This window comes from Canis aureus, chromosome 33 (genome assembly GCF_053574225.1).
Source record: "Canis aureus isolate CA01 chromosome 33, VMU_Caureus_v.1.0, whole genome shotgun sequence".
NCBI lineage: Eukaryota > Metazoa > Chordata > Mammalia > Carnivora > Canidae > Canis > Canis aureus.
This window is the reverse complement of record NC_135643.1, coordinates 22,367,649-22,439,737: the sequence shown is the minus strand read 5'-3', so window position 1 is coordinate 22,439,737 and position 72,089 is coordinate 22,367,649. Positions and strand designations below refer to the sequence as shown.

Sequence of the window (72,089 nt, the reverse complement as noted above, 5' to 3'; positions counted from 1 at the left end):
GAAGAGTCTTGTCTAATAGAAAAGTTTCTGGCCTAATAGACCATGAAGAAGAGCTGAATTATTTCTCTTGGGAGCTCTACACCTTTCATTGACTTATCTGGCCCTCTGAGGAGTCAGAACACTGAATTTAAAAGACTAATTTTGTCTTCTGTCTCAAGGAGATCACTATAGTCGCACTTTTTCCCTCCTCAAATTCTGACTCTGTGTTTAGAAGCATAAATGTTACCATGGCTGTATGATAATGTCTCACCCAGAGAAAACAAAAACATGTTTATGCAGTAACTTCCCCTGGATCTTAAAAAAATAAAAGGTGGTTTGATACAAAAGGGATGCTGAACATCTTCAGTAAGAACTGGAATTTCTCTCTTGAAATTACTTACCATTTTCTTAATTGGCTGTATTTACCCTCGTATGTCAAGCCCTGTGTTTGAATGGTTTCCTGTGACTCTTCAGAGGAACACTCCAGTAACGAGATTCTATGTGTATTGCTTTATATTTGGTGAGAGAATTGTTCTTGCTCTAATTATATTGTAAAGGCAACGGCTTCATTAACCAAAGTGGCAGAAATAACAAAAGCATCTAATACTTATTCCACCTGGACATTTCACAAAGCCGGATGACTCTTTCCTATTCCAAAACGCCTCTCTGGTGCATTTTTTAAAATGAGCTTTCAACAAACCATTGACTGAAGAGAGAAGGTGGCTTCAGCTGTGTTAAGCCAGATTTCCTCTGAGTGCCAAATAGCTCCATAAGTGTTTCAGTACAGAGAGAGAGAGGGCAAAGCCTTCAGAAATTAGGAAGTATGGCAGTGTCTGTAGAGTTAGAAAGAGCCACAAATAATTCATGGTAATTCAGACATATAGAGAGGCACCTGGGTGGCTCAGTGGTTGAGGATCTGCCTTTGGCTCGGGTCGTGCCGGGGTCCTGGAGCTGGGTCCCACATTGGGCTCCCCACGGGGAGCCTGCTTCTCCCTCTGCCTACATCTCTGCCTCTCTCTCTGTGTGTCTCTCATGAATAAATAAATAAAATCTTAAAAAATAATTCAGACATATGGAGCACCTGCTGTATACTAGGCTATTGTCAATGCGAGTGATGCAAAATAAGCAACAATTTAAACCTTTGAAGGTTCAAAGGCTTCTGGGTAGGATAAGCATATGAGTAACATTTTAAAGATATAGTGGTAATAAATAAATCAATTAGAGATGTTTATAGCTTAAATATCATCGGGCTTTAAGTCCTCATTGGACTGACCAAGAAACTATAATCTAAGTTCACACCTTCAATGAAAAGAGTAAAAGCCTCTGCTCATCATAAGGCAAAGTCTGGCAAGTAGAGATGGACAGTGGCTGGTTGCTTTCCTCTGCCAGCCTATTCCTGAAGAAGTACCAACTAGCCCCACATAGGCATAAATAGGAGAGGAGAGCTAGATGACCAGCAATGACTAGCTTAACATCAGAATCCATTCTGAGCCTTTCTCACTTCCATCGTTGGAAAAACTAGCTATAAGGCAGAGTTCATTTTTCCTTCCTTCCCTCCTCCCTTCCTCCCTTTCTTCCTTCTTTCTTTCCCTCAGTAATATTTGCTAACATTTATTGATTTCTTTGATGGTGATATTTTCACGCACATAGTTCTAAGCATTTCACGGATATTTAATTTTAATCCTCCCAGAAATTCTGTGAAATACCTTTTCTTCTTTTTTTCAACTTTATTGATGAGTAATTGACAGAAATGTAATATATTTAAAGTAGTGTACAACATGATAATCTATTACATGTGTGCATAGTGGAAGGATTCCCTCCACTAAGTTCATCACCACATCCATCACTTTCCATATTTACTTTTTTTCTTCTTTCCTTTTTTTATGTGAGAACACTTAGTTTCTATTTCTTAGCAAATTTCAACTATACCATACAGTATCATCAACTATCGTCATCAAGTAATACACTAGATCCTCAGATCTTACTCATCTTACAATTGAAAGTTTATACCTCTTCACCAACCTCTTCAGCAGCCTCTCTCCTTTTCCCCAACCTCTCCAATCTCTGGCAATCATCCTTCCGCTCTATTAGTAAAAGTTTTCAAATTTTAAATTTTTTGGATTCCAAAAAAATCCATTGATACCATGCAGTATTTGTCTTTCTCTGTCTGGCTTTTTCACTTAACATATTATCCTCTGGTTTCATCCACGTTTTTGCAAATAATAAGATTTCCTAAGGCTGAATAATATTCCATTGTATACATATACCCCGTTTTGTTTATCTATTCATCCATCAACTGACACTGAGGTCGTTTCCATAACTCAATTATTATAAATAAAGGTGCAGTGAACATGGGAGTGCATATATCTGTCAAAACATTGATTTTATTTCCTTTGGATTCATACTCTGAAGTAGGATTACTAGATCATATGTAGTTCTATTTTTAACTTCTTGAGGCTACTCTATATTGTTTTCCATAATAGTGTACCAGTTTATGTTCCCACCAACAGCATATAAGGTATAAGGGTTCCCTTTTCTCCATATCCTCACCAGCATTTGTTGTGCCTTAGATTTTTGGTAATAGACATCCTAACAGATCTGAGGTGGCATCTTGTGGTTTTGACTTGCATTTACCTGATGATTAGTAATGTTAAGCATCCTTCTGTCTACCTCTTGGCTATTGGTATGTCTTCCATAGAAAAATGTTTATTCACGTCCTTTGCCCATTTTTAATTGGGTTATTTATGAGAGATTTTGCTATCAAATTGTATATAATTTTATATATTTTCAATTTTAACCCATTATCATGTATGTGGTTTGCAAATATTTTCTCCCAATCCATACATTGCCTTTTCATTTTGTTAATGATTTTCTTTGCTGTGCAGAAGTTTTTATTTTTATTTTTTTCTTAACTAGGCTCCACATCTAGTGTAGAGCCCAGAGTGGGCTCATGACCATGAGATCAAGACTTGAGCCGAGATCAAGAGTCAGGCACTTAACTGACTGAGCCACCCAGACACCCCTGTGCAGAAGCTTTTTAATTTGATGTAGTTTCACTTATTTATTTTTTTCTTTTTTTTAAGATTTTATTTATTTATTCATGATAAACAGAGAGAGAGAGAGAGGGGCAGAGACACAGGCAGAGGGAGAAGCAGGCTCCATGCAAGGAGCCTGACGCGGGACTTGATCCTGGAACTCCAGGATCACACCCTGGGCCAAAGGCAGGCGCCAAACCGCTGAGCCACTCAGGGATCCCTATTTTTTCTTTTATTACCTTTCTTATGGTGTCAAACCCAATAAATTATTGTTGAGACCAAAATCAAGCAGCTTACCTTCTATGTTTTCTTCTAGAAAATTTACCTTTTCAGAACTTAGGTTTAAGTCTTTCATAGATTTTAATTTGGTTTTTGTGTATGGCATAGGTAGGAGTACAGTTTTGGGTGCCTAGTTGGTTGGGTCAGTAGAGCATTCAACTCTTGATCTCCAGGTTGTGAGTTCAAGTCCCACATTGGGTATAAAGATTACTTTAAGAAAGACAGGGATACAGTTTCATTCTTTTGCATGTGAATAACCAATTTTTGAACACCATTAATGAAGATTATCCTTTCCTCGTTATATAGTCTTGACTCTTGTCATAAATCAATTAACCATATATGCAGGGGTTTATTTCTGTGCTCTCTATTCTGTTCCACTGGTCTATGTGTCTGGTTTTATGACAATACCATACTGTTTTGATTACTATAGCTTTGAAATGTGGTTTGGAATCAGGAAGCATGATGCCTTCAACTTTGTTCTTCTTTCTAATTATTTTGGCAATTTGGCATTTTTGGTGGTTCTCTATGAATTTTAGATTGTTTTTCCCATTTCTGTGAAAATGTCATTTTGAGTTTTGATGAGTACTGCACTGAATCTATAGGTGGTTGTGGGTAGTATGAACATTTTAACAATATTAATTCTTCCACTTCATGAACACAGAGTATCTTTCCATTTATTTTTGGCTTCTTCAATTTATTTCAACAGAGTTTTATAGTCTTCCATGTGTATATTTTTCACTTTCTTGGTTAAATTTATTCCTAATTATTTTATCCCTTTTGATGCCATGGAAAATGGGATTATTTTCTTAATTTCTCTAATAGTTCTTTATTAGTATATAGAAATGCAACTGATTTTTGTATATTGATTTTGTGTCCTGCAATGTTTCTATATTTCTTTATTAGTTCTAAGCCTTTCCTACTTGCTTCAACTGGATATTTCCCCAGTTGCCTGATGTGTAGGAGTGACTCAGCTAGCTTCTGGATTTCTCTCAGAGGAAATTGCTTCATGTGTAGCTGTATATTTAATGCATCAATGGCAGGAGGAGAATTCAGAAGCCTCCTATGTTGTCTTCTTGATGCTATGAATATCTAATGTAGATACTATTATTATCCCCATTTTATGGAAGAGAAAACTAAGGGTCAGAAAAAATTAAGGAAACTGCCTATGGCTACTAGTACAGTGAGTCTGTGAGCCAGAATTTGAATCCAAGCATTATAATTCAGATCTTTCGTAATAACCCCTATACCAGTTGTTCTCAACTTGGGGTGATTTTATCCCCAGGGGATGTTTGGCAATGTCTGAAGATAATTTTTACTGTCACAACTAGAGGGAGGGAACACTACAGTAGAAGTCAGTATAAGCCAGGGATATTGCTAAACATCCTATCATGCATAAAACATTCCTTCACAACAAAGAATTATTCAGCCCAACTGTCAACAGAGTGGAAGTTGAAAAACTTTGCTCTATATTATACTGCCTCTAGAATCAGTTGTACCCTGGCTATGAAAAATGTGGTCAGCTGACTGGTAGCATCACCAAGGACCTCGTTAGAACAGCCCATCCCATATGTATTAAATTAGAATCTACATTTTTAAAAAAGATTCTATTTATTTATTTGACAGAGAGACAGTGAGGGAGCACAAGCAGGGGGAGGGGCAGAGGGAGAAGCAGACTCCCCACTGAGGAGGGAGCCCAATGCAGGGCTCAATCCTAGGACCCTGGGATCATGACCTGAGCTGAAGGCAAACACTTAACTGACTGAGCCATCCAGGAATCCCTGGAATCCACATTTTAATAAGACCCTCAGATGATTCATCTCTACATCGAAGTTTGAGAGGCAGTGAATTACACTTTTAGCTCTACCATGCTGCGATAGGTCTTAAATAAGACAAATCCCACATACCAGTCTAGTCGTCATGCACAGGCACAGAGAAGCAATGTTAGCAAGTTAGTAGTAGGAATGTGGGGAGCATGGACAGATCCAGCAGGGTTGTAACATTAGGGACTGGAATTTTCTTCAGCAGATGGTTCTTAATAGATGACTTCCCCAAATGACGAGAGATTACAAACAATTGTGCCAGTGTACTAAAAGATGAATGGCCCCCCAAAAAGAAATGCATAGCCCGTGGACTGTACTTTTCCTTGGTGTGTGCAAACATTACAGGATGGATCTGCATAAAAACAAAAACACCCCATTAAGGGAATTCATCAGGCAACTAACTCGTTGAAAATTATTGAAAAAAATAAAAGAAAATAGAGTGATATTTTTTACTTTTTAAAAAAGATTTTATTTATTTATTCATGAGAGACACACACACAGAGAGAGAGAGAGAGAGAGAGAAGCAGGCTCCACACAGGGAGCCTGACGTAGGACTCGATCCCCAGTCTCCAGGGTCACGCCCTGGGCTGAAGGCGGCGCTAAACCGCTGAGCCACCCGGCTGCCCTTTTTTTTTACTTTTTAATTGCTAATTTTGGTGTCATGCTAACTTAGTTTCAAAACTAATCTAACTCTGGCTGTCACCTCTGGGCATACAAAATGTATCGACTTGTCCTACAACCAGAAAAGATCCCATGTAATTGCATTTGATAGTACACAGAGCTCTTGTCCGACCAAAGCACTAGAAGTGCAGATCCAAGCACACTCGGACCCTAATTCTGAGTTCTGTTATGCATGTTAAACCATTCCCTAGAACCCACTGTCCTCTTATTTATAATAGGGATTTATTTAATATTGACTTTGTATTTATATTTTATTATTTTTTTATTCACACTCTTGCTCTAATCAATTTCAAATCCTTGTCGAATTATTGATGAATAAATTTCTGAAGACAGAGGCATAGAGACAGCAGTGATAAATTGGATGTAGGGGATAACAAAGACTATTAATGTTTAATTTGAACTTTCTGGGTTTCTTTTAAAACCCTGACCTAAGGAATTTAAAATTGAATGATAAACATAATTTTGTTACTAGTGCTTACCAATACCCCCAAAAGTGTGATCGTCTGAAGCAGGAACACACTCATACTTTAAGGCTCAAAAACAAGCCATTTCTGGAGACAGAAGATAAAAAACCATCTATGTGTTCTATACACACAGTGTTAAATTAACAGTTCTGATTTTAGGCATCTCCTATAAAAATATTTGTAGCAAAATAAATATATACCCTTTTTTTTATACAAATAGGACACTGTCAACTATAAGCATTGAAAACAAGAAAATGTATAAATAAACACACACATGTTGATAGTCAATTATACTTCAGAATGTATACATCAACAACTAAACCTCAAAGAACCTCTTCTTTACCCACTCTGAAAATATGTAATCCAACTTTGTTGTGATTGAAACCATTTGTTCCATGATTGTGTGTTATTCAGCTTGTACCTAAGTTTATCTTACAATCTGAATTCAAACTTTGTATATCCAACACATTTTGCTAAAAAAAAAAATGCCTGTTCTCTCTTTCCTCATACAAGTGATGAGTATCTGCTTCTAACATGAACTACTTGCAGCCCTTGCAGATCTCCTTATATCTAACTCATCCTAGGGATCATCCCCCAGGAAGTATCTGGATGGCTTGACTCAAAACTAAAATCCTGTGGTGTGTTAACTGAGTATAGCTTCAACCTTCTTGTTGGAAGTGATCCTCAGTGATCCTCACCTGGCATTTGATATTAATCACGGACACTAGAGGAACAGCTTAGAGAGCAGAATTGTCATATGTGGCCAATCAAGTCTCACTGGACACAACTGACTGTTCAGTGTCACTTTAACTTGATATACTGAGATGTCACACTTGTCAGCCAGGTCACACACCTTTCCAAGGACTTGCTAGGGTTAGTTTTCTCCCTGTCTATAAATGCAACATATGTTAGCAATACTCATTGACAGATTTCAGCAGTATTTTTCCCCTAATAGAGTTATTAGCTCAGTTGTCAAATGCAGGAATTTCTCTTTAGTCTTCAAAGAATTCAGAACCATAGTCAGAGCTAGGGGAAGACAGCAAAGGAGATGGACGGCATATCCAACATTTTCCACCAGTTGCTCGCTATTTACATACACTGTCCGTTCTCCTTCCACCTTGCCAGCAAATGGAATGCTGAAGAAATGTACCTGGACTTTATAGATAGACACAGCTAGAAGACACCAATACAGATGAACTAGTGGTCAAATGAAATTGTCTAGTTTAAAGAATTTAAAAGGTTTCATAATTAGGGTTTCATGATTTTTTATGGCTCATACAAATATGGCCTCAGTGACCTCCCATTATGTCTGGGCTCTGCCCAAGAGGCCAGACAGGTTGGATGATGAGCAGAGGTAGGATAAAGCTAAGAACCAGATGGAACTGGAGGTACTTCTCAAGAGGCCTCCTTCAAATTACTAAAGACACGTAGGAAAATGCAAGCAATGGTGAGTAAAACTGTGTTGAAGGGTGGACACAAAAGGGAAAAGTTTGAGAGGTCAATGTTTTAGAAAATTATGAGAATGTAGTGAGAAAAATTTGGGCAGGGCAAAATGAGATTGCCAAGGATTTAAAGACAAGAGTGCTGGGCCTGACAGTGTCCTTCTTAAGAGGTTCCTGAGGCATCTCTTTGAAACAATATCTTCAAACAACTTAGGTATATATGATGTTCAAAACAATTACAGTTATGAAAAGGAAATGAAATAGGCTTTTCAGGACTCCAGCGGAATATGATCCCAGAAGGATCTCTCTTTTTTTTTTTTTTTTTTTTTATGATAGTCACAGAGAGAGAGAGAGAGAGAGAGGCAGAGACATAGGCAGAGGGTGAAGCAGGCTCCATGCACCGGGAGCCCGATGTGGGATTCGATCCCGGGTCTCCAGGATCGTGCCCTGGGCCAAAGGCAGGCGCTAAACCGCTGCGCCACCCAGGGATCCCCAAGAAGGATCATTTTTATTTTCCATGGAAGGGTATAAGCTGCTTGCTAAAGAGACATTTCTCTATTGATGAGAAAATGAGGTCCTGTTTGGGGTCTCATGAAGCCAAGGTCTGTCATGCATCCAAAGCAGTCCTGAGTTCTTCAGTCCTTGACAGTCAGAATTTGCTTTAGCCTTCCCACCACAACGGCATCAATTCATACTCTTTCTTTAAAAATACCACCAATCATGAACATGGCCATCTGAGATCCTACCTGCATTAAATCAAGAGCAGGAGAAAGATTTAATACTTTCCTCCCCATCTCAAGCTAGTCAGAAATGTTCACTTCATTAGTAATATCAGCTCATGTCCTGGCATATTGCAGATTTATTCACAAAGTAAAAAATTAAAGGTTTTTTCCTTTTCTTTTCATAAAATTTAAATTTAAAAAAGATAATGTTAATGAAAAGCAATTATTTATATAAGCTACCTTTTTATGTGATTTACCTCACAGGTAAAACCAAGGGATGAAAATCTTGACTCACCATCATTTTAAAGAAAATTGTTATTGATCAGTATAGTTGACATAAAAATTGGACATGAATTACATTATACTGGGTCCTTCGAGGAGTATAGTAACTTAATAAATCTATGTTGGAGCCCTTGCCTCATGTTCTTGGTATAGAATTTTGTACCCTTATCTACTATTAACACCTACCTGAAATAGAAGGAGTAAAGTTGATCCCTTGGTTCATGATTGCACTGGTCCAAATTCCCTAGGATCCTGTATCTGGCAAGTCCTTGAAGCCACATGCCCTCAGCCTGTTCATATCTGGCAGGCTAACAAAGCATGTTTCCTTCACGCAGGGGACTGCTGCAAACCCTCAAGGACAGCATGCCCATCTCACCCTTACCTCTGAAATGTATCATCATCGGAGCATGAAAGGTAGCATGACTAATGGTATTTAGGAGACCACATGGTATGATGGAAAAAACTGGATTTGGAATCAGAAGGCAAGGGTTCTTTTTCCAGGTCTAATCCTTATTGGCTACATAACTGCAGGCAAATCTCTTCAAATCCCTGCCCTTAGTTTCTCACTTATAAATGTGGGGAAGGATTATGTACCATGCCAGGTTGTTTTTTATTTTTTTTATTTTTTTATTTTTATTTTTTTGCCAGGTTGTTTTTAAATAAAATAATATGTGAAAGCATTTTATAAACAATGAAACAATATATACATGTAAGAAATTACATGTAATTGGTAATCGAAATTTAATATTTTGTAATTACAGGATATCAACTAATTAGCTTACTCTCATATAGTTGCATGAATTTATTTTCCAAAAGAGGTCAATTAAACAAAGACCCTGTCTTCTTGGTCAAAAGTGCCTTAGCAGAATGTTTACTCTTCCAACATGGTTGTAATTGTCTTGAGACTCCAGCATACACTTGAGCCAAGTAATACTGTCAAGATTTTGTATCTACATTGATTTATCCATATTCCTATGTTTCTCATGGCCCAGCTAGAAGAATGAGTAATGACGAAAATAAATGCTGCTCCCTTGACAATTTCTGGTTTCAGAGGCCTCTCTTAGCCACATTTAACTGTGAGCCATGGATCTCAGAAAAAAAACCTTCACCTCAACACTCCCTTGGAAAATAGGTGAGAAAAATTGATAGATAAGGCTCAAATACAACCTTGGCTAAAGCTGATGTGGGAAGACTCCCCATTAAGGAGTCAAAAAACCAATGTTCTGGACCCAGCCGTGGGGGAAGCACTTATTATACCAACATGAAATCTAACCTTTATGGAATCTGTTTCTCCATCTATTAAATGGAGAAAAGAGGGGATTAGAGTTCAGAGTTCAACTATGCTTAACTTTTTGGTGGATCATGGATCTCTTTAAATATTAAAAATCACAACTACCATATGAAGGGTTATTAATATTATTGCCACCTTATTATTAGGTCACCAAAGCCTGGACTATGTAAGTAACACAGAATAAAATTTGCACCCAAGTTCAGGGAATTCAAGGACAACATAGATGATCTACAGAAGATACCAGGTTAAGGGTCTTGGTATTAGAGCACATAATATTTCTATCCGTGCATTTCTTTTCTAAAAGTATGAGTACATACTCTATTTGGGCCACCCACAATACCATGGCCTGGTGTGACCCATTTCCTTCTAATAATAGATGGAAAATTACCTGCCAGTGGATATGCAACACTACTACCCAGTGAGATAAAAACACACCACTATCTTTTCAAGTAATGCCAATTATCTCTAAGTAATAAAAATGAATTCACTTTGTCCTGGTGATATACAGAGAAGCTGCTGCCAGTAGCTTGTGAATTTACCCTCAGGCCACTATCTTCCTAAATGCAAACTAGATTGGACAGTTTTGTCAGGGACCATGGATTCTTACCATTTGAGTTCTCTCCTGTAGAGAGCACAACTTTTTCAAATCGAAATCAATATCAATCAAACATTAGACTAGAAGAGGCACATTTTCAGACATCCAAATTCTCCAAAGATGTTGCTTCTATGCACCTTTTTTTTTTTTTTTTTTTTTTTTAGGAGATTGCTATAGGTTGTGCTCCTTCAAGACAAAGAAATCCAAAAGATCAAGTCATGAAACCCAAGAAGCAGGAGCTGTAATGCTCGAGATCTCTTTGAATGACAGCAGGACCGTAACTAAGCAGGAAGGAAAGTGTGTAGAAATGGATTGGGGATTATTTTACAGAACCTTTAGAGAATGTAGGAAATCTTAACCAGAAACTTGAAGAAAGATGAGCAAAAGCAAACAGAGAGAGAGAGAGAGAGAGAGAGAGAGAGAAAGAGAAGGGGGGGATATACTTACAGCAAAAATAAAAGTTTGTACCAGAAGTACACTAGCAGTGAATATTCACAAGGACAAAATAATGAAGACTCTGATGATGGACTGAACCATAAAGCTATTTTACAGCTTCCTGTTTTTCACGAAGAACAAAGGTCTGAGAATGAAGAGGGGTATAAGAAAGCAAAATCCTCACTGTCTACAGTCAGTAGGCAACACCTAACACATAAAATAGGATGAAGTATTAATAAACACACAATTAGAAATATTTAGGTAATTACTAGAAGCAATAGCTGAAAGCGTTGAAAATGATCATACCTGGGGAGTGGAAAATGAGCTGATAAGAAGACAAAGTGAATCTTGTACTATCATTTGACTTTTAAAGTTCTGTACAATAAATCCGTTGAGAAAAATATAAAGTAAATATTGACAAAATAATAAAGGAAACTATAAAATAGACAATGGTATTATATGTCACTTTCTGGGAGGAGTTCCATCCTTCTCCTGCTTCTCCCCACAGACTCTGAGCAGACTCCACCCCAACTGGAGGTCATCTCGTAGAACCTTTTTTGTGACCCCACGGTACATTCCAGACAATTTGGGAACAGAAACTGCTTCAGGAACTTTATTTATCTTCAGTTATAATTAAGAAGTAACATGGAGATTTGGGGGGAAAGTTACTACTATCACTGTGATTCAAGTAAACATTTTGGGTAAACACTGTTGAGTCAAGATCAGTTTGTAGGGAGCCCTGCTTCTGTCTTCTCTGTTTTAACATGGTCAGTGCTTTCAAGAGCCGCCACTCATTACACTGCTATGTTCCCTAGTAAACAATATATGCAACTTCTGAATTTATGTGCTATAAACTAAAAGCAAAATGGCACCCAAATTAGGAAATCCTGACTAGAGATATATTGAAAATAAGTATCCCCAAGGCAGTTGGTTGCTAAAAGGAAATGTCCTAAATCGCTACTGCTTACTCAAGGCTTGAATGCACTCTTTTCACTTTCGCCAGCAAAATGGATTATTTCCATCTCAGAAAGGATAATGAAGAGCACTCATTCAGAGTGGGTCACTTAGTGTAAACACAGTTTTTGTCCACTTTGTCCATTTAGCAGCTACAAAAATCCTGGGCTTGGGGATGTAATAAATGAAGCCAGGTAAAAGACTTTATTTTAGCACTAATCCTTTCAGTTCCTCCAACCACAGACCCCAATCACCATGACAAACATCCCATAAGTTCACATTATAATCACTCTGGAAACTGAAGAAGGCAAGGCATATGGTTTACTCTCATTGTTACGAGAAAAACAGCTCTAAGTACAAATCCTATTAAAACACATGAGTTTCCAGATCAATGTTCTCTAGTCCACAAAGTGTGTTTATACACATAGTTCACTGTTGAAAGGAACTTTCAAAGTTAGCCCACCACATATGTGATGCACATTTCCTATTCTATCTCTGCCGATTATGCAACACATCCAGAGACAGCAATCTCTCTTCATCCAAAAGCAACCCTACTCTGTACACCCCTGAGAATTACTAAGATCTTTCTTTGATCTATGGCTCAGTGGCTTCCACCCAACGGTCCTTTTAATTCCTTTGGAGTCATTTTTAAAAAAAAAATTAACTTCTCTTAAGGCATTACAGCCCTTAAAATACTTGATTATAGCTTCCATACCTTCCACAAGTTTCCTTTTCCCTCCACTCTTCCCTGACAGGCTCAACAGTTTTTTCAGCACTTTCTCATACACTATGCCCTGATTCCTTTCACCAGACAAGGTGGTGTGAAGACTGATGCCCCAGGGCCTTTGAGCAGGAGTATCAAAGGCAGAAAACCAAGGTTTTAATCTTACATCTGCCCTGTAGGTGTATGACTCTGATCAAGCAAAGTCTCTGAGCTTCAGGTTCCTAATCTATATATTAAAAAAAAAAAAGGTAATACCAAAACTTATCTCTTAATGATATAATATGGGTTAAAACTGATCAAGATGCCTGCACCAAAGTAGATTAGAAAATGCTACATTGCAACTGGGGTGGTCCAGCATGAATGTGTGGTGCTTTGTTGATTCTCTGCAAAAGGACACACTCAAGTCTCAAAATACTATTCTGAGCATAATCTGACCACCGCTGAGCAGTATCACAACCTTGGACTAGTGGGCAGAGCCTTCATGATTGGCAGTTTTCTGTGGTTTACTTACTGATCCCTCCATCTTGTAGAAGATATTAATTTCTACTAAGACCATGGAGCCATATCATCCTCTGCAATTACCCAGCAAGAAGATAAACAAAGGAAACACTGGAATATGCTTTTTGATTCAGAAAAGTGTCTCCTAGCCCAAAAAGGAAGAAGATGATCTTCCTGTCATAAAGGGAAGGGAAAAAAGGAATAATAAAAACTATCAGACTCTCCTTTCTGCTCCATTTCTAGCAATTTAGAAGGTACCAGATGCCAAAACAACCCTGAAAATACAAGTTTGAATATCCAAGACGGAACAGTTAACAGATTACACAGCAATGCTAACCAAAACTGGACGCTCCATTTATTTGGTGTCAGTATTTTCGTGGCAGAAGTAGTCTGTTTAAGGAAGAACTCCTGCCAGTCTCTGGAAGAATAACCACTTTGAATTGAATTTAGTTTAATTTTTTTTTAAAGCAACAGTAACAGCAAGTGACCAACAAACAAGTGAATGAACATGTCCATAGGTTCTCTTTGCACTCTTTGCATATAACCTCTCAAGAAGAGACATTCATAAGGTATCTGAGTTTGTGGAATAAGATACCACAATAAAAGAGAGCATGACTGAAAGCATGACTGTTAGATTAGGATAAATATCACTGTTACATAAATTATGTGAAATCGATGCATGTAAAAATTGAGACTACTCAATTTTTAAAAAATATGATCATTTTCTGTTTGTTCATTTTGAGGGGGCAGGGAGGTAATCAGAAAACACAGAGAGTAAGAAAGAACATAAAAAAATCTCCCATATTGCTACCACAAGAGATAATCACTATTTTATATAAGTATATAGTCATTTAAAAAATATTTTATTTAAAGTCAATTTGCCAACATATAGTATAACATTCAGTGCTCATCTCATCATGTATAAGGCACTTTTTACATCATTTTCAAAAGAAGTATTATGAAAAGTTGGGTTTCATAGAGCTAGCCTCTCAACACTCAACATGGATACTTGTACCTTTCTACTTAATTTCTCCTACTAGAAATCATCATGCATCATGCCGATAATGATGATGATGATGATGATGATGATGATGATTGATGATGATGATGAAAGAGGAGGAGGAATTTTTTTCTAGGTGTTTCCAAACACAACCATAATAAGTGTGCTTTGTGGATACCAGGCAAATCATTTTAGCCTGCTCTTTGTGTGTTTACACAGAAGAGTCATGATATCAACCTGAGAGTGAAATTCTAATTATTGAGTAGCAAGTGGGTTCTGAAGAAAGAAAAAAGAGATGCAATCAGTTAAACCAGTTTGTTGCAAAGGAAGCTTTGCCCTGATTCCTTTGACCAGACAAGGTGGTGTGAACTTGGTAAACTCAAATTTTTTACATGACAAAAGCAAAGAGGTACACTTATGAAAAACACATTTAAAAAATAATGGAAATAAAGCAATGTCAGAAAAGCTGAAACTTTAGTCAAAAGAGCTAAATATAATAAAAGATACCTTTTAAGTTGGATTTACTGCAAGTAGAATCAGAAAGGTAAAATATTCCTGATTGCAGAAGATGGTGTTAACAGGTGTTTGAATGAAGATAGAAGTCATTCGTTTGCACTCAGCTTCCCCAAGGAGAGAGAAAGTGGTCTTTATATTAGAAAGCATAAATGATCATTCACGTTCTCTCCAACTCAAACAGAAGGGATTCTGCGGATGTTTCCCTTTTCAGCAGATTGCTGGCGTGCAGGGTAAATACCACCAGACGTGTGATTTCAAATCCAAAAAACTTCTTGGAAGTTCCATAACGAAGAGGCAACTTTTCACAGAATGGAGCATTTGACATCAAAAGATGGGAAACATTATATTAGTGTTAACTTTAAACAGAGCAAAGAGCAATTTTATTTAAGTTAAAAACGAGCTTATTCTAGAACAGCAGAGGGATTGCAATGTGGGCCAAGCGAGCTATGGCAGACCATAGGCAAGTCTGAAGAGACAAAGGGAAGGGCAGCTTTTATTAGGTCTTAGGAGGAAATTGGGGAGGGTTGTTCTGAACAAAAGTTTAATGGAGAAGAACAAGTTTGAGGTTGTAGTGGCCTCATTGGCTGCCAGTGCTGGTTGGTGTATTGTTCCTGGGACAGAGAGGGGACTTTCCTTCCTCAGCTTAGAAGCAGGAGATGAAATTCCTATGTGATGGGTGTTTTCCCTTACCGAAATAATTCTGATCTTCTTTCTGCTGGTTATGCAGGAGGCAATGAGTGGTACATGCATGAAAGCTCTCCCTTCAGTGCTTCCAACTCCATTTTAAATAAAATTTCCTTTATTTATTTTTGGATTAGAAATATAAATATGAAAAAAATATATATAAATATGGGGCAGCCCCGGTGGTGCAGTGGTTTAGCGCCGCCTGCAGCCCGGGGTGTGATCCTGGAAACCACGGATCAAGTCCCAAGCCAGGCTCCCTGCATTGGGCCTGCTTCATCCTCTGCCTGTGTTTCTGCCTCTCTCTCTCTCTCTCTCTCTGAATAATTTTTTAAAAATATTTAAAAAAGAAATATGAATATGTGTACCCATAATATGACAAGCATATGCAAAGAATTGCATTGCTACCTACAACTGGAAATAAAAACCTTAAATCAGAAGGCCAATGTTAAGGAGTATTACTTTTAGCATTTCAACAGCAGTCCGGTTGGTTTCTCAAACATCTAAAATCACAGATTGCTCACACAAATACCACTGATTATATCCAAAAAGTTTACTTAAGAGCCAAGAAATTCAGATAACATTCTGAGTTATACTCAGAAGGATGGGCTAAACTTCTTTTTCACTTAAAAAAACCAGCAATGATTCTCCATATTAGTTAATATGTGATTACTTAGAGTTCAATGATGAGCAAGAATTAAATTTCTGAAAGATACCAGGACAAGTGTAAAGATCATTTAACTAACATTAAGGGAAAACAATTTGCAATGTTTTAACAAAATAAGTTAATATGTTAGTGCATCGTGAAATTGCTTTTAAATTGATCATTTCTTACTTAAAATTCTCAAAGCTGTAAATGTAATAGGACATCCATGGTTCATTTTTCATCAATCAAATAAAAAACAACCACAATCTTTTAAATTATGTGATTAAAAAATTAAATATATGATCTATACTTGTATATATATATTATTTGTATAAATATATGTATATATGTATATACACTGCAGAGATTTTTACTGTTTTGTTTGCTTTATTTTGTCTTTTGTATTTTATTTTTTATTTTCTGTTTTTTGTTTTTTGGTACAGGATGTTGGGCCATAGGATTTTTTCCCAAGAAACATGTTTTTAACCTGAATAATTATCTATTTCTAAGAATGATCAGATCCACCTTGGTAATACCTCAGTGCTGTTGTTTTGTGATCTGAGGCACCCTCAGACTGAAATAAATTTATGGAAATAACTTTATATGAGTCTTGAGGTGAGGAGTGCAGGACTATGTAATGAACGCAATATTTTAAAAATTAGTATTTTTCTACTAATTTCTACTAAATTACTTTCTATTCTAAGTACATTTCCTAAAGCATTTGCTTTTCTGTTGTTGGGTAGGAGAGAAGATTTCGCTAGTGATTAGAAATGCAAAGAAACAGGATAAATCCTGATGCTCAGACTAGGATCAGGCAATAAGATCCAACCATTGTCTTGAGAGATTATTTTCTAAATAATTTAATCCCATCCTCTTTTGGCAAATCACTCACCAAGCCAAGAGAAGTCAGTCCCACAGTCTTTCTAAAGTATGGAGAAGATAATCTTGTCTTCCAATAAAATAAGCCTTGCTTAGAATCAAAAGGGAAAATAAGATCTAAGAAAAGTAAAGGGAAATTGTTCCCCTTCCAGGCCCAATGATGGTGGAAAAAAGAAAGCGAAGGAAAAGTGAGAGAATAATGTGACCTGATGTGGGTCCTCGTATCTCCTCTTAGAGGGGCATCCCAGATAGGGAGAACACTGTCATATCAATGAGGGCAAACTCAGCAATAGTCTACTATCCCCACTCTATGTTAGGAATCAGGTTAAGTAAGCTTGGCTTGTTCTCAGAGGTCTCATGGAGAAGTAACCAACTCTGGGTTGAGGGTCTAGGGTGAGGGGAATAGGAAGTGCTTCTCAGCCGACTCATCGCAAAGGACTCTGTGGAAAGAACTGTCAAGCAGACCCCCAAAGTCAAGGCCAAATGCTATTTCCCACCAGACCTGAGAGATCACACTAGCTCTAGCAAGGGCCTGGTGATGCTAAGCCAACCCAAGTGACAGTTACACTGGCCACAAACCTCAACTGTGTAGGATGGCAGGCAAGCAACATGAGGTCAACAAGGAACATCTAGTGTGGAGACCCTGAATCTTACCCCTGCATAAGATCACATAAACTACATCCCTTCTCCATGCACTTCAGAAAACAAAGCAGGGAGAGAGGAAAACTAATGAACAACTGGTCATTCTTACTCAAGAAAGACAAACTATTTTCCAAATGGATGGCTTAAATTACGATATCTGATTAAGCTTTAAACCACACTGGACATTTACATTTTTATTTGCTAATTGGTAAATAGAGATTTTGGAGGGAGGCCAATTAAATATGGATGCAATAAAGAAATTGTATTTTCGTTGTGCATTCTGTGAGATTAATTACATTTGTGAATCTGCCCCCCTAGGTTTGCCCCAGTGCTAAAAATTTTGATTCACGTTGCCAGCAATTTCCAGCCCAACACTGGATCTTCATACTGAGATTTTGTGGCTACCTCCTAGGGACTGCTGAAAAAAGAATGAATCCGGAACACCTGGGTGGCTCAGCAGTTGAGCGTCAGCCTTTGGCTCAGGGCATGATCCCAGAGTCCCGGGATGGAGTCCCACATCGGGCTCTTTGCGTGGAGCCTGCTTCTCCCTCTGCCTCTCTCTCTCTTTGTCTGTAATGAATAAATTTAAAAAATATTTAAAAAATAAAAAAAGAGTGAGTCCATACACTGCAAAGGGAACCAGAGAGTTCACCTAAGTATAAATCTATATAAACATCTCCAAAGATGCAACTTTAGGCTCTTACGTTTCATTTCCTCCTCAAAAGAAGTAGGGAAAACAGTTCCAGCTCTTGGCCTTGTGTTCAATCTGGTGGAGTCTTGCTCCTTCCTCTTGTTGCCTAGGTGTCTCTTCTGCATGTCCCACATCTGCTTGCCTCATGTCCTAGATGTTGCTTTCTTTTGTCAGGGGTGTTTGTTACTGTCTCTGCTAACATACATACAACTACAATGTATCTTAGGGGTGTCTGGGAGGCTCAGTGGGTTAAGCATCTGACTCTTGATTTTTGGCTCAGGTCATGATCTCAGGGTCATGAGATCAAGCCCTGCATTGGGATCCATGGTCAGTGGAGAGTCTACTTGAGATTCTCTCTCTCTCCCTCTGCCCCTTCCTGCTCTTGCTATAAGTTAATTAATTAACTAATTAATTAAAATCTATTAAAAAATGTATCTTAAACATTTCCTGCACATTTTTCTTTGGATTTATGCTTACAATTACATTTTTGGCAGTAGTAGTTTCTGCATTTATTACTTACTGCTTTGGATGAATTGCTTGGTTTTGTAGTAATTGTCATTATTCTTCTAAATGAATGACTATCTTAAACTTTCATAGTTACATGGGTACATTGCCTTTGATTAGCTAAATTAGAGTTTAGAACTTTAAAAAGTTCTATTTAATGAGATAGTAGGGAAATTTGCTTGGGGACATTTCACAGTCTAATAATTAAGATTTTTATTCCTCTGTGAAATCAAATGATAATATCTCTCAAATGCAGTCAAATTTGCATAAAAAATACGAGGAGGAGAGTCTTTCTGTTCTATTCTTATGTACACAAATGTTTTAAATACCAAAAATTAAATGGAGGATAGGAAAATAAACGTTTTATTTCCATGAGATGGACAGTGAAAACAATAAGCAATACACCATAGAAATCAAAACTGTGTTTTATCAGCTCATGACCTGGATATGGCTTCCATTTATCCAGGCCCATATTGGCAAGCCTCTGGCTGGTGGGACTGGACACAAGAGAGAAAGAGCCCAGACCTCCCACCTCCCTGCCATGTCTGCTCCTCTGAAATCTGGGGTGAAAGAAAGAAATGCAGACAGAGGATACAGAATTTGCTCACCTGAGTGCACGTTCCCTGAGTAATGCTCACACACTTAAACAACAACAACAACAACCAGTGTCCTATTTTGTATGAGGTATTGGCCTGTGTATTCTAGTTTCCACCCTCCCGGGGATCCCAGGCTAGCGGAAGATGAGATATTGCAGAAAGTATCCTAGTGACGAGGAAGAAAGAATGGCTGCAATAGGCAGGTACCAGCAATGATGCCAGTGAAGATCAGAGGATCAAAGGGGCTTCCAGGGAGGGATTTGAGAGAGGATTCACATAGAAGATGGCTTTCAAGTTGAGCTTCGAAGGATGGGTATGATTTCCCAAAGCAGACATGAGGATGGGGGCTTTTACAGGTGGAGAGTGAAATAAAAATAAAGACAGAGAAGACACTTAAATCTGTTCACAGCACAGAAGTTACCAAAACCCCTGAGGCAGGGTCGAGATCACATCGGGAAGTGAGGTGACAGAGGAAAGGAAGAGAAAGTGCAAGAGATGTCTGTCTCCACCCAAGTTGCTGTCAAGACAGCAGGACCATCTTTGAAACCTACACGACTATGGAAAACAGATTTGTTCAATAAACAATAAAGCGGGCTATTTAAGAACATAATCCCTTGGAATAGGAAAAGCTGACTGTGTCAGGGTGCATTGCCTTTCTGCTGTATTAGTTCGAGCTGGCTGATTTAAGAATCTGTGCCTCATTAGAAGTAAAAATGTAAACAAGATCTGACAAAATTTACATGAAATGTTTTATTCAGCTGAGTTTTCCCTGAAATTCAAATTGGCTGGATAAAAACAAAAACAATGAAAGGCTGTTAGCAAAGTCAAATTTTTGTAAGATCTCTGTATATTTCGACCATAATTTTACAGTTTGACTGTAAACTAGAATAAGAAGTCCCTGGCTTATATTCCATCAAAATCATCCCATCTTCAAGAACATAGTTATTCTGTGGCCAATTAGACTTATATAGGAATTATTCCAAAAAATTTGAAGAATTGCTTGTATTACCATTTAGAAATAAGTTTGTGATTAATGTGAAAGCAAAAGAAAATTTTCTGGAAGAAAAAAAAAAACCTGGTATAGATAGTTGTTGTTTTTTAAGATGGCACAGAACACCACTACCCTATTTTATGCTTCTGAAAGCATAATTCCCATGGAGACAATTGGTCAGCGCATACAGCTCTGCTCCAACAAGACCTTGGTATCAAGGGGAAAGTGCAGGATCAAAGAGACCTACGGGGACCTACATCGAAAATTCTCCTGATTGTTCTGTGCCACATGGCCTATTGGGAGACTGAACTACCCACTTTCCTCAATAAGTGTAGTTTAAGTGTCTGTGAAAAAAGAAAAAAAAAATCACAAGATCAGTGCATAGCAAAATATGACCTAAATTTGCCTCTTAATAATTTGATAAGTGTCTGACTAGAAATGGGGGAGATAAAAGACTTTAAGGGAAAAGATGACATAGAAGCTTATCATGCTTCAGGAAATCGGCACTGAGAGAAAAATGTCCATTTTATCTTCTATAAACGTGCTTGGTCAAATGCAAAATTACTACACAGTCAATGTAAGTAAAGATTAGGAAAATGAATATTTTTAAATAATGAGGCAGAACAGTAACAGCAGCAATAACAATTAAAAAAAAATCTTTACATCTCTATCTGTCTTTAGGAAAACAAACTAATTCTCCAGGTGCCCTCATCACTAGGAACACATCCTGGCCTAAACCAGCATCGAATGACAGACCCAGAAGAATAATGAATCTTTATCTGTGATTTTAGGCAAAGATAGCCCCATAAAATGCAGAGTACTTTCATAATTCCCCTGCCCCAAAAAATCACAAATTTTGGCCTGGGAGATCTGTTCTTTTTATTAGACAATAAACAAACACAACCAATTAAGTCAGCCCCAATTTTTGAGGTGTTTAATGAATGCTTATTACTTCTCAGATCCTATCTGAGCCATGTGGAGTCTGCTGACACAAAATTGAATAAGACACACATTCCTTCTCCTCAAAACTCGCCACCTGAAAGTAAGAAGGAGTAGGACAGGTAAACGAAAAACTAAGATACATTATGGCAAGGGCTATAAAAAAAAAAAATGTGTCATAAATGCTGGTAAGGTGTAGATGTCAGGAAACCTAATTCTACTTCTTTCCTCGCCACCCCCCCCAAGTCAAAATCTTTTTTTTTTTTTCAAGATTTTATTTATTTATTCATGAGAGACACAGAGAGAGAGGGAGAAACATAGGGAGAGGGAGAGGCAAGCTCCCTTTGGGAAGCCCGATGTGGGACTCCATCTCAGAACCCAGGGATCATGCCCTGAGCCGAAAGCAGACAGTCAACCACTAAGCCACCCAGGTGTCCCAAGTAAAAATCTTTCAAATTCTCCTCTTATTCATCACACTTTAAGGTAGACTTAAATGCCATCCTGAATACACTGAAGAACATCAAGTAACATGAGGAGCATATTTTTTCATTCAAAAAGGAAGCTAGCTCTCTGCAGGTGAGAGCATCCTACTTCTTAAGCAGAAAGTTAAGAATATGGTTTCTTTACTACCCCTGTTTCAGCTTCTCATAGGGTGAGCAAGCAGGTCTCATTATTCCCAAGTGTCTTTTCCAAGATGCAGGTCTTCAAAGAGCCTTCATCTTTTCCTTCAGTAGACCATTGGCAGGTTACCTAACTTTTCTGAACTTCAGTTTCTCCATTTGTAAAATCACCCCAATAATAATCCCAACCCCACACAGTTGCTGCCAGAATTAAATAAGGTTGCAATGCCAAAAATTCAAGAGCCTAGAACCCTTAAAAAAATGCTCAATAAATATTCACTCTGATTAAATAATTCAATTCTTGAAGATTGTACCTATTTTAATGCTCATGATCTCCCAAAAGGCTTATTTACAGTTGTGAGACAGGGAAAGTAATGAATTCCATTGGATTTTGAGCATATTATTTTGCTTGGCATCTAGCGTTTTTGAAAGCTACATTGCCAAAATTAGCTTTTAAAATTCAAAATCGCTTCAAAATTACCAAGTTTAAAACAATCGCCTATTCCACCATAGTTAATCGGCCTTTTAAGTTAATACATAATTTCCTCTTTAAACAGTAACTGTAAAGCTTAATAATGAAAAGATAGACACAGCCAAAGGGCAGAACAGCAATGATATTGTTAATGTTATCTATTGGATAAAGACGATAAAATGAAAAACTCGTGTATACATTAGAAAAATATTATAAAGAAAATCCAGCCCTTCCAATGTAGTGTCATGGCCTTGCTGATACAAAAGCTCACATGTTGGAACTGAGAAGAGTATGAGGGAATCCTGTGGTCCCAGGTTCTATGGTCTGAAAACATCTGGCTTGTAAGAACTTTAAGCAATTCCTTTCCAAAAATGTGCTTGTGATCACAGAATGCACACTTCACCTACAGCTTCCAAAACACTTTTTGGCAGCCCGCCCTCTCCACTGCCGAGCTCTCTCTTTCTAATACTGGGAATGCCTCCCCAATCTCCTCTTTCTGACTATCTCATCTGTTAAGACTCACAAAGATGCCATGTTCTCCCTGGAGCCCCCCACCCCAGTGCCTTCAGTGGCTCAGTTTTTCTTGGTCCTCTGTGTTTTTATGACATTGGGTTTCCATCCTGACTACACCTAACTGTGTACTAGGAAGAAATGCAATCCACGTCTATCCCTTGTAGACCTGAGCTTTTTCGGTTTCCAGACTCTGACTTCCACAGCTTTGTACATACTGCACTGCCCTTTCTAGGTATTCCACAATCTCTCTGAAGCCAGTGAATAAAATGAAGGCTGCATGGCTTAAACTGTGCGCTATTTATGCTTGCACAGCAGGAGTGGTGGCGGGTACCACACTGGCCAAATAGCCATCTTTTTTTGGAAAGCTTCCTTCATTCACTTCCACTAACACCACAGAGGCCTCCAGAAATTACTGAACCATAACCCAACTCCTGAGCTGCTAGATGACCTACATTTTAAACTTAAGACCAGTGAACCAATTCACAACTGGATTGGCAAAATTGTTTGTTTCAAAAGCCTACTCCGGGATGCAGCCTTCCTTGGAAGAAAATTTGCTGGGTGCACTCAATATTATTGGGTTCATTACCGCATTTGAAGCTTCTTTTACCAAAGGTTAGCATTTAGGAGGAAAACAAGAATACACATGATCATTGCCTACCTGCTTCACCTCTGCACTTACTGTTACTTTGTCACTGCACTGGCTAATACTGCACACCTCTGCTCTTCCTTCACTGCCTTACTTTCTTCTTTTTTTATTTAAAAATATTAAAAATGTTTTGATTAAAATTTCCCAACATGTTATACCCTCATTTGTCAATTACGTTTCTTGTTTATTGTCTGTTTCCCCTGCTAGTAGGTAAGCTGGAAGTCTTTGTTTTGTTCAATGATGTACTGATGTGTCTAAAGAATCTACAAAATGGACACCTGGGTGGCTCAGTGGTTAAGCATCTGTCTTTGGCTCAGGTCATGATCCAGGGGTCCTGGGATCGAGTTCCACATCGGCCTCCCTGCAGGGAGCCTGCTTCTCCCTCTGCCTGTGTCTCTGCCTCTCTCTATGTGTCTCTCATGAATAAATAAATAAATAAAATCTTTTAAAATAAAAAGGAAAGGAAAGGAATACAAGTTCATCTTGCTAATATCGATCACCTTTCATAGAGTCATTTCTGAGCAGTTAGACAAAGTTTCTGTCTTTATACCTCCACCTGCAGGGAATGGAAGGAAAGAAGAGAAAGGAAGAGAGAATCTCCTCTGCTACAGAAGGTTTCTTACATCCTCTATCTCAGAATTGAGGGAACAGGTTTCCCCAATGATACGTACTCCAAAACTTCACAATCCTTTCAATGATATATTTAAATCAGACTGGCTTTCACCTCCAATATGTTTGAGAAAGAGACCAAAATCTATACCCTTAACCATTGATAAAAGAGCAAGATGCTGTATCTTGTTTGTTCTGATGTTTTTCTATTAATTCTTGAGCATATAAATCCTTGTCAGGATCTAGTAGAGGCTAGGAGGGAAAGAAAAAAGTGTTAATAAATAGTGCAGCCTTCAATCTTCATTCTTGCCTAAAAGAAATTTTTAAAAAGACTGCTTTATTTAGCCTTTAAATAGTTTTGCAAGTCACATTACATGACAACACCATCTAGAAAAATACACTGTGAGCCCAAGGCACCAGCACGGAATCAAAACATCCACTATAAATATCATGGTGAATCAGATTGCACTAGGGAGAAATAAACTCCCAAGAAGCAAGTTTGAGATTTTCCAGGAAGCCTTAATTCTTTCAGGGAGGGCATTATAGGGATCATTTAGCTCACAAACACTTAGAAGATCTCCGAGCAGTCAGCCACATGGACACACACCCACAGCACAATTAAATTGGGAGCTCGTTTTCCTGAATTCACAACAACGATATAAAAAGCAGAGACAGGAGGCTGATGTAAATTGGATGCTGTTTCCCTCATGCTTTTAAAAATCTTGTACTTTTTTCCCCCTTACAACCAGCTTTCCATACCTCCAAATACTTACTTACAGATTTTTTTGGCTTTGAATATACTATAAGTAAAAAAAGATAGCAGTCTCCCTCTGGCCACACCCCCCAGAAGACCAGATGAAGTTGCTGTTCATTGCAATCGGCCCTGAGAAAGCTTGGCTTAATCCCCACTACAACTTCTGGTATCAGACTAGGGTGGCCTAGTAGAAAGAATGTAGAGGAAAAAGGATGAGAAAGAAAAAGCAAAAGTACTTTGGCATCAGCATTTCAGAGCATCCATTGGATGCCAGGGATTAAGAAGAAGGATGCTTATTTATGGGGAAAATAAGACAAACAAACTAGACACTGTAACTTTCTTTTCAAATAAGTGAATGAATGCATGTTAAACATAAACACACTGAAAATATTTTCCTAGAGGCAGATGAGATGTCAAGTAGGGTAAGTTTGGAGCAAGGTAATCATACACATTTTCTTTCAGGAAAGTGAATTTGAATTAGGTTTAAAAGGAAATGAGAGATACATCTTAGGCAGAGGAATCGGACAGAGTGGTATTAAAAGAATCATCTTTATAACATGGCATATAAAGCCCCAATGTTTATAATAAACATTGAAAACGATTAATCTTTATTGAAATAAAATTTACCATAACAGTTATATTAAAACTATGCTGTGGTTCCCATTCTGCCAGTAACCAATCTCTCTGACTTTATAAATATTTCACTTCCCTGTATCTCTGTTTCCAGGCTCTTTAAGTAAGAGAATGAGACTAGATTGTATCTTGAAGTCTAATAAAATGAATAGACAAAAATCAATGTGGCCTCTGGGACTCTTTCTACCCTAAAGGCTTATGTAGAACACATGTAAAGGCAATATTTTTCTTTCTTCTCTATTTTAAAAACTTTCAAATTGCTTAAATTATAGTTTCTTTAAAATTTCTTGAAGACAAAAAGAAACATATCCACAAAATGAGTTCTAGGTGTTTGTGGAGTAGGCAATTATTAAAGGAATGTGAAATAAATGGCCTGTAAAGGCTCTCCCACCCCATTCGTTTGTTGAAATGTATTAATTTTCTACCTTTTTAACTAGACTAAAACATTATATTATCCAGGGCAGATAAAAATATAAGCAATCTAACGTATTAATGTGGAATTACAGAATATCCAATATGTAGTGCCACTTGTTAATGCCTACAAATAGGAGCACTTAGAACTGGAAATAAGCCAGGTAGGTTTTTGAAGGAGTATTGGAAGAAATGGGAAAGGCCCAGAGCACGAGGCACTGCTAGGAGGGTAAATCTGCCCCAGTAAGGAAGCCAGGGCTTTCAGGCTAAGAATCTCAAAAAACCAAAAGATGCTGCTGTGTCCACAGTAGGAACGAGTAAAAGGTGCTCAGTTTGCACAGAGAGAAAGGGTAGCAGTCACTGAAGATAAAATTCATCTACTTTGGTTTTACCAAGGGCTCTCCTTGTTCAGATGCAAAATATTTAAGAACATAACCATCTGCAAAGGGACTGACTGGCCGGTTCTTTTTATCCCCAATGAACAGGCACCAGCTGGCAGAATGGGCAAGCTCTTCCGTATCTCGTGGACTTGAGGGTATGCGTGAGGAAGCCAGTCGTGCTATGTCAGACCAAAGCTCACCTGTTCAAAAAAGGGAAAAGTCCAAGATAGCCGACCTACTTTTACCACTTCAAATTCTAGAAAAACTCTAATTATCAAATGCTGGATTTCCTCCAGAAATGAGGCAAATTGGTGACTTAGTCACTGAGTCAACCAGTCCTTTAGACTGTCAATCATTAATTTTTTTTTTCTTTTCACTTTTAATGTTTTTAAATGACAACTCTTGTGTATAAGAGAATGAATGTGTCAGCTCAATTAGTATCATGCTGCTTTGACTCTCCCGGTCCCTTCACAAACTCTGGAACTAAGTGAAAGTCTAATGCATAAAAGGAGGCTCTCTTCTTTTCCTTCTTGTCTACTCCTCAATTTACTTTATAAAATTCCATAAAGTACAATTTCTCTTTCTTCCAGGTTTAAGGGGCTGACAATAAGATAGGACTGAAGGAGATTTCCCTTAAGTCTAAATCAGCAAACCAAAAATTAGAATTTGTTGCATTCCTAGTACAAAGGTCAAGTCTCCAGAGTAGGGACTCAAGCCAACACAAAGACAAGAATTCCACTTCCTTCCAGAGGGGCCTGCTGCAATAATTCTTTGAAGTAATCTGAAGAAGCTTTTATCCCATGAAAAATATCCATCTGAGATTTCTTTTTACTTTTTTAAAGTAGGTATACAAAGGCTAATTCATTTTCTAAGACACATATTTTATAAGCAATGCATAATCTAAAATGTTATTAATGAGAGTAAATAGATTCATAAACTGTAATAATCATGTAGGTCATGGAGATCTGTAAAATCTCTGATCCACTGCTGCCAAAAAAAAATTAGATTTTATACCATTGAGTTGGCCATTAGACATCCCCAATTACACTCATAAAAATGTTGAGCTATGAGCCCAATATTCTGAAAATATATGAATTTAGAAATGAATTCACAATGAGATCTTCCTAAAAGGCATTGTAATTCTTTGTCTACATGTCCTTTCAATGTTTACAAAGAGAACACACCTGACCCACTATTGAAGAGGTGTGTTTGTTCTATTTTCTATACGGGAAAGTAGAATGGTCATGTACTTGTGTTGAACAATACTATTTCCTGGCTTCTTTTGGTATAAGATGATTAGCTAAGGTTAAGAAACTCCTGTACAACCAACTTATGCCTGAGTTAAATGAGAGCCTCCTGAGACCACCATACTTCATACCAATTGATTATCCACTTAGATATACTCTACAGTGTTATTTAGGTGCACAAAACACCTCCATATACAATGGCATGCATGCTAAAAACAACTCTCCTTCCTTTCTCAGTCATAAAGAAATTAATGCAATAATAATGTATTATAAAAATTTGAATCTGAATTAATTTATTTTTAAAAAATTAACACATTCACAAAATGTACTGATTCGTATTTCGTAACAGATTATTTGTGATGTATTCTTACAATAGAAGACAACACTCCATTGTGTCTGGCAGCATATAATGAGGAATCTGGGATATAGATAATTTAGAAACTTGCCTCAGGTAACACAGGTAGTGAGTGGTAGAGCCAGGATTGGAATAGTGTTGCTCTATGTATGGCTATTTGCAGAAAAAAAATTTAGAATAACTGGAGTGTAGAATGTCCACGGGGGGAGGTTGTTGGTGGGGGAGGTGAGTGAATGAGCCATGTTGAAAGATGACAGGGGAAAAGGATGGAGGTAAGGATCAGGTTCTGGTCTTTAATGAATTAATAATCTTTAATGAATTATTCTGACCCAAAGACAAAAATAAATATATTTCAGGAAAGAGAACTATAAACAATGAATACAGTTTGTCAGGAAGTTGTAAATTCACATAAGAAAAGCTTTCTCTGATTATTTTACCCTGGAAAAGCTCTCCTTAAGCAAAACAATTTTCCACTAGTATATATTCTTTACCATATTTAAGTCATGTCAGCTGAGTCAGAACAATATTCTTCCCTCCACCAAGTAAGATGAAAGAGCTCAAGAAATACTTGAAGGTAGGAATTTAAATTGTGGGAGAAAATGGCTAACATTTAAGTGACATTATATTTGCTTCTTTACCGGGCTTGCAAAGCTTCTCAGAATCTGATCCTTACCTCCATCCTTTTCCCCTGTCATCCTTTGACATGGCTCATTCACTCACCTCCCCCACCAAAAACCTCCCCCCACCCCATGGACATTCTACACTCGTTATTCTAATTTTTTTTTCTGCAAATAGCCATACATAGAGCAACACTATTCCAATCCTGGCTCTACCACTCACTACCTGTGTTACCTGAGGCAAGTTTCTAAATTATCTATATCCCAGATTCCTCATTCTTCTTTCTAAAATGGAAACAGTAACACCCAATTCATAGGGTCATTGTAAAAACCAAATGAAATTGTCCCTGTGGAACACTTAGTAAGTGCCCACTAAGTATTAGTTGTTATTAATAGTATTAATTCTGCTGCCTATAATGCTCATTCTACTCCTCACGCTGCTTCATGTTCCCACAATATCTTTCGAATATCAGCTTAAATGGGAAATTTTCCCAGAATAACCCCACCCCTGACTAGGTTAATACTCTTCCCATTTGTACTACCTCCATCACTAAAGGACTTAACAGACACCATGCTAAGCATGAACATATAATGGTGAGTAGTAAAGACATGGGAATAGTCTTTTGGAACACAATGCAAATATTAAAGAAATAAACCTCAAAGAAATACATAATTATAGATCTGATTAAATTTTACTATAAAGAAAATAACAGTATTAATAACAGAAGGAATTGAAATTTTTAAAGATTTTTTATTTATTTATTCATGAGAGACACACACAGAGAGAGGCAGAGACACAGGCAAAGGGAGAAGCAGACTCCATGCAGGGAACCCGATGTGGAACTCCGGGACTCCAGGATCATGCCCTGGGCCGAAGGCAGGTGCTAAACCACTGAGCCACCCAGGGATCCCCCCAGAGGGAACCTAATTTATATTGGGGTGTTAGAAAAGTCTCCTCCAAGACTGTGATATTTAAAATGAAACTTAAAAAAATTTTGACATCAGTTCTACACAAACTCTTCCAGAAAATACAAGAGGAGAAGCATTACATTAATCATTTAATAAGGCCATTTACCCTGATACCCAAACCAAAGATACTACAAGAAAGAAAAAATGCCAGACAATATGCCTCATAAAATAGAAGCAAAAGTCCTCAGCAATATATTAATGAACTAAATCCAGGGATATAAAAACAGTAATACATCATTAGAAAATGTAAGGCTAGGGGGTATCTGGGTGGCTCAGTCGGTTAAGTGTCTGACTCTTGATTTTGGCTCAGGTCATGATCTCAGGGTTGTGAGATGGAGCCCCTTGTGGGGGGACTCTCCTCACCTTCTACCTCTGCCCATTCTCATGCACTCTCTCTCTTTCTCTCTCTCTTTTTCTCTCTCTCAAATAAATAAACAAAACTTAAAAAAAAGAAAATATAAGGCTCACTCAACATTCTAAAGGCAAAAGATGTGATTCATCACATCAACAAATTAAAGCAGAAAACTGTGTAACCATTTCAAAAGATGTTGAAAAAATATTTGACGAAATTTAACATGCATTCATAAAAAACTTTTAGCAAACAGAGAGAGAACAGTAGACAATTTGCTCAGTCTGATGGTGAGCATTTCTAAAACACCTACAGTTAACATGACAGGTAATGATAAAAGGCTGAATCCTTTCTCCCCACCAGTGGAAAGGAGACAAGGATGTCCTTCCTCACCTCGTACATTCAACATCACACCTGAGGATTTTGTCAATTCAATAAAGGAAAAATAATAATAAAATAAAGACATATAGATTGGAATGAGTTAAATAAAACTCTTTATACATAAATTGTAGAGAAAATCTCAAAGAATTCATTAAAAAATAGTCAAGCTAATAAGTGAGTTTAAGCAAGAGTGAGGGGAACAGGTCAATATATTTTTTTGGTAAATTGTATTTCTGTATTTCTATATAGTATTTCTGTTCTTCTATTATATGTCTGTATGTTAGCAATGAACAATTGGAATTTGAAATAACACTTAATGAAATACTTAGCTATAAATCAACAAAATTTATGCAGTTTCTGGATGTTAGAAACTATAAACCTCTAACGAAAGAAATCAAAAAGGACGTGAATAAAAAGAGTTTATATCATGTTTTTTGCTGCGAAACTCAAGAACGTTGAAATACAAATTTCACCAAATTCAATACATTTCCAATCAAATATCAAGAGACATTTTTTTTTTTCAAAATAAGTGGATTCTAGGGGATCCCTGGGTGGCGCAGCGGTTTAGCGCCTGCCTTTGGCCCAGGGCGCGATCCTGGAGACCCGGGATCGAATCCCACGTCAGGCTCCCGGTGCATGGAGGCTGTTTCTCCCTCTGCCTATGTCTCTGCCTCTCTCTCTCTCTCTCTGTGACTATCATAAATAAATGAAAAAAAAATAAGTGGATTCTAAATCCATATGAAAATGCAAAGGAACTAGAATGCCAGCATAATTTTTTAAAAGATTTTATTTTTTAATTTGAGAGAGAGAGAGAGGGAGAACACAAGCAGGTCAGAGGGAGAGGCAGATCCCTGCTGAGCAGGGAGCCCCACAGGACACAGGGCTCCATCCCAGGACCCCAGAGATTATGACTGAGTTGAAAGCAGATGCTTAACCAACTGAAACACCAAGGTGCCTCTAGAAAGCCAAATAATTTTTGAAGAGAACAAATTTAAAAGACTCACCCTATCTGATTTTAAGGCTTGTGATACTGGTGAGAGGATAGACATATAGATTAATAGAATACAATAAACATCAGAAATAGAGGGGTGTGTGTATGTTCAATTGATTTTTAATCAAGATGCAAAGGCATTTCAATGAAGAGAGTATGGCTTTTCATAAGTGGCACTAAAACAATTGGATATCTATATGAAAAAAGTTTCAACCCACACCTTATACCATATATAAAAAGGAGCTTGAAATAAATTGTGTATATATATATATATATACATATATATATATATATACCTTGAAAATGTAAAACTAGAAAACTTCTAGAAGAAAACATATGAGAAAAACCTTTGTGATCTTGATTAAGCAGAGATTTCTTAGGTATGACACCAAAAATATGATTCAAAAATATATTGATAAAGTGGATGTCATAATTAAAAAGTTTTCTTCAAAATATTCTGTTTAAAGAATAAAAACACAAACCACAGACAGGGAAAAATTATTTGCAAAACACATATCTGATAAAGGACTTGTATCCAGAATTTATATAGAACACTGAAGCCTTAAATAATCCAATAAAAATACATAGGCAAAAGATTTCAATATACATTTCACCAAAGAAGAAATATAAGTAGTAAAGAGATTCACAAGATGTTGAGTATCATGGGTCACTGGGGGAATAAAAATCGAAACCACAATGGGATATCATTACATTCCTATTAGAAGGGTTAAATTTAAAAAAAAAAAAAAAGTAGGGGATCCCTGGGTGGCGCAGCGGTTTCGCGCCTGCCTTTGGCCCAGGGCGTGATCCTGGAGTCCCGGGATCGAGTCCAGCATCGGGCTCCCTGCATGGAGCCTACTTCTATCTCTGCCTGTGTCTCTGCCTCTCTCTCTCTCTCTCTCTCTCTCTCTCTCTCTATGTCTATCATAAATAAATAAAAATAAATCTTAAAAAAAAAAAGTAGAAGAGAATGACAGTATCAAGTTCTGACAAGGATTGGCAATCAAGGATTGGCATGGTCTGAAATAAAACCATTTTCTTAGGAAACATTTTGGTAGTGTCCTGTAAAATTAAACATACATTTATCATATGACTCACCAAGTCTATTGGCAGGCATTTATCTAAGAGAAATGATAATGTATGTTCATACCTCTAAGCAAATATATGTGTGTATATATATATATAGTCTATTACTTATTAAAAACTGGAAACAATTTAAATGTCCTTCAACTAGCAAATGAATAAACACACTTGGTATATCTGTACAATGGAATAGTACTCATAAATAAATAGGAAAGAACTACTGATGCCCACAACTACTTGGATGAATATCAAATGTACTGTGCTCAATAAATGAAATAACTCAAAAGTCTGTACAGTGTGATCCCATTTGTATAATCTTCTAGAAGAGATAATTGATTGCCAAGGGTTGGGGCTGGGGCAAGAGGCTGATTACAAATAGACACAAGGTAATATTCGGTGGTGATGGAACTGTTGTATATATTGAACATGGTGGTGATACTTACATGACTGTAGGAATCATTCAAAATTCATAGACCCCTACACTGAAAAGAGGAATACTAATACAGAGAGAGTTTACCTATATAAAACTGACCCCCCAAAATTGGTAGTAACCAATTACTGAGTATACTTTTAGGAACTTTTAAATACTCTTATATACAGAAAACATCTACTATTTTTCCTTTTTTTAAGATGAAGCGACAAAAATCAAGAACTGTGTTATCCTGTATTTCTTAAGGGGAGTCATATTGTAAGCCACATAGAACATTTTAAGTTTTCTTTTAAAAAAATCATAAAAAGAAGCAGGTGAAATTAATTTCAGTAATTGATTTTATTTAACCCAATATATCAAACTCTTACCATTCAAATATGTAACTAATATAATAATTATTAATGAGATATTTTATATTCTTTACATTGAGTTAAACCTTTGAAATCTGCTGTGTATCTTATACAATCTCACTTTGGACTAGTCATACATTAATGCTAATCACAAGTGTGTAGTGGCTATGGTATTGGACAAAGCAGACTAAGAACTTTCCCCAAACTCCATTTGAATCCATGATCTCACCTGTACTCAGTAGTAACATCCACAAACATTTGATATACTGCCTTGCATTTAACTGATATTCCATTGTGAGCTAAACAAAATCATGCTTTGCAAAGAAAAGAAAGAAATGTTATTTAACTGTTTGAACATCGAAATCAAGTTACAGCAACTTATAAGGTTTATATTAAAGGGATACCATTGTCTGCTCTGATGGATATTCTCTCCTTAACAGAAATGAAAGGGTCTTTGGTGTCAATAAACATAGCAATGACCCCACATAACAAAAAAAATATCTGACAATTTGGTATAAACAGAGTGTTGAAATTATATATATATGTATATACTATATATTATATATACATATAATGTTCTCTCTATATATATACATATTCTTGTTGCCTAAAATGGCCAATCAGTGAAGTCATAATGGTCACTGTAGATACAGTCCCAGTGCTTTCCCTCAAAAGTCAGGAATCAGGAAACATATAATATCCAGTCTTTCCTGAGAATTATCATTAGTACTTTCCATTTATAGTTTCTCTCTTTTTAAAATTAGGATAATAATATCGTTCCTATCTAAAATAAGAGAAATTACAACTCCTAAACAATTGGTTTCTAGAGCATGTTAAAACCAATATAAAAAGTATAATATATGCTTAAAATATTTCTGAAACAAATGAATACATGTTGGAGAGACTATGACGAAATCGGAATTCTTATACTTTCCTGGTGGGTGCCCAAAACTGTACAACTGCTATAAGGATAATTTATCAAGATCTTTCAAACTATATTTTGCACACTTATACTTTACTTCTCCTCTGAGAATTTATCTTATAGGTATACTTGCCCAAACCCAAAGTGACTTATGAATAAGATTATTCATTATAGTACTGCAAGTAATTGCAAAAATCTGTAAATAATCAAAATGTCCCTCTGTGAGGTACTGGTTAAATGAAAGCAGAACACTACAGAGCAGCAAACTGAGAAAGAAATGTCTTCGTATGGAAAAATCTCTAAGCTATGTTGTCAGTGCAAAAAAGCAATGTGCAGAACTTAAGTATACTATTTCCCTTTAAGGTAAAAAAGAGTGAAAACGGAAATATATGTTAGCGTGTGTTTTCAGTTTCATAAAGAAATTCTAGAAGGATACATAAAACTAGTAAAAGTGGTTACTTCCTGTGGATAGGGGCAAAGAATGGCTTAAGTGAAAGTCAGCAGGAACTTGATTTTTCACTCTGTAATTTTTTAATTGGCTATTTATAAATTCAAAGTCAATTCTATTAATTTTATCATTTTATTTCATTTTGAGTTTTTCAGACCTACTTCAGTAAACTTCCCCTGGACTATTTATCTTTTTAGAGGGGGGAGGGGCAAGGGGAAAGGGAGAGAGAGAATCTCAAGGAGGCTCCACACCCAGCGCAGAGCTGGACGTGGGGCTCAATCTAATGACCCTGAGATCATGACCTGAGTCAAAATCAAGAGTCAGATGCTTAGCAGATTAAGCCACCCAGGCACCCCTCCCCTAAACTAAGACAAATGTATAAGGATCATCCTTCTAAAACTAATTTTTATAGCTAAATTTGTTGGATTCCACCTACATAACTGCCAAAAAAGGATTATACCTTTATAAAGTCAATCTATAAACAGCTCCCTGATATGGAAAATGCAAAAATATTCCTGATATACGGAGCTTTCATAGTAACTGTTTAAAAACAGGACACATTAAAAATACTTTTTAAGAAGTACTTTATATATAGATTTCTTTCTCAGCAGCAATCTTTCAATAATGATTAAGCTAAAAAACGCACTAGATATGAAATTCTTCCATTGGACATAAATGCTAACAGTGGGGCTTCCAAGAAAGCTGCTTTAAGATGCATCAATTGAACAAAAAATTTAAAAAATTAAATATATTTTTTTTAGAATTAGAACTATAGCTGTGTTGGTAGATAGATATAAATAAGATCAATCTTAGTTCACATACTGGTTGTGCAGTCAAGTAACACTACTGCCTTTGTTGTTTAGGTTACTATCTGGTGTTTCTCCTTTATTCTACCAAAAAAGAGGTAAGTTGAATGCCAGTCAGTCTCCCCTCTTACTATCCTCACCCTCCGAGCTCCAGTGTTCATGTCACAGATTGAAATCCAATGCAACGTTGAGACTTCAGGCGTCAGGGTAGAGATGAGACAGTCACCCTCTAGCCATTTGTCACCCACAGTTTAAAACCAAGATGCTCATCACTCTTGCCCTCAGCATAGCATCAGATCTGGTTGTTTCCTGCTGCTCTACATGACCCTCGGGGCATGGCAAGAATCATTCTCAAACGTAGAAACCCTCTCCACTTCCTCTTTTTCTACCTCCTAGACACTGACAAAAAGCCAGGGCCCAGGCTCTACTGCTCTTAAACCCATAGGGAACTTCTACCCAAAGTCAGAGTTTAAGCCAGTATTAAAAACTGTATGTGGGGCCAAGTCTCCTAATTCTCCAGTTAAGTGCACTCTTGATTGCTCATTATAAGCAAAATAAAACCTACTACCATCCTGGAAAACCCAAGACGGAACTTAATGAATTATTATAATATGCAGTAGAATGTGCATTCACATGAGCAAACTCACAAGCTATGTGTTTTTGGGATAGCCACCTTTGACCGAACTCTTAATGAAGGACTCGTGTTGCCAGACACTTCTGGCATTGTTCTATGGAACCTTCCATATTCTAGATGAGGAAGCTGAAATTCAAAGGATTTAAGTTAATTGAATAATGCCTACTTGTGTCAAAATCAGAATTTGAAGTCTAGCCTGGTTGAGTTAGAGCCTAAAGTCAAAACACTAAGGTGGACTGCTCTGCTACATATACAGAAGTGAGCACTTCTTTTTGTGTTTAGTATACGGATATCTAAGCCTCCTGCAAAGGTAATCATATATTGCTATACATTAATTTGTTAGGTTCCATTTATTGCTCAGCTTACATACAATGCATCAATGAGGCACTTCAGTGTGCTTAACAGCTATCATGACATCTACCAGAAGGCTGCTTCAGCAATATATGATTTACAGCCTCCACCATCATATATATACATCATCGATAAAAATTGTACTCAATTACCCGCATAGTATTTCAAAAAGCCAAGTCAGTGTTTTAAAGTATATTTTGTGCTATAATCACAGAAGAGATAACTATATTGCATAACTATATTTACCCTCTCCAGCAAATTTGGAAGTAATAAGATATATATCTTTCTTTATTACACCCTTCCTTCCAAATTTGTTGTTTCCAAACACAACATTCCACGGAGTGATCATTTTAAATACATTTTACAAAGTAAGCCCATTCCATATGTTACATAATTAGCTTTCATTTCGACAAGGTTGAAACAATTTCCAGTTTGACAGTGTCTCAAGTTTATTAAACAGGATTTTATTTTTATGTAATACAGTCTACTCAGAAAATCGGACTGCTTTCACATAGCTGTGCATGATTTTATGATCCAGGCTCAAGGGCTAAGAGCCACACAGCACTGACTAGATTCATTAACTCTTGTTTGGCTAGGATTCCACCTTGGGTCAAGGCCATGCTTTGCGTATAATAAGAACTCAATGAATTTTTTTTTAATTAATTGGCCTAGAATAAGTTTTAGAAATGCTTAGATGGTCTTACTCTTTTTCTTCTGTTTAATCTGTGCTTCTCAAATTTTAATTGCATATAATATGAATCACCTAGGGATCTTTTCAAAAAGCAGATTCTGTTTCAGTTGGGTTGAGTGAATATGCACAAAAGATACACTTATATACACACCCTGGAACACATGTGAACACTCCCCTAGCTACCTTTTCATAAAAATGTCACCAGGGCACTGGGGATTTTTCAGTCAGAACAAAATTCATAATCATAATCAGAGCTGATATTCTTTGAGTGTGTTGTATATTAACTAATTTAATCCCCACAACAGCCCCGCATGTGGTAGTTATTATAATTCCCATTTTAAAGGTAGAAAGGGAGACACAGAAATGTTAAGTACCTTATCAAAATTTATACAGCTAATTAGTGTCATTGCTAGGATATGAAGGTAGGCAATTGGGCCCCACAGTCCATACATCTAACTACTACACGGTGAAGATAAAAAAATAGAATCTCTCTCTGACCTTGTCAAGCTTTTGGACATTAATATTCTTTACAGAATGGGGGTCAGGCCCACTCTAAAGACTACCAGATTTTTCTATCTGGTCCAACCGTGGGCATTCTTGGATTTAATTATTTTCTTGTGCAGTCCCAAAGGGTTACGTCATGAAGCAATGCGTAACTTTTCTGGGACACAAATGTGAATGACAAAAGCTGTGCAAAGCTTGTCCACCAGAATAGGACACTTGGCTGGTACGAGGAGGGAGGCCAATGAAGGAACGGCATCTATATGAACACATAGCTATATTTTCCTCTTCCTATCTTTAAGCATATAGGAATTCCAATGGAATGGCATGCCGTGGTGGTATTCCCCAACTTGGAACTTGCGAAGGTTTTAAGCTGTAGCCCTAGAAAAGTGTCAAGGACCTTCTCTTTTTTTTTTTTTTTAATTTATTTTGTTTTTAATTTATTTTTTATTGGTGTTCAATTTACTAACATACAGAATAACCCCCAGTGCCGTCAAGGACCTTCTCCATGCTCCTAGGGATCCCTGGGTGGCGCAGCGGTTTGGCGCCTGCCTTTGGCCCAGGGCGCGATCCTGGAGACCCGGGATCGAATCCCACGTCGGGCTCCCGGTGCATGGAGCCTGCTTCTCCCTCTGCCTGTGTCTCTGCCTCTCTCTCTCTCTCTCTCTCTCTGTGACTATCATAAAAAAAAAAAAAAAAAAAAGGACCTTCTCCATGCTCCTAGCTGACATCCTCTTATGTGGGCACCTGAATTAAAAATCTTAACATAATTAAGGAAAACCAGGGAATGTGTGCATTTAAACGTATCAGCTTTCTTTACTTAAAGGGAGATAATACGTAACATTATGAAAAGAAAAAAATCATACAACTATTTTAAGAGATAAGTCACTATGGTAACCATTTCTCTGCTTCAATTTAGATAGACAATGCCTTCTGCTACTGGAAGATTCTCTCAGCTTTTAGCCACGGATATGTATTATTTTCTATTGGGCTTTCTTTTGTCTTATACTAAATAAGTCTTTGTGTTACCTTACTTAATGGAAAATCTTGTTATTCTATAGACTAACTCATTGCAATATTTCATCATTAAATGGAAATTTTATGGGTTTGGAGCACCCTCAAAGACAAAAATAATGATGACATATCTCATCCAGAGTGTTAACAGAAGGTCATACACAGCTTGAAACCTTTGGGTGCTTCTTTAGTCAATGATTACAAATACTTATAATTTTTTTCCTAGAAAATCATTTCCTGGATCGATATAAGAAAGTTAATACATATAACACTGTATTGTGCACCATGACAACTTTGTACCCACACTATTTTCTTAACATATTATTGAGACATCTCCTTTCTGCTCTCCCATTAAGTTATGCACGTACTATATATTTTTAAAAAGGCATCTTTCCCAATCAGTGGCAAATATTTTCCGTATTTCCTGCAAACAGGAAAGATGATACATTGTGTTCTGTTTTAACAATACTTTCCCAATCTCATTTAGCCCCATTAGTGCTTGCTGCAATAAACAGAGAACCACAATTTCAGAACAATAATTGCAGTAATAATAGCTATCACTCATTAAGCACTTGCTATGTACTAGACCCTGTTCTAAAACTTCACGTAAGTTCTAGAATTACAAATTCAGCATAACCAAGGAAAGCCAGAGATAGTGCGCATTTATTTTAAAGATTTTATTTATTATCTGAAAGACAGAGAGTGCAAGTGGGGTGGGGTTGGGAGGGTTGCAGAAGGAGTGGGAGAGAGAATCTGAAGCAGATCTGTGCTCAGCATGGAGCCAGGTCCCATGACCCTAAGATCCCGACCTGAGCCAAAGCCAAGAGTCAAATGCTTACCTGACTGATCCACCCAGATGCCCCAATAGTATGCATTTAAAGATCTCAGATTTCCTTATAAAAAAGAGATCATATTTAGCATTGATTATAATGGTTTCTCTTTTAATCTCACAAGAACCCATGAGCTTGCTAAGGGACTTCCATGTCCTATAAATCCTCCCTGCATCCATTGTACAGATTAAGAAACCCAGTCATTTTTCCTCTGATGTCATAGTTTGTGAGATGAAATAAGCAGTGCCCTGGATATAAATGTATTAATAAGACATGAAGAACAATGGCTCATACTGGATAAAGAGAGAAAATTGGCTGGGAAGGCATATAATAAATATTCAACATTCCAAGTCATGAATGCACAGATCTGAGTATTTCCTAGAACAATGTATTAAAGCATCATATTTGTTCTTAATTTTTTGTAATATCCCTGATATTCTGAATTTATACCTTATGTAAGCAATGACATTACAAATGCTATATTTAGACAGGAGGGAGGCATGGAACTTTAATATTTGTATACACATCAGATGAACATACTGTTGCCACATGTTACCACTATTTTTCTTTTTTAGGTAGATGAGTAAATCATAGTAATAAAAAAGCACGCTTAAGTCAAAGGCCTTACTTCTGATTTTGGTAGATTGCTATATTACATTGGTTTATGAAAAGCAATCAAATTATTTAACCAATTAGACTTTCTCTCCATATTCAACTATTGTTTCCACTGAGCACCCTCACAAACTATTTTTACAGTACGAGAGAGGACATAACAAAACAGCAGTGAAACGTACTCCAGCACTACTTCATTAAACACCCGAGGTACACCAATGTGAACCATCAGTTATAATTAACTGTATCCACAGCATGGAAAAACTAATAGGTTAAGTGTGTCATCTCTTGACAAGACTATGGTGGCACTTAGTTTTTCCAAATTCTGTCCTGTGATTCATTTTTAAAAATCAGGTCTGTTTGTTTAAGCCTGCAGAGATGCAAACTGGTGACAGAAAGGATTTTTTTTTTTTACCCTTTAAAAAAGCAGATGAGAAAGGACAATCCACAATTATCCCAAGTACGTGTGCCACATTAATCATTCCTTCACCTATAATTCCCCAAAGCTAGGCCCACTCAGCCGAAAAGAGTATCATTCAGTCTTTCATACATAGGTAAATTATTTTCTGCAGTAAAATCCCGAAGGGCTTTGCAAAATTTCAGTTAGTCGGGTGAGCCAAGAGTACCTGCTACGTTGTAGAAGGCCCAATAATCTTTCTGGCCCTTTGGGAGTATTTAGTTTATGTGTTTTGCCTAAATACCCTATGGGAAATGAAATGGGTAATTTCTTCATTTCACTAGTGTAGGTTCAGACCAGTCATTATATTAATCCTAATAACCGTCCTTGGAGGCAGACAAGCAGTGGCTTCATTAATATTGCCACCCAGATAAGGAAAGGGCTCTGCCACTGGCCCCCCCTCACCCCCCCCACACCGCCCCCCACCGCAGCCAGCTGCCCTGGGAGACAGGAACAGGGGCTCATCTATTGGTCCTGAACATACTACCCGCTGAAACTTCTTTTTAATCGGCTTAAATGGGCTTGTTTATTCCCCCACTTTTCTGTTATTGAAATAGAAGTGGAAATCTGCCTTCCAAGACCAGCCTATCAGCATCTCCCTCCTCGGCCGGCCTGACCTTCAGGCAGTGCAGCTGCCTGAGTCGAGTTAAAAATGGACTGTCAAGCTGGCTTTAATTTCTGCTGCGCTGCCGCCCCACGTCCTCCCACTGATCTGTTGATCACACCCTCCTTACCCCTTCTGCTGTTGTTTTTCTCACTGTGAGTCTCCAGCCTGGACAGCTGAGACCGCCTCTCGAGGCCCTAAGCTACAGATCCTGGGCACAGCGTCCTGACACGCAGGCGCCGAGCCGGGACCCCTACTTGTGGAAGGAGCCCCCCCCCCCCACGGCCCCGGGCATCCGCTCCCCTTCCCTTTCCGCTCCTGACGCCCCCACCTTCTCGGGGAGTGGCCGCTCTGAGCAGATCATCTCCCCCTGCGCATCAGAGCAGGAAAAGAGGCGCTTTGGTGACTCTGGGAGAAAACCCAGTGTTTGGCCTCCAGCTTAAACGGGGCGGGCGCGCAGGCCGAGTCCCGGCCCAGGGCTCCCGTCTCCCCGGGCGCTGGGTCCCGAGGCGCGCAGCCGGCCTCACGGGCATCGTTCCCGGCACGTCCTGAAACTCGGTACCTTCTCCGCCCCAAGCCCCTCCAAGACCCCGTCCCCCGCCCCACCCCCCAGGGCTCCCCAGAAACGACAGCTGCGCCCCGCGATCAGGGCCACTAAAGGTCTTGCTTAGTTTCTGGCGGACGCGCCTTCCTTGGGGAGCTGCGGCGCCAGGTCACTGCAAGGGCACCCGGCTCGCCCTTCTCGCCGAGAGCACGCGCGGGTCGTGGCGGGACCGCCCGGAGGCCGAGAGCCTGCCCCAAAGGCTGGGAGCCCCCGGGGCGGAGAAGGCGAGCTGGACGCGACCGCGGGCGGCGGGGAGCAGGGCCACGCGCGCCAGCGATGCTCCCTGGACGCCGCGGCGGGCATCGGCACAGCGGCCGCGGGACCCGGCGGAGCCTCAGGTCCCCGTAATAGGCAAAGGACCGTCGGCCTCCCGGGGCCCGACGCAGAACCCCGACCTGCGCACCAGCAGCGCGGGGCGGGGGGGCGCGAGCGCGGGGGGCGCCGAGGAAGCCAAGTTCGCGGCGGAGGCCAGGGCCCGGCGAGCCGTGCCCCCGGAGTTGCGGACGCGGGGACCTGGGGCCCACCCAAGGAGCCGGCAGGTGTCCACCCCGCCGCAAGCCCGTCCTCCGCTGGCGGCGGCCGCCCTCGGGCCGCGGCGAGGGTCCGGCGGGCCCTGCAACCCGAGCGGGGAGGCGGGGCGCGGGGCGGCGGGGGGGGCGCAGGTGGGCGGGCCGCGGCCGCGAGGGGGCCGGGCCTATAAAGTGCTCCCGGCCCCGCGAGCGATGCTGCGCGGCGGAGCGGGCGCTGCGTGGGCTGCGGGCTCCGTGGCTGCCGAGCCTCGCAGGGAGGGGGCTCCCGGGAAGGCTTCCTGCCTCCGTTTACCCCGCCGCGTCGCCAGCGCGCGCGCCTGGCCCGGCGACCTCCGGCAGGTGAGCGAGGCCGCGGCCTCGAGGGACGGAGCCGGGGCGGAGGGGTGCGCCCCGCGGCCCGCCGGCCCCGAGGTGTGCTGACTTTGACCGAGTTTTCGGCTGTGACGGCGGCTGGCGGCTCCACTCGGGGCTCTGTGAACTCGGGCGGCGGAGGCCGGCCCCTCCCCTGGGGAAGTGGCTTCCCCGCGAGCTCGCCCCCGGGACGCCGGGCAGTTTCCAAGCCTCCGCGCGTCCCGCCTGCTTTTGCAAATCTGCCCCCTCTTCCCTTCTCTTTGCAGCGCCCCGGAAAGGCCGTTCCGCCCCGCGAGGGAAACAGAGCCGTTGACCATGGTGGCAACTGGCAGTTTGAGCAGTAAGAACTCGGCCAACATTTCAGAGTTGCTGGACCAAGGCTTCCACCCCGGGAGCCTGCTAAATGGTGAGCTGCCTGCCCGGCTGCCCGCCCCCCCGCCTCCCCGCCTCCCCCTCCTCCAAAGGTCGCAGCTCCTGCATGGAGGAGATGGGCGGCCGGGCCCTGCTGCCCCCTTCCTTGACGTAGGTAGGGTGTGCCACGAAATACATCTGAAAAACACTCCTTTCCAAACTTTCTAGCATCTTCCGTTCATGGTAGTGAGAAACAAAAGTAGCAAGAAATAAAATAACCGAAGGCTGTATGGCATACTTGGCAGCTAAGATGATGTTTGGGTTTAAAAGTTATATAGGTTCCTTATGGGGTTGTGAAGTCACGGGGAACTTGAACTTTACAGTTTTGTGTTTTAACACATGTATTCACCCTTATAACCACTGCCATCATCCCCCCCCGCCAATGCCCATGTCCCCATTGGCCATCGATTCTCACTCTCCTCCTCTGTCCCCAGGAAAACACCGATCTATCTGCTTTTTGTCACCATAAGTTAGCTTTGCCTCTGCAGTTTCATACAAGTGGGATCATGTAATATGTGCTCTTTGGCATCTGATTTCTTTGCCGCAGCCTAATGATTCTGAGGTCCTTTAATGTGATTGCTTATATTAGTGTGTGTTCCTTTTTATTGCTGAGTAGTATTCTATTTGTGGATATATCCCTTCTTCTGTTTTTAATACCAGAAGGAAATTTTGAAACAGCAGTGATGCTGGACATATTTTCATTTGCAATTTTAAATAACAGTTTCTAGCTTAGCACACTGCTCTGCCACTAAGGAGCTATGTGCCATAGAAAAATTGCTTAAGATCTCTGGGCCTTCCTCATTTAGAAGGCAAAGTGGTTGATGATCAAATTTTATAGGCCAAAGCTCTAAAATTCTCTGTCTTCAATATAGGTAAAATATGGAACCCTATAACGTGGACCGCATTTTGTTTCATTTAGTTGTAAAAACAAAAACAGTGACCTAACTGAATAGGTGATGTGGAGAGGGGAAGAGGCAGTAGCCAATGAAAGTGAAATATGCTTAGGGAGGGGTTGCACAGTTGACTGTGTGTGTGGTATGGCTTCCTGCCAAGTGGTAGGATTAATTTGGAAGGTAGGTGACCAAATGCAGGGCTATCTCTTTTCCTTTGAGCAAATCTAATTTTATTTTCCTAGGACTGTTTTGTTTTGCTTGGCTACGCATACTACCCAGCCAGTTATAAATATCCTCAATGAACCTCAAAGGTCTTCCCTTTGAGCAATTTTTAATCAAAGAGGCTGAAGCTAAAATGGGATCTACAGACTATTTCAGTAGAGATTTTTAAAGAAAGACACAAATTCACTATTTAATATAACTCTTCAAGTTCATCTTAAGTTCATCAGTAGCAAAAATCCTGCATTTTATAATAACAAACACATATGATCTTAGAAAGTAACAGTTCCTTCATCAAAAAAAAAAATATATATATATATATAACCATTTTTATTCCAGAAGTGATTCGCGTTCTCTTGTAAAGCAAAATTAGAAAACCCTCAGAGCAAGTAAGGGAGCAGGAAACAAAAGAAAAGAACTGGTATTCTAGGATGACCATACATGGATTTTTGATCTAGTCTGTAAGATTGCGCTTGTGCACACATGTAAATTTAAAAAGAAAGGATTATTTCCTATCCATTCTGTTTATCAAAACCTGTATTTCATGGATGAATTTTCAGTCTTGGGGCGGGGGGTTCAGTGGGTAACCCAGCGTTACCCAGCTAGTTGACAGCAAAGCGAAGTCCTCTGACTCCCAAACAAATATTAGCAACAGGGAAATGTAGTAGATAGAAGTAACCAGTGTTTCTATCTTGGTGTATTTTAGCTGCTCCGGGGGATTTCTTTTTTTCTTTCTTTCATCTCCAACTTCCCATTTTCTACAGATTTTGACTACTGGGATTACGTTGTTCCGGAACCCAACCTCAATGAGGTGATATTTGAGGAGACAACTTGCCAGAGTTTGGCTAAAATGCTGGAGAACTGTCTGTCCAAATCAAAGCAAACCAAGCTTGGTTGCTCAAAAGTCCTTGTCCCTGAGAAACTGACCCAGAGGATTGCCCAAGATGTCCTGCGGCTCTCCTCCACCGAGCCCTGCGGCCTGCGAGGATGTGTTATGCACGTGAACTTGGAAATTGAAAACGTATGTAAAAAGCTGGATAAGATTGTGTGTGATTCTAGTGTGGTGCCCACTTTCGAGCTCACACTTGTGTTTAAGCAGGAGAACTGCTCATGGACTAGCTTCAGGGATTTTTTCTTCAGTCGCGGTCGCTTCTCATCTGGCCTCAGGCGAACTTTGATCCTGAGTTCAGGATTCCGACTGGTTAAGAAAAAGCTTTACTCCTTGATTGGAACAACAGTCATTGAAGAGTGCTGAAAAAAGAAAGATTTTAAAGGTCCTTTTTATGATTGGGTCATAAAGCTCTGCAGCTGCCCAGTGAGGGTCATTTGTAGTCACCCCGCCTGCTCTCAAGGAGAAACCCCAAATTCAGTCATCTCCCTTCCTGGCTTCACATTTTCAGCAACCCAACTAGAAGGCTCATTTCATGGCTTTTGAGAAAGGACCCAAGAAAGTGTACCTTTTTTTTTTCCTATATCACAGGTTTTTACAAAATGACATGGAATAAAAGAAGCAATCCACTTTAGTTTTATATCTGACCTCGCTTTTTTCAGGTAGTCTTGCTAAATAGACAGTAAACAAAATGTGCCTAATTTGATTTTCGTATGGCTTTTTTCTGTGTATTTTCAGAGTAATCCTTTCAATCACAGAAATTTAATGATGCTTAGTCCATCAAAACTTCCAGAAGCCCTCACCAATCTCCTGCCCCTACTCAAAAATGAAGGGTTCCTAGACTGGAGGGTAGAATTTAGTGGGTGAACTTCATTAAAACGTAACCCCATGCAAGAGTGAATAGGAAATGTCATAGCAAGAACAGAGCTACTTCACTGTTTCTTTGCATCCTCTCTATGCTTCTGTTACACGGGTGGCAAAAGCGTGTATTGATTGTCATTTCAGTAACCACAGTATTGTTTTAAATAATTTTATGGTACAATACAAGCTCAGCTTTTCTAGTTCTCAAGTATTGAGTGTTATTTTTAAGCTAGAAAAGTGGAAAGTGTTAAACCGAATTTTTTTTTTTTGTTTTTTGCATATAATTGATTACTCTCCCTGTGAGTGCATGGTGAATGTGCATAGGGATGGGAAGTTCTCAGATCTACTTCCTTTCTCAATCATTTAATAATCTAGCTTCTTTTCATTATTACATATGCTTAACCTCAGATGAAGCATCTCACCATGTCAGTGTTACCTGGCTCTGGCCTCTCCTGGGAACTGAGGTGTCTCTCCTTAACCTGAATCTTCAAAGGAGATAGGTACATGCTACCATTTTTCTTTGTCAAGATGGGCCTTCATGAAGTCTGTTTTGGCTAGGGATATCTGGTGGATAATACAGACTAGAGAATGAAAATCATGGGCTAGATAAACAGTTTTCTTCAGCCTTGGATACGTGTCCCTGGGGAACATGAAAGGTCTGATTTTTTTCTTGTGCCAGCTAGCTAGGTCCTTGGCCATTCTTATTTTATGTTAATGAGAGAATGTAGTCTCCACACTGCGGTATTCAATACAGCAAGGCCCTCACGTTTTTACTGTAAATCACAGAGAGAGAGTTTATTCAGGTCTCCTGCCCAAATTATTAGTACCACCTTAAGTGCCTGAAGCCAGGGTTGTAGGGACAAACGTCTTCATCCTGACCTTACTCAAAAGCGGGTGTGATCCTGTTACTGATCTCATAAGTGACCTAAATTTCACTCTTCAAATCAGCAAACAGTCTAACAGATCCAGTCTTCCCGTGTTTGAAAAGATACAGCAAAGCCCATCCATATAGGACTGGGCCAGGATGAGTCAACCTTGTTTGCATGTCTGTTATTGTTGAGGCTCTAAAGGTCACCATGATGCTGTGGGCATGGCTTCTCTGGCTGGGATGTAGAACCCTTGTCCTTTTTCCACTAACAGTTGTCATTGAACCTTTGTCTTTTGTGCTCACAAAATGGTGATGGCTTATGGAGATTCTCAAATTAATATTCCTGTTAAAGGAAATTAAGGTTTGTCTATTTTTGACAATAAAGCATCATATATTTTTAATTCTGTTGTCTTCTTTGTCTTTAATGAGTTTATGCGATAATCACCCGGAAATATATCTGACAATATTTAAGGGAAGAGGACAAAACAATTACCCCCTTTTGACAAGGCAATTCGTTTCCTTAATTGTAAAATTCCAATTGTATTTATCACATGTGTGCATGTATCAATAGTTATTTGCCTCATAATTTTTCAATTATTATAATACTTTTTATAGAAAAATATTAATAATTTGAGTTCCTTTGGCAACCACCTTTTTACAAACCAAAAATGATTGTGTAAACCTTTTCTGTAGTTTTTTCTAATGACCAAATGCCGACATATCTAACTGTAAAATCAGTATACATTTTCATTTTCACTAGTTTATTCCCTTTGAACATCTTTCTAATTCCACTATTATTCATCAATTTGAATTTCTAATCTTTTTCATCTGTCTTTTTGGTCTCCTTATTTATGGTCATAGCTCAGATTTCTCAGACTGCTTAGCCCACATTTAGTAAGACTTATTAAGTATTGGGCTCTATTCTAGGTGCTTTAAATATAAATTATCTCATTTGCTTCTCCAAGAGCCCTATGAAATGAGACCACTGTTCTCTCCATTTTGTAGATAACTGACCAGACACAGAGAGGTTTAGTAACTTGCCCAAAGTCACCAAGTTATGCAGGAGAGCCAGAGTACTGTATAAAACCACATCAACTCCGGGGGCTGAGCTCACCATGCTGCCACCAGGTACCCAAGGAAGCACAGAGACCTTCTCCACATCACCAAAAGATTGGAAAACCTATGTCAGAAACACTTGCTTCCAAATTCAAAGAAAGAATTATTAATGTGGTTTCCTTTCAGGTAGGAAAAATGAGGAAACTACTGTCAATATTCACCATTCACTGGAGCAGAGCTATGCTTAGAACAAAAAACCATTCAAATGAGGGTGCCTGGATGTCTCAATGGCTGAGTGTCTTTCTGCCTTCTGCTCAGGGCCTGATCTGAGAGTCCCACGGGAAGCCTGCTTTTCCCTCTGCCTATGTCTCCACCTCTCTTAGTGTCGCTCATGAATAAATAAATAAAAACTTTTTAAAAAGTACAAATGTTTAAAATATATGCATTTTAGTCTTGGCACCTCCATGCCTATCTTGTACAATTGGCTTGGTTACCTTCTCATGTACCTTCAAAAAGAGGTATAATCTATCCCCTTTCTCCCCTAGTAGAGACCCTTAGCTAGTGTGTGTGATGGGCTCCTGAAAGAATAGTATGTTTTATTTTCCTCCTATTAATAGAAAGATAGTATTACAGTAATGGATTCAGTCTCCTGAATCTATTTCACCAATAACCAATTGTTATAATCTATACCCTCATAGAGTCAGCTTCAGGTTGCACTACTAACAGTTTCCTCTTTGCACAGGAGAAGGATGTACAAGTATAAAACTCTTAGGTCTATTACACTTAGTTCTCAATTATCTATATTAGTTTAAACAAGAAATGACAATAACAAAAGTCCAAGGCAGATTGGTGGCAGATGAGGAGGGAAAGGTGATGGTGATGCACTGGGAGGAGCATTGTGCAGATATTCAGAACCCCAGACTCTGGACTAGACTCTACCATTGATTATAGACACACTACTCCATTGGATCCTTAGACAAAAAAAGAGAGAAACTGTGAAGGATTTCACGGGATTTGCAGGGGCCAAGTATGGAAGTGATATACATGCTTTCTGTCTGTCTCCCATATAGAACTCAGTCACATGGGCCCATCAGTTGCAAAAAGTGCTGGGAAATGTGGTGGCACAATGTGCCCATAGGATGTGGGCCTGATGAACTGTTTCTGCCACACAGAGCAAAACAAGTTGGTCTATGAAATAATAAAGAGCTCAGACCCAGCCATAGACATATAAAGGAAGCTGATTTACAGCAGAATTGATGATTTAGATCAGTGGGTAAATGGTGTGTTTTTCAATAATTGGCACTATAAAATTGGCACATTTATCTACATGAAAAAATGGAATTGGATGCATACATATCGAGCATAAAATCCATTCCAAATTAATTGAAAAATTCAATGTGAAAGGGAAACTTTCAGAATACAATATAATTTTTATGATTTTGACACAGGGAAAGATTTCTTAAATAAGATGCAAAGAAATCACTGAAACTTATGTTTATCACATAACACTATAAAGAGAATGAAAACACAAGTCACGAACTGGAAGAAAGTATCTTCTATACATATAACTGAGAAAGAGTCACCAGAATATATTAAGAATCTTTTCAAAGCAATTAGAATAACGCAAACAACCCAAAAGAAAAAATATGGGCAAAAGCTTGAACAGGCACTCTACAGAAAAGGAAACCCATATGGCTGATAAGCATATGAAAAGATGCTCAGTCTAACTGGTAATAAGAGAAATGCAAATTAAAAGCACAACACACCAATGTGTAGATGTCCATTTTAGCGAGAAAATAAAAGATGAAAAGACAGTTTAAAATCTGAAAAATCCAAACATTGGTGAGGCTATGGGCAAAAAAAAAAAAACAAACTTACTTCAACATGCTTATCAATATAAGTATCTCTGCTCTCCAACATTAGTTTGTAGAGTTGAAGTTTAACATATTTCATGTGTCCTCAATTCCATTTCTAATTATCAAACCTAGACCAGTGTTCTTCAAATTTTTTTGCTTGCTATACAGCTTTAAAATTTGTCTAAAAATATACCTCCTGCCTGCCATGTTGTTAAATTGCCATCCAAAAAATCCATCCTCATTGTAAACGTTGCAAATGATGTACCTTCCAACATGTAGTAAATACCAATTTTTTTAAATAAAATGATTATATCACCTTATTAAATGTTTCCTTGGGATATAAATAGCAGTGATTTAATTCTCAGCAACATCTATTTAGAAAACACAAAAATAAGGTCTTCACCAGGATGCAATTCTTCGGTGTTACTTTTTCTTTTTTTATGTGCCTTCTTTAAGTCTATTTTTAAACTGAATCTTACTTCATATGATATATTTTAAGCTTGAAAGTCTTATTAATATTTCTTCTCTACAATAAAAGCATATTATAAATTAAAATTATATTTATAAAAATTTCCTAAGGCTTTAAATGCTAATGTTTTGGTTGAGTTAATTTTATAAATAATAATCATATACAAGTATCAAAACAATATTAAATATGTTTTTGGACTTTACAAATACTATTAAATACAAAAATACTATCTCTTAGTGAGATGACTCTTCTATTACTGGATTAACCTATAGATCAACACTGGGTTTTGCTAGAACTAGAGGATTTAGCATCATTTCTTATGTTTTGTTTCTACAGATATAAGCTCTGAGAAAACATATTTATATCAATAAGTAGATGGGAATTGAGGAGATTGGTTACTACAATATCAAATTATAATCAATCTTTGAGCTACTTCCAAGATATATGCCAAAACCACATAGATATTAATCACCAAAAATTATTTTCAATAGTCAATACACAGATAATTCAATTTTCTTTCAATATTGTTGAAATCAAGGGATTAAAAAACCACCTGACTTGCAAAAGGACTTGTTACCTAGATGTATTAGTTTGCTTAGGCTACCAAAACAAATACCACAGATGGGGTGGCTCAAAAAGAAATACATTTCCTTTTTGTTGCTAGAAGTGTGAACTCAAGGGGCTGGCAGGATCAAGGTGTTTCTTCTGAAGGCATCATCCTTGGCTTGTGCGTGGTTATCCTCTTTCTCAGTCTCCACATTGTCTTCCCTCTGTACTGTTTATGACCAATATCTCCTCTTCTTATAAGGATATCAATGGTATTAGATTAAGGATCACCTTAATGACCTCATTTAACTTAATCATCTTTTTAAAGACCCTGCCTTCAGTTACAATAACATGCTGAGGTATTGGGAGTTAGGACTTCAACATATGAATATCAAGGGTACACAATTCAGCCCATGAAACCAGACATTCAAATAGTTCGTTTTCTCAATACTATTCCACAGCAATATTTCAAACTGTTCTTTTGTTTGGTACCTTGCAAGTTGGCTTGTTACACCCCAAAATGCAGCATTGTGGTAAGACTCACCAACAGAGGCTCATCTTTTGTTAAAGTGGGGAAGAGGTTCGTTACACAGGAGCTGAACAGTCAAGACCTACAACTCAGGTAGCTTCTCAGGGAGATCAGTTTTTAAAGAAGAGTGTTTATAGAGGCAAAGGTCTTGGAAATTGGTTCCTTTAAAACTATGCATACCTCACATCCCTCGGGGAAAATATTTGTATATTCTTGCACTCATTTCCCAATTTTAAGACTACTGCTTTGGACTCTCAAACTCATGTCCCAAGTGACTGACAGTTCAGCACCATACCATTTGAAGATAAGTGTGGAAACAACACAAATGTGCGCAAACATAGTGAATTGTGGTAAGTGAATTGGGTTATAGTCATAAATGGAATGTTAAACAATGAAAATGAATTGAATTTAAATCTCAAATGACCTGGGTGAAACTTTAAGAAATAATATTGAAGGTAAAAGAAATCACAAAAGAATAAATGGGGTGGGGGGCATCTGGGTGGCTCAGTGGGTTGAGCATCCAACTCTTGATTTCAGCTCAGATCATGATCTCAGGGTGGTGAGATCAAGCCCCCCGTAAGGCTCTGCACTGAGCAGGGAGTCTGCTTAGGATTCTCTCTCTCCCTCTCCCTCTGCTTCTCTCCCCCCACTCTCGATCTCTCTCAAATAAATACATAAATCTTTTTTAAAAAAGAAGAAATGGGCTATTTTTCTATTTATGAGTGATAAAAAAAACAAAAGTTTTAGGGATACCAATATGTGTGGTTTATCTATTTTTAAAAGTCCAGGAAGGCCCCTGGGTGGCACAATTTGACTCTTGGTCTTTGGCTCAGATCATGATCTCAGGGTCTTGAGATCGAGCCCAGGGTTGAGCTCCATACTCAGTAAGGAGTCTGCTTGAGTTTCTCTCTCCTTCTCCCTCTATCCTTCCTCCCTATTTCTAAAATAAATAAATAAATCTTTTAATAAATCCAGGGATTTATAAGCACAGATTTTTAAGAAACTGGAGGCTATCTGAAGGGATAAGAAAGTATGTGGGACGTAGGCATGCATATATTGTTGAATCCTGACTCCTTATGCTTCACAAGTACTTTATAAATCTCTTTTTGTACCTACTTAATAAAATACTTCAAAATTTTAAAAGGCTGTGAGCAATTTGCAAAGGTAAATGAAGTTCAAACTACAGCTCTACTTAAGAACTTTCTGTACTTACAACAAGTATATTTTCACTAGACTAGCTCTAAGAAATAAGATCTGATAATTTATTTGGGTCACTAATTTTTCCTAGTATAAATATTTTGAACAAACTTCAATGATAATTATAGCCAGCTTTCAATTATTCTCCCCATGGAAAGGAGCCACAGAATAAATAATGAAAAACAACATAAAATGTAAAAATCATTACCATTTGGCCATAGGCTACATATTATTAATCTTGTGACACATTTACCTTTGCAGAAGATAATATAAAATTTTTATTGCCTGAGCACACAATATATATGAGAAATTATGACAGAGCATGCTGAAAAATGCAGACTATTTGAAAGAGGCTGCCTAGGAACTTGGCCATCTGGAAAGCTAAGGTTTGATCTTATTTCCAGACCTGATAATTAGGTCAAGTTATTTACATAAATATATTAGTTAATAACTTGCAAATATTAAAAAAAATTCTTCAATCTACTCAGAACATGCTGAAGAAAATGCAAAGGCAAACATGTCTAATATCAAATCAAATATCAAATTATAGCTCAAGTGTGACTTTGCTGGGAAAGATGAGGGTAGTTTTATAAATGTGTTTCAAGGCAAAACTCCAGACTAAAGCCCTTCAGATTGAGTATAAAAGAGCATTTTGCAATATCCTATCAGCAATAACATAAAGATATTGAGTCAACTGTTATTGTGTTTCAGAGAATTCTCCAGGTAGCTACCACATAAATCAAATAGAACTTGCCATAATAGGCACTATGTATTGTAAAGAAGTATTAGCAGCAGCCCAAACAAGTTTTAACAGGAAGGGAAGTGGGGCTGGTGTCAAGAATTCTAGATGGCCTAAGATTTCTCCTCCTTTAGAGGTGACATGTTAGCCTCCCACAATTCTGTGGGTATGTGTATAAGACTCAAGACTCCTGGTCAGAGACAAAGGACCATGTTACTCACTTCCAGGAAGCAGCATGAGCATCAGCATATTTGCACCCATCCCCTCATCCCCCATGTCCCACAGGAGCAATGCTGTCAGGCCCAGATGGATGCCTAAAGGAAAGGAACTCTGAACAGATGGAACACAAGACTGTTATAATGGGCATGCTTGCCCTTTGCTCCAGAGGGAGACACTACATATCTTCTACTGTGTTCACCATCTGAACATCCTTGAGAAGATAGTCCAAAACTGCCTCACTTGTAAGACATGCAGAAACATGACCACCCACAGAGGATTGCTTCCAAAAAGCCAGTGGTAACACCTGGGCCTGCCATTGCTTGTTACAAAGCAAACACAATGAACAAATGATTTTTCTATCCTGATTAATACGTGTGTACCCAACAACATATCCTCAAAATATTAAGTGCAATGTTAAGTGCAAATTCATAAAATTAGATAGTAAACTGAATAATTTATTGGCCTAGTGAATGCTATTAATACACTTCTCTCAAAAATTGAAAGATCAATTTACAAGAGAATTATAGAAGTGAAAGATCTGAATGACAACTATGTATTGTGTTTAGTAACCATATGTAGAACTATAAGCCTCCAAGTTAGTAAAAACACATTACTTTCATATATATAGGAAATAAATTTCATAAATTTATCACATTTTATATATAATGCAAAGCAAGCCTTAAATTAACATAGACTATTCTGTGAAATAAATAGAAAAAACAAAAAAACCACAAAACTGCCATAAACTTGGGAATTTTTTTTAAAGATTTTATTTATTTATTCATGAGAGACACAGAGAGAGAGAGAGGCAGAGACGCAGGCAGAGGGAGAAGCAGGCTCCATGCAGGGAAACCCACATGGGACCCGATCCCAGGTCTCCAGGATCACACTCCGGGCTGCAGGCGGCGCTAAACCGCTGTGCCACCAGGGCTGCCCTAAATTTGGGAATTTAAACACAAATACACATACTTCTACATAATTCATAGGTCAAATAATTAGAAAAGACTTAGAGTTTAATGATAATGAAATTGTTACGGTGCAAAAATTTATAGGATGTAGTTAAGAGAATCTATAAAAAGGAGTATATAACCTTAAATGTTTACAGGAGAAAAGAAAAAACTTGAAAATCCATAAGTTAAATCTTCTCGATGTCGAAGAGGAAAATTTTGAAAATTTTGAAATCCCAAAAACTAGGAGAGAAATGATATAGAGGCAGTAATTAAAGAGTTTTTTAAAAACATAAATGGGCAGGCCGGGTGGCTCAGCGGTTTAGCACTGTCTTCAGTCCAGGGCCTGATCCTGGAGACCCACGTGGGGCTCCCTGCATGGAGCCTGCTTCTCCTTCTGCCTGTGTCTCTGCCTCTCTCTCTCTCTCTCTCTCTCTCTCTCTCTCTCTGTGCCTCATGAATAAATAAATAAAATCTTTTATAAAAACAAATAAATAAATAAATAAATAAATAAATAAATAAATAAATAAATAAATAGTGTCATCAAAAACCCTCCCAATTTTTTAGAAAAGACTACTAATAACATTGACAAACTGGGGACAATGAACAAGGAGAAAATAGAAAGCACCTTCCACAGTCGTAGGCGTGAAAATAGGAATATAAATGCAGATGTAATAGGTAATACAAGAAAAACAGGTGCATATTTTAATCTCACTAAAAGGCAATCTTATGTTGACTAAGAATGGAGGAAGAATAATTAGTAAAGTATAATACATATTGTTTGTGGATCCGTACATATGTAATAAGGGGATAAAATATACATGTAAAAAATAAAAACTAATTCAGTATAATAGTTACCTCTAGAAAGAGCATGGAATGAGATCTGAGAATGCTGTGCAAGAGCATCTTTAATGAATTATTGATCAAAAACTAAAGACAGGGTTACCCAGGTGGCTCAATCAATTAAACTTCCACCTTTGGCTCAGGTCATGATCTCAGGGTCCTGGGATAGAGCCCCACACCTGGCTCAGGGAGTCCCTCCCCCTACTTGTGTGTCCTCTCTCTCTCTTGCTCTCTCTCTCTCTCTCTGTCAAATAAATAGTAAGATCTTTAAAAAAAACCCAAAGCTAAATAAAATAAGTTTCCAAACTGTTAAAATCCAGTACACTGATAGTTGTTTTCTACTTCTCTGTATTTTTCTGTGTGCTTGAATATTTTATATACTTTTTTAAATGATTGGTATTCATGAGGCACCTAGGTGGCTAGTGGTTGAGCATCTGCCTTTGGCTCACATCATGATCCTAGGGTCCTGGGATTAATCCCCCAGAGGGAGCCTGCTTCTCCCTCTGCCTATGTCTCTGCCTCTCTCTGTGTCTCTCATGAGTAAATAAATAAAATCTTTTAAAAAATGATTGATATTCATGAAAAGACTTATTCAGAGGAGGGAGAGGGTTGCATGTAGAAAGAACACGGTGACAGAAAAAAATTTGAAAAATTCTGAGCATGAAACGCCGGGACACCTGCACCCCGATGTTTCTAGCAGCAATGTCCACAATAGCCAAACTGTGGAAGGAGCCTCGGTGTCCATCAAAAGATGAGTGGATAAAGAAGATGTGATTTATGTATACAATGGAATATTCCTCAGCCATTAGAAACAACAAATACCCACCATTTGCTTCGACGTGGATAGAACTGGAGGGTATTATGCTGAGTGAAGTGAGTCAATCGGAGAAGGACAAACAGTGTATGTTCTCATTCATTTGGGGAATATAAATAATAGTGAAAGGGAATAGAAGGGAAGGGAGAAGAAATGTGTGGGAAATATCAGAAAGGGAGACAGAACATAAAGACTCCTAACTCTGGGAAATGAACTAGGGGTGGTGGAAGGGGAGGAGGGTGGGGGGTGGGGGTGAATGGGTGACGGGCACTGAGGGGGGCACTTGACGGGATGAGCACTGGGTGTTATTCTGTATGTTGGTAAATCGAACACCAATAAAAAATAAATTTATTTAAAAAAAAAAAGAAAAATTCTGAGCAACTTGAAGCCAGAGACTTAGATTTTCGTCTTGGTCTTTATTCAGTAATTATTTATTAGAAGAGTCAGAGGTCATTATGGCTCAGCATGGATAGGTCTTTTGGAAGCAACATTGAGAAATGTAGTTTCTGCATAGTTTCTATTTCATGTTTCTAATTAGTGAGGTGTTACTACAATACAGATTTGGGGGAGATCAATCAGACAATATTGTATATAATGATTAAGGAGTCATAGACAAGAGGCAAGAGGTCAGTAAAGAGCAAACTGAATAGCCTAAGTGGGAAGGGAGAAAAGTCAAAACTAGAGAAGAAACCATTTATATTAAATATACTAATGATGATGATGTTGACAGTAATTAGTTCCAGAGCCACTGAAAGGAAAAATGAACTGGCTTTGGTGGCTGGGTATAAGGAAGAGAAAAGGGAGAACTTCAATGAACTTCTGGCGGTTAAGTGTTTAATGCAAGAGGTAATACCATTACCCAGAATGGGTAATGAGAGAACTTACTGAAGTTTCCATAAAATAAGATTACCACATATCTCACATTTGGCATCATTTCTGGTTTAATAACTGCCTTAGGTGGAATTCCCTGAAAGAGACTCCGAGGTGGAGATTTGCCAGCAGGAAGCCAATGCTTTTCAATCAACACTTCTGGAAGAGAGAAAGAAGTAGACCTGAGCAAAAGAAAAACTTGGAACAGTTGAGACATTCTCGAGAGACAAGAGGCCTTCCTTGATCCCTCAGGAAGCTCTAGGGTTTGAATGCCCTTCAGAATTGTTCTCCCTGCAGTACAGAATTGGACCTTTATCCTTTCCTCTATTGACCAGGCCTTAAAAACCAGATGCCAAGGCCAGGAGGGGTGAGACTTTGGACTCTTCAGCTGAAGGTAGGTCCTGAAGTGCTGATTCGGCTGTAAGCAACCAACATTTCCAACGGCTTAGGTGATGCCAGCCTCAGACATGAAGAGGGTCGTAGAATCCACCACAATCCCTGGCATGGGGCACTCAGATCTCCTTGTCATCATATAATAAATTCTAGGTCCAGCTCTTGCAGGGTTCTGTTTGATCTCTTTCCTGGGAAGCTATCAGAGGAAAGTTAGTGGGATGAACTTCAGCCCTCCTAATGCAGGTGGTCAAAAGCTGTCATCATTCCTTCCTTACTACCATTCTAGATTCCTCACTTCCTCTGTTATCATGTCTCCTAGTCAGGTGACTCACTAGCAGAGTGACCCAGACCCTCATTGCAGAGAGATCTGAGCCCCTGGTCACCATGTCCTTAGGCCATGGTTGCTGCCCTCATTCACTAATTTTTGGCTGTTCCCCCCATAGTAGTTCTTACTCTATAGACCAAAGCCCTGATATGCAGTGCTAACTGCCAAATACATCCACTGGAATTATACCTTTGGGGACTGAGGAAGTAACCACTAGATCCATACCTAAGTCCAGTGGCTACTGTCAAGGCTGCACCTAGGCCCAAATTTCATTTACTTTTTGGAGGTTGTGATGATGTTGAGGTGCCAGACCATCAGTGTCAACCCAGACCCCACCCCACCCAACCCCCCTATCTGACACATCTTGAAATTATGTGTTGCTCATTTTCTCTTGTACAGCTATCCAAGTAAATGGCTGCTGGTCACCTTGGGAAAGAAGTGGGGAGTCTTTATTGTATATGCTTATCAGGGGATTGCCGGGAGGTTTTCTCCAGGAGTTTCAACCTCCCCTTCAGTAAATGGGTGCTAGGTTGTAAACTGACTCAGTTCTGAAAGCTAAGTGCAGCACTGTGACTTTTCATGGGAGTGCTGCCTCCAAGGAGCATGACTTGGGGTGAGGGCAAGGCCCAGAGAAGGATTCTACCAAGAGCTGTCAATACCAGCAGCTGGGGAGTGAGAGCCTGGACCCACGTGGTGCACCAAGGTATGGCATCCTTTACCACAACCTGTGTTTTTAAGGGGAATATGGAAAGACGGAACAGGAAGGGAGAAAATCTAAGAATGTTTGCAATTTTAAATTATCAGAGTTCCTGTTGGTCTTAATTCTGCCTCGGTCTCCAAGGATAAATTTGCAATATGGTGTTCTCAGTCTCCTGTGGAATAATTCTGATATGCCAGACACAACTTGAACAAATATATCATGTACCTATAATTAAACAAAGGAAGTGTTTACCTTTTTGCTAAGGTCTCATGTCTTTGTTGTAGGTGGAGAGAACAGCTGGAAAATTCTTATCTGGCTCATTGGAAATGGCATAAGAATAACCCCCTACATGGCAAGACCAGCTCTCTGAACTTTTGTATGCCCTAGACTTCTTCACTTATGATGCCAGGCATGATGAAAAACAACCAGGCCATGAGAAAACTGTTTTGTTTTGTTTTTAAATCCATTCTCCAAATGTGAAAGGGCCCTGTTGAAGAAAAGGCCCAAAATAATATATCATTATGTACAGCATCATAGTGGATGGCCTCGTCCAGTTCCTGTGGGGACGAAGAGTACTTTACTGCTGGAGTTACAGAAACACTAGTGTGCCCTAGAAGAGCCCAAATTCAAGGTTGCTCTTGGTACAAAGCCCTGAAAGGTGTTACTTTAGTTCTTCATGACAATCATCCCAAACTGCTGTGCAGTCAAACCCTTCCATCCATCAACATTTGAATCGTTGGAAAGAATAAAGTGTTATGAATTTAGAACAACTATTTCTCACTGCTCACAGACTGATATATTTTGTGTTTCCCTTTAACAAGCGGAGAAAGTGACAATAAATCCAGGTGAATGTTGATATAAACTAGGGATTTCCAGCCTCAGAGGTGTAACTACAAGAGCAATGAACAAGGTTGTTTTGGAAGAAAAGTATTTCTGGAATTCAAGGATTGCCATTTTGAGTTGGTTTATCTTTATCACTCTGGGTTTACTGAGTATTACAACAAATTACATAGTTTATAATAAATCTTTTATGACAGTCTTACAATGTGACTTTTCTATACTTTAGCTCAGGCAGGAAAAAATAAACAAAATAAAGTCCCTTCTTTTAAAAATTCAAGACTAGACCAAGCAAGCAAACAAAAAGTGCTAAACAAACAAACAGAAAGGACCTCTAAACATAAGGCATTTTTCTGCTTAATTGCATTTAAAGCTTCTTTAACTTTGACAAGTACCTTCCCCCCCCATCACCTTTGTTTATCCTACCCTTCGTAGAACTCCTCTTCACAAGATTTGCACTTAGTATTTATAAAGTAGCTTAAAAACTCATTTATCCTTTCCATATCATTGAAAGAGAAAGCTTTTATTATGTCATAGTTGAAATTAATATATTATACCATAAACATATGAGCAGGTTTCAGGCCTCTTGGGTTCATCATTGGTGTGAGTGGATGCAATGAAGTCTGAGAAGACTTCCCTTAAGAGAATGCAAATAAAACCAGAGAGCCTGGAGGACCCTACAGGCCTGGACTATTTAAATCATAAAGGTGATAAAGTCGTAACTAATTATTTTTTGTGTGTGACTAATTATTTTTTAAAAAGGGCCTTTAATTGAGTACAAAACCGTGTTAATTGGAAAAAAACAAAACACAACACTCTGACTATTCCTGGCCACAGAGGGGCAGTCTCCCTACTTTGTATAATGTAAGAATGACCTAGGCCTCCTGTTAATAGACTGCCAGAGCCACCCCAGAAATTCCTCTCAGATCTGAGTGGGTTCTGAAATCTGTGTTTAACAAGTCTCCCTGGGATTTGATGTGACCGGGCAAATGAGGGCACTTCCCATGCCTCTGCTGGAGCCTGATGCAACATTTTTAAGAAACCTCCTTTCCTGCCGAACTGTATTCCAAAAACAACAGAGCTCACAGAAAAAAATCACATTGGAGAAGGGCATGTAAAATCTGTGCAATGTAACCACGGCAGTAACAAAACAATAACAGTTCTAATGAAACAAATAAACAAAAGGCTACACAAGTAAAAAACAAAAAACAAAAAACAAAAAAACAAAAAACAAGCGCACCACCGTAAATACAGGATTCTATTATTAAAAAAGTGAAAGCTAGCTTAATGAAAGGCTGTGTAAGGAAGGGTTAGACTGTCCAGTCACAGAGATAAGGACCAAATCCACAAAGTACTGTGGGAGAACCAAGTCCTATGCACTTCAAAGGCAGCATCTGTGGCCAGACTGATGCCAGCGGAAGCCAGGAGGTGAACAGACCCCATCCCAGCACTGAATTCTGGGGCTTGCGGCCTCTCACCCTGTTCCTGTAACTTGCACTCACTTTCTGTTACCTGTTGACCACTGTGCTGAAATTGCTCATGACCTCCCTTCCCTATTTAGCAGTAGCTTTTGGAGTAATGTGTCTTATGGAAATGCATTTTAGAAACAAGGGACTGAGACTGGGTATGCTCATGACTGCAGGAGTGTAAGTTCGCCGGCCTTTCAGAGGGCATATCTAAATAAGGATAAAGAGACTTGAAATAGTCACCTTTTCTAATTCAGTGACATCGCCAAGGCTGCTGCTGGCACCACTGCCACTGCCCACAAGGGGAACTAGCTGCCACCCTTCTCAGCACGTGAACTCTGCATAGCCCGTCTCCCTCAGTGTGCCAGCCTTCTATTCAAGGTGGAGGAGAGCCCTCGTGCTAGCTGCAAAGGAGGCTGGGAAGCAAGTATAGCCATATCTTTCAGCTTCTGTGGGGTGTGTGTGTGTGTAAGGGGGTCCCTCCAGCTAGAAAGAGGATTCAGGTGCTGAAAGGAAATGAAAAGCTATATCCTTTAAGGATACTCATTCTATAGAAGTAAAAATTGGAATTACATCAGGTGATTTGTTAATTAAATATGATATACCCATGTACCCATAGGATGGGATTCATCTACCATCATTCAAAATCTGATTTTCAGGGGCCCCTGGGTGGCATAGTCAGTTAAAGCTACAGACTCTTGGTTTTGGCTCAGGTCTGATCTCTTGTGCTTAGCTTCCTTATGGAGATGGAGCATGGTCAGGTTCAGGGCTCAGCCCAGAATCTGCTTGAGTTTCTCTCCCTCTCCTTCTGCCCCTCCCCTCCAACACACTTGCATGTTTGTGCCTGCACCTGCACTCTCTCTCTAATAAATAAATCTTAAAAAAATAAAATAATAAAATCTATTTCTCATAGACGATGTAATGACTTGGGAAATTCTTATCTGTATTTCTTATTTTTCCTTTAATTACTTTACAAAGAAAAAAGAATAGAAGAATAAGAAGGATACATACCAAAATGTTGTCTGCATTTATCTCTGATTTATCCAATTATAGGTAATTTTTATTTTCATTTTTACACTTTTCCATGTTTTCCAAATATTCCAATAAGTGGGTTTTCTTTAAGTTGAATTCATGTGAACTCCCCAACAGAGGATAGATTGTAGCACACAGCTTAAAAAAAAAGTCAGATAAATATAAGCATATCTTTCAGAATTTCTTTATAAAATGGTAGCTTAAAAATGATAAAACTGTGATGTTTCTTTCATTGCATATATGCTGTAAATGATCATTCCAATTAATCATTCCCGATAAACTCACGTCTAATCAATTGTTCTCGTGGGTAAGGACATGTTAGGGCCCAGTTTTTTAAACTTGGAGTTGCCAACTATTTAAAGATTACAGTTGCTTTCATCTTTTCCTGGACAATCATCTGAGGCTTAGAGTAAAAGCTGAACTGAGATTTTAAAGGTCTAGTTGAGAGTGACCCAGTTCCTACTTCCTAATAAAAATCATCATAATAAGTATCATTTGAAGACTTTTGTGTTAGACACTGTATTAGGCCATTTTATGCATGTTAGTCTTCTTCTTCCAGTAAATAATTGCTCCATTTTGCTAAGGGGTAAACCTTGAAGAGATATTTCACTTATTCAAAGTCTCACAGCCATTAAAAGTGGTGGAATCCAGATGCAAACCCACGTCAGTTTGAGCTTCAGCAGGGCCACACAAGCATGAGCCATTAAACACTCAAGTCAAGTGACATCAAGGTTCAAACATAGAAAGGACCAAGTACAAACCTCAAGTTCTATAGTCAGGGTACACAGTGACTGGAGAGCCTGGAGTTCAATCTCGGATAAAGACAGGAGGCATTAAGGCAGAGTGAGCAACAAGCAACAAGCCTTCCATGGCCATGCATAGACACACTGGGGTGTTTGCCACTATCTGTGGGTTGGCATAGAGGTGGCGTGAAGCTCATGGGAGGTCAAGCTGGCTGAGGGCCAGACTCAGGGAAGTGAGTGAATCACCGTCTCTACCAAACTTGGTATTTTTCACCTCCCGGTTTCAGTCTGTGAAATAATTGAAATTAGTATTGATGACCCAGGGACCTCAGTTGAACTTTAGGAAGAAATATGTGTGCATCCTGGAACCAAACAGGTGGGTCTGAATCCATGTTTTATCTCCAATTAACTGTGTGGTCTGGGGTAAGCTTCTTGTGCTTAGTTTCCTTGTCAGTGAAAAGCAAGACTAACACCTCATAGAATTATTATGAGGATTTAATGACTTAATGTACAGAGAGAACTGTGCATAGTACAAACCTAGTAGTCTTTATTACTTGTTTTTAAGCATGTCCTTGCAGTCTAATAGATACCGGCCACACACACAGAGGGAATTAGTGAGAGAGGATATAGTCTAAAGCTCATAAAGTCACCAAAGGGCTAAATTCCCTCCAAGTTCCCTCAACACCAGGTGCGAACACAACAGACTATTTTAGGATCCCACTCACCGAATACCTTGCCAGCCACGCTTTCATGGGTTCAAGGACTTGGCAGGAAGGAGCCCATAGATGGCAGACCTTTAGAACTCTTCACTAGGTAGACCAGAGATGACAGATTCTCCAAGCAATAGATCAGTTGTCTTGACTTTGATTTAAGGCAAGATTCTAGCATGCATCATAAAAATAACTGCCACCATTCAGATGAGGAAGAATCAGTGAGCACTAGGACTCAGCCTACTTTCATTACCACTCATTCAGAAGAGACTCACAATGTATTTTTTTGACTGGCTCTCCAAACCCTAAATTTAAGAAAAGAAATATGATAATTGACTTCAAATATTTGAAACACTGTTGTGTGTGTATATATGTGTCTGTGTGTGTATATGTAAAAGTTACATTTGTTCCACATGACCTGAAGATCCAAAGATCTGCAAAACAGATCTCATTTCAATAATAACAAAAAACTTTCTAACAGTGTAAGCCAGAAGTGGCAAACTGCCTACCAGTGGGTCAAATTTAACACTTGTGCAATCTTTTGTTTGCTTCACAAATAGGCATAGTGCGTGCTGCTGCGTATGCTGTACTTTCACAAGTTGTGCAGTTGTGCAAAGTGGCCCAGACACTTTCACATTTAAATCCAAATTTCCGTCTTTTCTGGAGAAAACCCATGATGTGCAACAAAGACTGCATTCCCTTAGAGGGGCAACACGCTGTCACTGAATGGAACACTCTTCCTGTAGACGGGTATATGTGTTACAGTGGGAACATTGTCCCCACCTGACGCATCACTAGTTTACAGCACCAACGGAGAGCGTTTGAGTTACGATCTCAAATGATCTTAATAAGTGCAGAGAGAGGTCCCCTTCCATCATTACGATTCTCTAATTTTCTATTTTCCTGTGTCTAAAAGTCACTCGAAAATCTCCATGCTTTGTTGTTGTTAGCTATTTATGAGGTTACCAGGTCCTACGTGTCCTTTTCAATAAGAATCTAACACCATTCTTTGCTTTAAGCATATGTCTTACTTGGTAGCTCTTTGACTAGCAGCTGTGAGGCTGTTCTTTCTCAAATTTCAAAGCGACTTTAAGAATAAGGACAGGAAACTCAAGTACTTCAGCAGAACTTTTGGATGCTCTCCTGTGACTGATAAATGCATGCTGAAGAGTAAATTGCTACAACTATCTATTTTTACATGACTTGTGTCATGTCACTCCAATACATGCTCTGAGTAAATATATTGAATTTTCTGATGTTCAACTACACCAAGACTTTTTCTTTGTACTTTGCAGATTTTACTGATTTATATTCTTGAGAAAATAAAAATCATGAAAAGCACAGAGTTTAATGAATGTGTTAAGGCAGGTTATGCTATTATCATAAATGAGAAAAAATAGAATCACAGTAGCATTGTTCAAAATAAAATGGTGATTTAAAAAATAACTATAATAACCAACCAAACTAAACAAAACAAAACACCTAGATAGTGTTTCTGCACATTAGGTAAAAAAAATAAAGCTGTTTTTGCAAAAGCTAAAATTGTTGGCTAGCACTTGAGTGTAGTAACATGTGGGAGGATATGTTTCTAAATATACTGTAAATCAATCCTCTTGGTCATTAGGTATCATGCGATCTTACTGTCCTCAAAACTCAGAAACGAGAAAATCCTCAGAACATTTTTTGGCAGAAATTTTAACTACTCTGGTAAGTGTGTCTGCTAAATACTATTAAGTAAAATGCTCATTTCCATGAGTAACATACAATGAGAAAATATATAATAAAATATGACTTGATGAAAGCAAGCTATCTAATCTTTTAAAAAGTGAAAAAAAAAACTTCTAAAATGTTTTATTGCTGGATCCCTGGGTGGCTCAGTGGTTTAATGCCTGCCTTTGGCCCAGGGCATGATCCTGGAGACCCGGGATCAAGTCCCACATCGGGTTCCCTGCATGGAGCCTGCCTCTCCCTCTGCCTGCATCTCTGCCTCTCTCTGTGTGTCTCTCATGAATAAATAAATAAAATCTAAATAAATAAATAAATACATAAAATGTTTTATTGCTTAAAAATGTCCAGAAGTACCAAACAGCAAAGGTGACCTATGTTGTTTCTATTATTTAAAAAATAAACTTGAATTCTACTGAAAACTTAGAAAACAAATATATTTGGGGAGATTTATAGGATTTCTTGATTAGGAAAAAAATACTGTACTTAAAGACCTCTAACTATCTGTTCCTGAAATATTTCCAACTCCATATTAAATAAATAAATTCTGCAAGAATATTTGGCTCAAATATCTTTGGTTCAGGGACGCCTGGGTGGCTCAGTGTTTAAGCATCTGCCTTTGGCTCAGGTCTGTTTCTTTATTCTTGCCCTTTCCCTTTTTATTGTATTAAAATTCCACTTGGTCACCTTTCCCCTTATCACCCTGTCAAAGCTACTGCTCTGGTACCCACCGTGATAAGGAAGTATTCCCTTCGAAACATGCATCTGCATCATCCTAACCTTGCACCATGAAACCCCAGTTCTGCTGCAACTAACACTATTGAAAAACTGGGAGAAAAAAAAAAAAAACAAGATTCACTCCTACAAAAGAAAATGGATTTAGAAAAGTGATGACCACATGTTTATGACTTCAAGTCAAAGGAGATGAAATTATACTTTCTTAAAATTATTAGGAGAATGATAGTGTGATAGGAAGTACGCAGTGCAAGCAGAGTGCCTTAGAGGAGCACGCTCTGTTTTGGGGGCTTTGCCTTGCTCTGCTGAATTCAATCACCAGGCAGTCCTGCAGGGTAAAAATTGCTACCTTCACTCAAAGGAGGGAATTGAGGGTTAAGGCAGTTAAATAATTTGCTAGAGGTCGAAGAGTGAAGATAATTGGCTTTGACCTTGCGTTCTGATTTCAAAACCTGTGCCTTTTAGGTTATACCCTCTCTTAACCCCTTAGCAGAAGCAAAATGGCATTTAGAACAGAAGCCATGTTTTAAAAATATTTAAGGAAATAGGTAGCCCCTTTCTGCACTTCTCTCTCTGGCTCTGGCCCTTGGCTCTGGCCCGTGGCGCCAGCAGGATGGGCAAGTGTCGCATGCAGCCTTCCTACTGCCAGGAAGCTCCAGAGCCACTGATGAGATCAGAAGTGGCATGATAAACAGTACAAGAGAGCCCATTTGGGCACAGCCCTGAAAGCCAATGCTTTTGGAGGAACTTCCCACGCAAAGGAAATTGCGCTGGAAAAAGTAAGGGTTAAAGCCAAACAGCCAAATTCTGCCATCAGGAAGTATGTCATGGTCCAGCTGATCAAGAATGTCCAAAAAAACAAAACCAAAACCAAAACCAAAAACAAACAAACAAACAAACAAAACCCACAGCCTTTAATACCCAATAATGTTTGTTTGAATTTTACCGAGAAAAATGATGAGGTTCTGGTCACTGGCTTTGGTCACAAAGGTCATGCTGTCAGTGACACTCCTGGAGTTCCCTTTAACGTTGTCAAAATAGCCAGTGTCTTTCCTTTGGCCTTGTACAAAGGCAAGGAGGAAGGACAAAGATCATAAGCTCTGATAGTGAACACATGACAATAATAAATTTTCATATGTCAAAAAACAAAAAAATAAAATATCTAAGGAAATAACAGTGAGTGGAACATTGAGCTATAACGTTTTGACACACAGTTGTCAGATGAAGAGATAAAACATCTCAGGAGTGGGAAAATGTTGCAAGATCAGTGGGAAAACTTAGCCTGAAGGAGCTAAATGACTGTGCTACTCTGCATCACCGAATCCCAGAACAAGTTCCTCCCAAACAACTGAAATTAGCTAGTAAGAGAATTTCAGCTGCTAATATAGAATTTATTTTTCAAGTTGTTTGGTGCTCCTTTAACTTCAGTACAATGAATCTATAAGTCTTCTTCCAAAGAGGTATCTACACATCACATACCAAAGCACTTGGCACGGTGTTGGCATACTAAAGGCAATAGATGAGGCAAGGCTGATGGAGTGAACCAACTCATGAATTAATTAATGAAATTACATAAAACAAAATCACGAGGAGAGTTACCAGAAGAGCACATATAACAAAAGGTCTGCCTGCACAGAACACTCTGTGCTTAAATGATCTCAATCAATCACATTTGCCAATTTATAGGACTTCCCAGTTGGTACTAATTAATTCATTTTATTAAGCATTTCCTCTGTGCCAAGTGCTGGGCTAAGTATTTCACGTGGATTTTCTTAGTTATAGCCCATAAAAATCAGTTGAGACAGTGTAGCATGGAGACTGAGAGCACAGACTGAAGCCAGACTGGGTGGACCTGACTCCATACTTAATGAGCATTCAGCTCCATCAAGGTACTTAACCTCTCTGTGCTCAGTTTTCTAATCAGTAAAATGGGATAAAAATAGTTCCTATCTCGAGGCATAGGGAGTTCTTAGATCAGTGCCTGGCATAGAGTATGTCCAAGGGTGGTCGCTATTATCATTCAGATCTTGAGTCACACTGCCCTGTCTCTAATCCCACCTTCACCTCTGGTCATGCACACGTAATTTAATCTCTCAGAGACCCAGTTTTGTTATCTGCAGAGACTCTAATAATGTATCTCTAGGTTATTTACTGACTACAGAAGTTAATGTGCACAGGCTTCGAAGAGTGTCTGGCATACAAAAACATTCAATAAATGCTGTTATAATTCTCATTTGATTAGAAAGCTGATTTCTCATTGCCATTTGAGTATGGTCTAGGGCTCAACTCCAGACAGACTGATTTCAGCATTCTAGTTCATTTAAGGTGGTCTCAGAGCAAATGTTGAAATTTTAAAGGAATTCCGCTGGCAATATTTTAAATTATACCCTAATTCTTTTGGATATACCATTTGGTGAGACCTATATGTGTTGGAATGCAAATAGTCATTTTACTAATAATCCTTCAAAATGGAGAGATGATATTTAGGTCTTGAAGCAACATCAAAAAATGTTCAAGAATACTTCCACTTCTATAGCAATAACACTTGGCACAACTGCTCTCAGAGAATCTCAGATATGTCTCCTTCCTCTCTGCTTTTGCCAGCAACTTCAAAGCTCTTTAATCCTCTGATTTCTGATTTTCTTCTGTTTTGCCCTGAAAGACCACAAGCTTGCCCATTGCTAAATATCAGGCAGGGGAAAAAGTATGGATTTTGTAGTTAAACAAATATTAACATAATTTGATTACATTTACATAAACATTCATGTAAATTAACATAACCATGGACATTATTTTGCAAATATTAAAACAATGTGCTTAATTACCTCTTTAAATCCTTTCAGCTTTTTTCCACCAATTTGAGCCTTGAATTATTGCTCTAGAAGAGGATATAGCCTCAAACAAAGACACTATTGATCAACTTAAAATCTCAGAGTGGACTTTCTTGACCTCTTGAAAGGATAGACTGGACTTGAAAAGCAAGCTGTCAGGAGAAAGAGAGATGTCTAAATCACAAACGCTACTTTAAGCACATGGAGAAGCAGGGCTGGAGTCCCTGATCGCAAAACCTAGGGTATGATGTGAAGTAGGTGGATAGCCCATCTTTCTAGCCAGTGAAGGTAAAGAAAAGCAAGCAAAGTAGATGAGACATGTGGGTCCTACTCTCCTATCTCAGAAACAAAGCACCGGACAGGAGAAGGTGCTTCTCCAGGAGACAGGACATATTTGATTTAGGAGAATCTCTAAATCATAAAGACTTCATCTTACTTCACATGAGGGAAGCAGTGGTAGTAACAGAGTCAAAGTTGTGGCACAGTGAGATTGGGCAGTAGAAAGATTTTATTCAAGTCATCCTAAGATGGATGTTCACACCTGACCCCAATGTGGTGCACAAAAGTCAGCTCATTTGGGTCCCTAGGGAATCAGTGTGGCGCTGGCAGTGTTCTAGGGATTGGGTGAATGTCACAGAGAGCTTATGGCCAATAACCAAAGAGCTACTTAACCCTACCCTGATAAAGAGTATAGAATAACCTCAGCCTCTAAGGATAAGAGGGCAAAAGTGGTAGTAAGGAAACAAGATGCATTTCCACAGGGACCACGGAACAGTACACAGCCTTGAAAATAAATCTTAGGGAACTTCTCTTTCCCTTCACCACAGGATAACCCTCTCCAATATACCCGGACATCATGTGGGAGGAAAGCAGGTTGAAAAGAAGGAAACCAAAATACAAAAATTTAGATTAAAAAAAAATACCAGGGATCCCTGGGTGGCGCAGCGGTTTGGCGCCTGCCTTTGGCCCAGGGCGCGATCCTGGAGACCCAGGATCGAATCCCACGTCGGGCTGCCGGTGCATGGAGCCTGCTTCTCCCTCTGCCTATGTCTCTGCCTCTCTCTCTCTCTCTCTGTGACTATCATAAATAAATAAAAATTAAAAAAAAAATACCAGGTTGCCTAAAGACTCAAAATATTGGATTAAACCAAAATTATTGGATTAGAATAAATTGTTTCACCTTCCTAATCAGTATAGATTAGGTATTTACAAGAAAGATCAAACAAGTGAGAACATAAACTTCATTTTCTTTGGCAACTATGTATATGGTATATGTACATTTGTGATCTTCCTCATACTAATAAATTTTTCTTTTTGAAGTGGTCAATAGTTTCCAGAAATTTTATTAGCACAAAAGTCAACCATACAGAAAAGAATTACTTTATATATCATCTAATATGAATGTCAAGAACACCGAGACTCAGAAGTAATGATAATATACATTAAATGTGAACCAGATGCCAGTCTCTGCACTAAGTGCTGTGTATTATCTTAATTAAATCTTGAGTAGGAGGTACTAATATTAGATCTTTTTTATAGATGAAGAAATCAAGGCTTTTGAGGTTAAGTAACTTGGCCAAGGTCATTAGATATATGATTAGAACCTAAGGCCTCTTGACTCCAGAGCTCTTAACTGCTACACAGTCCTCAAACTACAAGAGCAGGGAACCTGCCCAGTAGGTTGATGCTAGCTCTGCTATATGTAAGAGCCCTAAGAATAGCCTTTACATGTGGAAAGGAATTCACAGAGTACTTGTAGATGGAAAATAAAAAAATAAAAAGGAAGGTAGGAGTGATGTGTAATAATTATCTCAGATTCATTCCAAGGGATACATTTTAGCAAGAATAGACTATTTCTTTTTTTTTTAAGATTCATTTACTTATTCATTCATGAGACACACAGAGAGAAAGAGGCAGAGACATAAGCAGAGGGAGAAGCAGGCTCCCTGCGGGGAGCTTGATGTGGGACTTGATCCCAGGACCCCGGGATTATGACCTGAGCCACCTGAGCAAAAGTCAGACCCTCAACCGGCTCAATCACTGAGCCACCCAGGTGCCCCAGACTGTTTCTTTAAAAATAAAAATAAAAACAACATGCAAAAAAAAAAAAAAAAAAAAAGCCTTTATCAGACTGAAGGTAGTTCTCTGTGGATAATTTTTTTAAAAAATAAACTTTTCACAACAAATGGAAAGCAAGAAAAAAAGAAAAGGAAGGAAGAAGAGGAAAGAAGGAAAAAGAGAGAGGGAAGAAGGGAGGGAGAGAGGAAAGAGAACTTTGCATACTAAAGACTCTAAATGCCATGTAACATTTTTACTTACTTTGCAGCCATTAGCCATGGTTTCAGAATTTGATACCAGGATTTTCTACCTGAAATTGAAAGTAGATATTCACTTAAATAGACAAACAAAATTTACTCTATGAAGCATACACATAAATAATAGATTTTAAATCAATTATAAAAAAACATTTTAATAAAAATGTATAAATATATATTTCTCATTTCTAAATTTCTCATTTCGATGTAACTTTATAATAGCAAACATTTAAAAATATATGTTGAATGAGTAAATACTGGAAGGCTTGAATTCTGTTTTGCATCCTCATATGCTAGGATAAATGTTTTTTTATCCTAAAAACTCATGTTTTTTGACTTTTGGAAATTCTTTTTGTACAGTGGGAAACACATTGTTATTTCTTTTAGAATAAAACTTGTAATCTATAAAACCATTAATATTTCATGCCCCATAATTTTTTCACTTAGTCTGCTTCTAGAAAATGCCCAAAATGTAGAGCAAAAAAACAACAAATAAAAGGACCTAGTCAGTGGTTCTAAAAGTGTGGCACACAGACCTCTGGGGATCCCTGAGTCACTTTCAGAAAAACTATGATGTCAGAACCATTTTCATAACAATGCTACGATGTCAGTGACTTTTCCACAATGTTGGCATTTGCACTGATAGTACAAAGCAATTGAGAGAGAAACAGCTAGTGCTTGAGCACAATTCAAAGGCAATGGCATCCAATGTGTTCATAGTGTACGTGAAATAAAGTTACTACTGATGAGAAATCTAATTCAAAAGGTCTATGGACCCTTATGTTCACTGCAGCATTATTTACAATGGCCAAGATAGGGAAGCAGTCCAAGCATCCATTGATGGATAAATAGATAAAAAATATGTGTGTGTATATGTGTGTGTATATATATACATATATAATGGAATATTATTCAGCCATGAAAAAGAATGAGAGCTTGCCATTTGCAAGCTGGACACATCGATGGACCTAGAGGATATAATGATGAGTTAAATAAGTTAGAGAAAAGCAAATACCATATATTTTCATCTGTGGAATCAAAACAAAACAAACAAAAAGCACAATCAGACCTATAAATACATAAAATAAACTGATGGTTCCCATAAAAAAGGGATCTGGGGGCCTAAGCCAACTGGCTGAAGGAAAGAGGGAGATATAGGCCTCCAGTTATGGAGTGAATAAATCACAGGAATAAAAAGTACAGCATAAGGAATACAGTCAATGATATTGTAATAGCACTGTACGGTGACAGATGGTAGCTACACTCACGGGAAGCACAGCCTAACATATAGAGAAAATGAATCACTATGTGTGGTACACCTGAAACTGTTGTAACATTGTGTGTCAACTATACCTTGAAAACTAAAATAAAGTAATACCTATGAAAAATATATAAAAGTGGTTTCACTTAATGTTCTTTATAAAGCAGTAGAAATGTTAATTTTATTAAAATTCAAAGCTATGTACATGTATTTTTAATTGTATGGAAAAAATGGGACATACACACATACTACTTCCTTATTATTTAAGCTTTTTAATTTTTTGAGATATAATAGACATACCACTTTCAGGTGTACAACATAATAATTCAACATTTACAT

At 38.6% G+C, this 72,089-nt stretch overlaps 1 protein-coding gene and 1 pseudogene across 2 annotated transcripts; both read left to right on the top strand.

Moving 5' to 3' along the window:
* The first annotated feature begins 41,362 nt into the window (after nucleotides 1–41,362).
* On the top strand, nucleotides 41,363–46,993 carry DDIT4L (DNA damage inducible transcript 4 like). 2 transcript variants are annotated; one of them, XM_077882127.1, is made up of 3 exons: nucleotides 41,363–41,524; nucleotides 42,718–42,857; nucleotides 44,739–46,993. In XM_077882127.1, exons 2-3 carry the CDS (start codon nucleotides 42,767–42,769, stop codon nucleotides 45,227–45,229), a joined length of 582 nt encoding a protein of 193 aa, XP_077738253.1. In that variant the 5' UTR covers nucleotides 41,363–41,524; nucleotides 42,718–42,766; the 3' UTR covers nucleotides 45,230–46,993. The 2 variants fall into 2 exon arrangements, with proteins under 2 accessions (XP_077738253.1, XP_077738252.1); XM_077882126.1 differs by lacking the exon at nucleotides 41,363–41,524 and adding an exon at nucleotides 42,286–42,439.
* Nucleotides 46,994–65,956: 18,963 nt separating this feature from the next.
* On the top strand, nucleotides 65,957–66,440 carry LOC144304252 (small ribosomal subunit protein uS12 pseudogene; annotated as a pseudogene).
* Nucleotides 66,441–72,089: the final 5,649 nt, after the last annotated feature.

Bases quoted from the DNA above. Each gene is read 5' to 3' on its own strand.
- DDIT4L (XM_077882127.1), top strand. From the start codon at position 42,767: ATGGTGGCAACTGGCAGTTTGAGCAGTAAGAACTCGGCCAACATTTCA. The intron at 42,858-44,738 runs GTGAGCTGCCTG...CATTTTCTACAG, and splicing joins CCCCGGGAGCCTGCTAAATG to ATTTTGACTACTGGGATTAC.